This window comes from Enoplosus armatus, chromosome 16 (assembly GCF_043641665.1).
Source record: "Enoplosus armatus isolate fEnoArm2 chromosome 16, fEnoArm2.hap1, whole genome shotgun sequence".
Classification (NCBI taxonomy): domain Eukaryota; kingdom Metazoa; phylum Chordata; class Actinopteri; order Centrarchiformes; family Enoplosidae; genus Enoplosus; species Enoplosus armatus.
Genome location: NC_092195.1, coordinates 3640137 through 3712225, shown reverse-complemented (window position 1 = coordinate 3712225; position 72089 = coordinate 3640137). Strand labels below are relative to the sequence as shown.

The window sequence follows — 72089 nt, the reverse complement described above, 5'->3', positions numbered from 1 at the left end:
AAACCAGAAAAATCTGCATAATAACTGCAGCATCACTGGAGTTTAAATCTCCCCAGACAAGTGAGGAGAATTCAAATCTCAATTTGACATCAATAAAACTCACAATACAAATGGATTTGATTTGCATTTAATTGTGTAGTCTATCAGTCCCACTTGGGTTCATTCACTGCAGAGTTTGTGCAACATGTGTATGTCCTGATGGGATTCTTTATGCTCTTGACATTTAAACAAAAAAGCTCTCGGTGCATAACCGCAGTGGATCCCCAGACCCGTGGAAAATGAGAAACAAATGCTCTCAACAAAGCCCCCCCCCCCCCTACGAAAAGAAAGGCTCATGTAAAACACTCCACCGCAACAATGCAGCTTCCCTCTGAAGTCTTCATGGCCGTGTCTCCATTGATCTCTGGATTGACTACAACTGTAAACGGAGCAACAGCACGGCTCTGCCAGGCTTTATAGCCCCCCCACCACCACCACCACCACCACCACCCCTGCGGCTTCCCCTCCTCTGGGCCCCAGAGCAGAGAGTGTCCTGAAGCCTTGTTGTGGGTTCCGCTGTCCTCCAGCTGGCCACGAATCAGTCTCTCGATCCATGTGGCTTGTCAGAAGTTTTGTTTTGTTGTTGCTGGGGTTGTTTATGGGAGGATGAGGTTAGGGAGTTTTCAATTAGAGAGAATATATTTCCCAGTGTCCCATCCTGCCTCCTTCTCTCAAACTCTGAATGAGACCCTAAAGCCGAGGCTCACTCCCTGTGCTGAAACACAACACAGTATGAAGATGAATGGTTCGCTCTGACTCATTAAAGAGTCTCTGCTCTGGTCCTCTCAGAGAAAAGGAAAAAGGCCTGTGTTGCTGGTTGATTATAAATGGCCTTGACCCGTTTTAAAGAAAGGACAAGATACTCACAACTCCTGCACTACTTCATCATCTGCTTCATGCATCAATGAGTTGGGTTGGAAGTGAGCAGCGAGCCGAGCAAATACAATAGTCCAGGAAACAGGAGTCATTTGAAAGCACTAGGGATCAAATCCCCCTTCAGCAGACCCACAGTGGTTCACATACAATGACTTAATTTATTGCTGGCTATGTTCTCCTTTTTAGTCCAGTCCAGTCCTGTCTTTTTGTTTGAACCATGGATCAAATGTGAGTAATGAGTAATGTGAAAATTGTCGCTCGTAGTGATGAACCCACAGAGAACTGGCGACCAACTCTGCTGTTCCCCTCAGTTATACGGAGCATTTTATTGTCTTTCAGCTTATTGTTTTGGTTTTCTGGCCCACACATTTACCGTTTTGGTCCACTCATCAGCGCTCTCATCAGCCTTGTTTCTAGGCACACAGCACCAAACGGCAGCTTTTTAATGTAGTCGAGCAGCCAAACAGCCAGACATTTTTCTCAGGACTTACAAATGTCAGGTGGCCAGAAATACGATTACAAATAAATGCTAATGTTGCTCCGTGACCGCTGGATGTATAAACAGGCAATAATTTGCTATAAATGCTAACGAAAGTTTTTAGCTTGCTGTGGCGTTCCCAAGTGGGCAAAACATGAATAATGCAGCTTCGAAAAAATTCTGGTTTTGTATTTTTGGCCCTCATTCCTATCAGCAATAATAACATACTACACTTTACTCACCAAGTTAATTGAGTTCAGATTTGGAAATGGCGACGTCACTGAAAAGAAGTTGAAAGGGGAAAGAAACACAAGTAGTCAGTTGATCAGATTTTTAAATAAACCACCAGGCTCGCCAATGTTTTTTGGCTGAGGTGGTTTTGGGGGTTTCAACTTCCCGTTTCAACTTTGACCTACCATACTTACTACTTCCACCTTCAGTTTTACCTCCAAATAAAGTGGTTTAGATAGTCTGGCTAGCTTCAGAATCAGAATCAGAAATACTTTATTGATCCCCGGTGGGAAATTATACAGTACTGGTGCTCCCATTCAAGAGTAGAAAGTAGCATGAATTTAGAAATGAGTATGTACAAAAATAAGATATAAAAATAATAATAATAATAATAAAAAATATACACATTTACAATATTTAAGTGAAAAATAAAAGCAAAAAATATATACAATAACAATGTATATGAATGTATATATATATATATGTATTGCACTGACAAAAAATAAATTGTTGTTGGCTGTGTTGTAGACAATCTCAGCAAATACTTTAGTGAGAATTATGTTATCATAACCAGTAGAAATGATGGCCAAAACTACAACAATAAGGCCAACGTTGCAATAAACTGATGATGATCCTATAGCTGTAAACTGGAGTGGAAAGAGCGCTGCCTCTCTGATGACGGATCCCCGAGCTGCTCGTGGAATGTGTTGGGTGTGAACTCTCCATAGGTAGTTTGACCTCTCGCCTTCCTGGATGGAGGAGACTTAAGCTCATTATTATTACCTTCATTATTGCAAATGCTGGACCAGATGCCAGAGCGGGAGGGAGCCCAGCGCACCCAACAGGGACCCGAGGCACCTGATTGGTCTGACGGAGAAGAACGGTTCGGAGGCCAAAGGGTAGATTGTTCCGGAGAGGAGACACCATCTGCTGACTGTCTCTCTCTGATTTCACATCATCTCGCTACATTAAGGACTCTGAGGAGATGATGCTGCTCACTTGAAGATGAAGACACTCCCTCACAGGGTTATAAAAGTCCACAAGCACTCCTCCGTTACATCTTGCAAGATAAAAAATAAATCTCTCACTGTCGTGTCAGCCTCAGATATCAGATATCATGTGGGTCCCTCCCAACAAAATGATATGCCAGTCTAGGAAACCTGCAATGTTATTTCAGTCGTGTTTTGTTAATAAAGGGTAAATGGAAATGAATGCCGATGTTGCTCTGTGTGAGCTGGATGTGAAAACAGGCAACTGTTTGTTACCAAGTTCACAGAATCCACATAAAAGGTGAAAATGTCAATGTGTTGTTTCCACTGCCACTAAGTGGCACAAAAAAATCAGTTAATGCAGACCAAAGCCAACAAGAATTGATCCTACTGGCGAGCCAAAGCCTGATGTATCTTGCCTCTGTGCCGCAGAGCTCCATTGTTGCCCAAAAAACGATTGAAATCACAGCAATGAGCCGCACTGTGGCACTGGGTGACATGCTCCTTCATTACCATGAACAATGCAGGTCATTTTGAGCCAATCACACGTCCTGCTGCCATATATACTCACCGGCACCAAATGTGTGAGTAGCATTTTAATGTTTAAGTATCAATACAGTTGTGGCCAATTTTCAAATATGTACGTGCTGTAGGAAGGATTGGGCTTGGGGCTGAGTGCCACAGACAGGGTGGGGAACTCAGAAAGTGAGAGGCGAACCAACACTTTTGGTCTTTCCATGGGATTTGACAGTGTGTCTTATCTTATAAAAACATGAAAATGACCAAAAGTGTAGATGCATACACCTATGCAAGTTCCATTTACTCCAAAAAAGAGTGACTTTGGAGTATTTTATCACAGTATGTAGCTGTACAGTTTTTTAAATGATAGCAAAGTAAAGACCTGTAGGCTCGGTGTGGACGGGAAGCCAAAATGCCCTCTCCTTCAGCACGCCCCCCTTTTTTGTGGTCCTGCACATCCAGATACAGATCTATCACAGCTCGCAGGAAGCTCGTGAGCGGAGTGGGGCCTGACCCCCCGTAACCTTTACAGGAGAGAGGCTCCTCAAATGAGCGTGTCTTCCACTCGTGCACAGGTCGGGGGTCAGTGCCGATCGAACAGTGCATTTCATTTGTTATTCGTTATGAGACATCATGCGAGGCAGATTTTGAATTAAAATCAGAGCTCCACAAGGAGAAAAGAGTCACCTACTTTGACAAATAGATCTCATTTACCGTTTGATTTATGCCTCCTTCCATGTTTTGTGTAAGCTGTTTTTTAAAGCCAACCTCCCATAAGGCCTGTGTCATCAGGAATGTTTTTGCTGATTACAATGGGGGACTTCCACTTGCTTTGCCTTCTCGCTCGTATGAATGTTGATATGCGTAATGGAAAGAATTCGGAAAGGAGGAAACTGTTCCTGAAAAAAAATAGAAGAAAATTCCTCCGCGCCATTTCCTTTGACAGGAAATTGTGTCTTTGATCTAAAGCCACCACACTCATCTGGCCATCGCATGCGAGGTGTCACTCCTTCCTACGGTGGAGGGGAGGAAATTTGCTCTCGCCGCTCTGGCTCGTGCGTTGGCTCGAGCACCTAAAAAGAAGATGAAAAATAAGATTGTGCATTTTAATAAATCTGGGTTTAAGAAGTGCACCTGATGGGGAAGTAGGACAGGGTGACAGATTCATTTGTCGTCCACTTGTCGTGCACTTGCATCATGCTTCCTCTGGCAGCAGGGGAGGTGCCATTAATGAACACTATTGACCAAGCACAGCCTGGGATGAAGATTCACACCTGCCAGACTGCCAGGGAGTGTGTCCTTAATTGTGTGTGTGTGTGTGTGTGTGTGTGTGTGTGTCATCTCCACTGACAGTGGAAGGTGTCATTCTCATGTGGAGCGTCCCACATGGTCTCAGGACGGTCAAATACACACAGGAAGCTGAAGATATCACACTCACATCATGCATTCTGCTTCTCATCCGAGAAAAACAATTCAAATGTAGTTGGAATTTGTGATGTGGTGATTACAGCGTGTGATTCATATTCTGCAAACAGAAGGTGGGAGCTTGATCTTGACGTGCTGTTTGTCACGGTTAGGGTCGAGTGCATCATTACTGCGACGCGTCCACCTGGGTCCATTCAGTGTCAGGGGGTACAGGAGGAATCATTAATAATATTAACAAGGCCATTAAGACTAACGTGATCTTTGTCAAGGTCAGGCTTGATGCAGAGAGGAGAAAGCCCAGCGTGACAAAGCGGGCGAGAGCTGTAAACTGTTACTGTGTGCATGTGAAAAAAGCTCTTTTTCACCCTGCACTTTTGTGCAGATAAACGCAGGATTTGAGAACAGAGAATCGACAGTCACCCTGAAACCACAAGAGCAGGCACCTGTATACAATCAGTTCATTAAGCTGTGATTGGATGCAGGCTGCAATAAATGCTACCGCTCCACAGCACACACATGCAGAGCAAGTAGCTTCAGGGCAGTTGGGCTACTGGTCCTTTGGTGCACAGAAATGGCTTGTGGAGTTCATTTGGGGTAATGTTTTTTTTTTTTTTTCCTTCAACTATTCTAAGTATGTGTAGAGTTGCTGTTAGCTGTCCCATTTCTTTTGACCTTGATGTCTCGTTTCCTGCACAGGTTCTTGCTGATTTGCTTAGTTCAAGCAGAGCATGTACGTTGTTTATGGGCTACACAAGGTGAGCAGAGCACAGATGTCTTGCTGTCGTTCAGTGTTGTGATTTACCCGCTGTGGGTTTACACTGTTGTTTCTCTTGCAGCTCAAAGCTCCCAGAGACAAAACAGCGGCACATATGTTGGCTTCTCGCAACAGGATAGTGGACTAAGACTTGGTGGCAGCTATCCCCAGAATCAACTCAGACAGGCCTCCGTTTCTCTAGGCTCAGCCCAGAGCAGTAGTCTCAACACACAGACTGCAGTCAGCAGTGGTTATAGCCAGGGACTTTCCAGCAGTGGCTACTCTCAAACTCTTTCACAGCCGGCTCAAGGTGGCTACGCCTCAGTCAGGTTGGTGCAGAGCAGCTCATTGTCAAAGCCTAACTGGCGGACGATTAACTCAAATCAGGTACACGTGCCAAAAAGGCGGCCCTCTGGCCTCTCTACATCTATTGCTAGTGGAAGTTCTGTGACTAAATACAGTAAAGGTACGCCGCGTACTAGCAAGTATCTGTCCAGCAGTCTGGCATCTGTTCAGAGTCCTAGTGAAAGCTACTCCTTCAAATTAGCCTCCCACCAGTCTGCAGCACCAGCCTACTATGGGCAAAGAGGCTACCCTCCCTCTATGAAGTCTTCCAGTCTCTTTAGTGCAGGTGCTCCTGCGCCACAAAACTCTGTACGGATGCAAACATCAGCCACTGCCCGCGCTAGAAGAGTGTCTTCACGTCATGGCTCAAAAGCATCCAAACCTTCCCATTTCTCAGCTCCTCAAAATGGGAGAACTGGAAATGACCCCGGCCAGACCAAGGCTGTAAAACTATACCAAAGTAAACTGTTTGCTGTGAATGGAGGAAATGCCCAAGAAAGCTACAAGCCTACTTCCACAGCCTATAGCCAAGAAATGTATAGCCAGTCTCTTCCAGTGTCCAGCAAACGCAATGGTCCTGTTGGCTTCCAGCCACGCGGTCTCCAGGTGCCCAGCACTGCAAGCTCTCTCAAAGCATCCTGGAACAGCAGGAACTCGGCCCAGGGAGCTCATAACCTCCCTGCCTCCGGGAGTGGCAGAGCGGGAACCCCTGCTCAGCGCTTTGCCCCAACCAGAACCCACAGCATCCCTCAGCGCTTCGGTGGCTCCGCTATCAGACGGCTGAGAGAACCTGCTGATCAGAAGGAAGTGAGCATCAGGAAGCCACAGCAGACGTACACGGCTCCTTCACGGCAGATGGCGTCTCTCAAGCCACAGGCCCAAAGTGTTCATCAGGAGAGCAAATGGAAGAGGATAAGGCCACATCAGGGACACTAGCAGGTGTGTATTGGCTTATTTCTTGTTTTGCAGGCTTAAATCTGGTTTCTAATGCGTCTTGTTCCTCCAGCAGGTGTCCTCGGCTGAATCACTAGTGTTTTGAAATAAATTTATTAACTCAAATCTTGGCTTGTGTCTTGACTTCACCTCCTGGTATAGTGAGGTACTGGCAAGTGCCAAAGCATGTGGGGGATATTTGTGTAGGCTTGGTGCCATCTACTGTGTAAAAGATGTATTGCAAAAAGGTTCTAAAATAACTACTACAGTTTGCTGAATGTAAGCCAGTTGTGAACATTACTGTAACTGTAGGCAGAACATTAAACATGCAAAGTGGTTCTAATGCCAGTTTACATTCCTGGTGATCTTAAAACTAATAACTAACTGATTAATTTCAACATGTGGAACATGGTTAGATTGAATGCCCCCCCCCCCCAAGGAGACTATTGCAGGAAATATGTCTATAGTTCAAGGGTAGCTTAAATTTATGTAGTTCAACTCAAAGCTTAATCCTGTGTTAAGTCAGTTTCATCACTTAATGAGGCACTCAACTGATTTTTTTTTTTTTTTTTTTTTTTATCAGTTGAAGTAATGAGTAGTTCTCAACCTGAGAAAACGGCATTTTTCCTTAATGTGTTGTGTGGCTTCAGACTGAAGAGTCAGAGAAGAGAGAAATTGTGGTATATTAAAGGTTTGTGCACATTTATTTCATTAGATATATTTAACTTATAATTGAACATGTCAACAAACCCCAAATTTAAGGCTTCATTACTTTGTCATTTTAATAGTTTATCCAAAATTAGACTTGATTTTAGGATGATTCCTCTGGTAACTTTGTCCACAAAGTGAGAGGAATATGTGGATTTCTCAGGCCTCAATGAAAAAGTCTAGATTGAAACCATCAGCAGAACTTAATAAAGGGCTTACTTTCCATCTTGTCCTGTCTTCAGTGGTCTTTCTGATCTGCTCGGCCGTTAACGTTTCTTCATTGTCATGGAAACCCTGGACGTACTGTGGGAAAGCTGAGTCTCGGTCGTCTTCTCTCTCCAGTGGGCCTGCACACTTTGCTCCTCTGAGATCCCCTGCAGTTACACTGTAGGGCACTGGAGGGGGTTCTTGGAGGACATTTGGCCAGCAGCTGAGGAAACATAGAAACACAACAGAGTGAATTATGAATCAAAAGTGACTAAGACTTACAGGAGATGTGTGCTCATGTTGTCAACTGTTTCCATACGGTTATGTGCCACCGCCGCTGCTACTGGCTCCTCTGAGGAAAAACAAAGTACAACAGAATAAGTGACATGAATTGTCTCTCCATGATTTAATAAGATAAAATTCAGAGTTTTGTTAATGTTACTTATGAACATACCAGTTTCAGCCAGGTGCACCTGAGAAAAGAAATACAACAGTGAGTAAAGAACCGCTGAATTACTTTTAATTAATTACTGATGAGACTATAATGAGAATGTTATCAATGATTTCTTTAACTGAGACTTGTAAAGTCGCCTTCATCTCAGTAAATGAAAAGAAGAAACAAACTACAAAAGGGTGAGTAATCAAGATATTAAATGAATACACAGGTATATCACATGTATGCTAGCATACATTACCTCCTCCTTTCTATAAAAGACTTCTGTAGGCCACTTTGTTTCTGAGCATGTCCGCCATTGCTTCTTTTTATCCCTTTTTAGTCCGCTGAACGTCCGGCCAGTGCGACACATGTAGGAGCCAGCTGAGATGTCTTAGTCAAACACCTCAACTGGCTCCTATCAACAAAAAGGAGCAGCGGTACAGATGTAATCAGACCTGGGTCAGGAGGAGGGATCGGCCCTTAAAACCAGGCCTAAGCATGTCCCCTATATATTTATAATGATGTTATTGTCACAGCACACAAAGTCCCGGAGAGGTGATTTCTGGTTGCATCAGGGGGAAGTCATTGACACTTAGGCCAGTGCGCTGTACTGAGTCCCATCGACAGCTGACTCCTGAGAAGGATGAAGGGTGAGTTGGACTCGACCAGACCAACGAATAGGCCTGTGACCGTGACGTTATTATTATGTATATTAGATATAATATTAGATATACTATATTATATTATTATTAGATTAGATTAGATTTAGGGCATTTGATACCAAGACTATCTGGGGCTTCACTAGCTCTGCTAGACGCAAACACCAGCCGTCAAGGCTTCAAGGTGAGAATCCAGCCACCAGATACAGATATTCCCTTGTACAAGTCGCTACCTTGGGCATCGCAAGCCCTGTCAGACGCAAAGGCCGGCCCTCGAGGTTAAAGAAGCCCTGCCAGATGCAAAGGCCTGCCCTCCAGGATAAAGAAGCCCTGCTAGACACAAATGCCGCCCGCAAAGTTAAAGAAGCCCTGCTAGACACAAAGGCCTGCCCTCGAGGTTAACCCTTCAACACAGAGTGTGTCATCGGCGACACGTTTGCGCAAGCACAGTTTGGATTACCATAATCACGTCACGGAATTTTTCCAATAGCGCAAACCGTGACGTAATTATGGTAATCCAAAATGCGCTTGCGCAAACATGTTGCTGACGACACACTCGGTGTTAAAGGGTTAAAGAAGCCCTGCTAGATGCAAAGGCCAGCCCTCAAGGCTAAAGAAAGAAAAATCCAGTCCTGCTTCATACAGCGCTGACGGACCTAGTCTGAGTCGCTGTCATCACACCAACGTGGCTTCCTATTGAGCACTCCCCAGTAATTCTCCCAGCTCCTATTTGTGGAGGAGCTGAGGCCAGACGTCGACAGAGTCGCCTCTTCAGGGCTTTCCTCGCCATTCCTCTGCCTCTTAGCGGGCAGCTGCTCCTCTTCGCTCTGAGTTTGACTCAAACTCAAGGTCCCTTGCCGCAGGATCTTCCTGATGCTGTGTCGGTAGTTCCCGTTGCTGATCAGGTTCCTGCGGGGGTCTGACGTTCAATCCCTGTTCCCAAAAATAGTCCGGCCAAAGTTCTGGTGGTGGCACATCCTCCTCGTCTCTCTCAAGCTCATACTCACCACCTTGTTTTTGTATTTAGACAGATATTAGTGTTCATGCAAGACCACATCACTTAAGAAGAAGGTAATTTAGAAAACTTTCTGGATCCTGATTCAGATCCCAACACACACACACACACACACACACACCAATACATGACCAAAGTGGAGCATGCAGGTACCAGACATGCAGCATGCACTGTCACAACTTTGTAGGAACACGTTGATTTTCACAGATTCTTACCGTAACCTTACCTTATTAAAAAATATACATGTAACCGCGCTCAGCTACACTTCGCTGTAACTGGCCGGTTCTATCAACCCCTCGACTCTGTGTTGTGTAAATAATGATGATGAGGAGGCTGGTTTCTCTTTTTGGGCCGCCGTTTAATATAGTTACTTAGTTGGCTCGTTTCAGGCAGCTCACACACAGCACACGCGGGCATGTCTCTCACAACTGGCAAAGCCTCTTAATAATACATAATACACAAATATGTACCTGAACAGGAACAAAACATGTACCGGTCAGTTTCTTAGTTGGCTTGATTCAGGCAGCTCACACACAGCACACTTCAAAAGATCAACAAATTATTTTAACATTGATGCTAGCTAGCTAGCTAACTTAACAGATGTGTTATACCGATAATTGTAAATTTTTACCACTTAAAAAGTACAGTAACCCATTTGTAACTCTTCTAATTAATGTTGGCAAAAAGATGGCAACTTGTTCACATTTGCAATATTTTATACAACATATATAAAAGCACAGCAGATCAGCTTTAAACAAAACCTTCCCGCACACATAAAACAGGTGGGGAGGATTTCCAGCTCTGAAAGTGGCAAAAGTCAAACAGCGTCCTCTGTATCAGAGGATATCAAGAGGACTGTTTACAGCAACTGGAAGGGTATATCTGTCAATCACAGAGCACCGCGCCATCAGTGTGTACACTGTACAATGCAGACAGCGACACATGCGTGCAGTGCGCCACTGATTACACTCCTCAGGCACATGACATGAAAAAGGCAGTTCCCAAGCATTTGCGAACAATACAAACGTGGAGACCTCCCATGCTCTAAACTCTTCTCTAGGAATATATACCTTAATCTCACAGGTCACTGTGCACAAGACAGTTTTACATAGAAATACCACATGTTTTACCATTACCGATATAACATGAATAACTACAAAAGTATTAGTATTATTAACAATAGGTGCAGCTACTGAGGTGTTGGGGGTGTTGGCATGTAAATACTGATATACGATGACTGAAATGAATAGAATGAGATGTCTCTACACAGTTTCACATCAGAAAATAGATATTATTTCCAGGACTCGCCACAATCAAATTGAGCCAGTTAACTTGGGAAAAACAAAAACTTTTGACTACTGCGCAACCATCAACATGGCCTCTCCAGAGTAACCACACACAGGGTCTGAGCTTCTGTGAACACTACAGTCGCTTAGCATTCTCCCACTTCATGAGTTGCAAGTCACAGTGCGTGCAGTCACTAAACCACCACTCTTTCTTCACTCGGAACAATAAATACATTTCGGTGTTATGAAAATAACAACATGTCAAGCGAAAGGGTCCTAAATGGGTCTGATTACATGTTCTTAGTCCAACAACATTCAGACGGGGTTTAGCTTCTCCTCCACTCACATGTTTTCATCAATACCTGACTGTGAGTTCACAAATGTCGTGAGCTTTGACCTTGAAAAGCACCCGGTGCTCAGACAGCAGCTCTGGACACATTTGAAAACGACTGGACTGTCCACACAGTTTGTTTACACCTGCGCGCTCTGACGTGCTGACGTCTGCACCAAGCAGTTCTCCTGATAGCTCCATCGTCACCATGGTTACAAAAAAAATATATACATAAATACATTTCATGCATTTTCTGAAACCGGCCCAGTCGCCATCTTTTTCCCCCAAAACTTTCGACGCCAAATTTGACAAAATTGATGCCCTCAAACTAAAATAACAGTCTTTTCAAATCACTTCACCATCGTTAATATATTGCACACATTTCCCGCGACTTTTGATACATTCAAACCAACTCACGACAGTTTTACACCGAGAAAACGTCGAGTATAACCCAACCCCCGTGTGTTGGCAATACTTGTCCACCTTTAAATTCAACAACTTCCCTTCGTACCTTCCTTTAAGTTCGTACTTAAAAAAGCTTTCAAAGTTTCTATGGAGGCTAATTCGTCACTTAGGCGCAGGAATAAAACATGAATTTAGCTGCCCCACCTGCGTGACGAGGAGGGTCCTCACGCCGGCCTCCAGTCGGCAGGCGCTCCTCTTCTTTAAGTGCCATTTCCCCCACTAATTCACTCTTCTTCTCCCAGTTATTCTTCGCTATCCACTGGTTTGGTTCCGCACGGTCCGTAATCCAGCTGCTTTCCGGCTTCGGGTCGCCAGAGAGGTCCGCTTTCCAGCTTCAGTCTGCAGGTCAACTCGGGTCAAGCTCAGGCGCAAAGTGATACAATAGATGAAAGGGCCGCTGATCTTATATAGCCTCGGGCGCGCGTCGCCGTTCTGTTTCCATGGCTTTCGCGGGTGCACGCGCAGGTGCGCGAGAGATTTTAATGAGCAGCCAAACTGATGAGGTCAGTTGTCGTTTTTCTTGTTTCTGCAGTTGTTTGTTGTTTTTTGTCGGATATCTTCAGGATATATGTCATATATTTGGACGCTGGACAAAGGTGATTAGTTAACACTTAATAGATCATTAACTGATGAAGCCTCTGTGAAAGCAGAACTGTAGCTGTTCTCATAGAAGCATGAAGCCGTCATCAGATGCAAACATCCACATGTCGCTGCGCCCAACAACATGTTTAGTGTAGCAGGGAAGAGAATGGTGCACTAAAAGCAGATTTGAGAAAGACTATTTTTATATTAATACTATCATTTTGTTTGGCCTCATGTTTTATGGTATTTATGCAATAAAATAACACTTTTTTTTTTTTTTTTTAGAAAAGTTTTTTATTCCAGCCTGCCAATATGCAAATTATATTTGACACTAATTCTGATTATGCTCTCAATTGTTATTGACATTAACAAATAAAATGTTTCACTGAGCTATCAAATTGCATTGTGGGAAATGTAGGATCCAGTGTTTTTGAAGCTCGACCCATACTGGAGGATACTTCAGCCTCCGCTGCTGCAATTTGGACCATTCTTTATTTTTTAAGAAACTGTCTCCCAAACTTCATGGGAGTGCAATAATCATCACTGGAGTCATGCGTGATATATACACATATGAGGAGGTGGCAGCTTTTGCTCAACTCTTGCCACCTCTACGTGTGGCTCACTGGCTCTCAGTAAGGCTATTTACAGCTGCAACATGAAATTGAAAACAGGCCTGCAACCAAAATGAACACATGCTACTGTAGATACACGATCTGAAGTGGAACACTAACCCAACAGGAACAGATTCAGCGTACCTCATCCCACAGCACAGGGGCACACAGTGATGGACCCCCCCCCCACTGCTAAGTTACCTGAGTAAGCCATACAAGCTATCAATGGCTATGGCTCTATGCTGGGACACGCTGTGCTTTGCTGCTCTGACCATATGAGGGCGCCACCTCTTCAGAGTAGACAGAGGAGCCAGCTGAAGTGTAAGATGAAACGCACACTGTGCACTGTGCCGCACATGAAAGACTAAATGTAATAGCTGAACTAGGCTCACATGCTCAGTTGATACACACACAGAAACCTCTTAAAAACATCAAAACTTTGATCTAATAGTATTTTCTATATGGTGCACGTGGACCTCTCCTGCTATAAATACAGTGTCTCATTTTACAACCTACTGAGGCAAATGTTAGCAATCACTGACTGTGACTTGTGCTGGAATCAATATTTGAGCATATGGATATTGACAACGTTCCACTGAATGCTCTGTAATCAATACCGTACAGTATGTTCGAAGCAAGTCCACGGGAGGGGATGAAGGGATGGGATGGGATGGGGGGGGGGAGTGGGGGTTTGAAAAGATTTGTTAGGTGCTTTGTTGATGCAATTATAAGGGCTCAAGAATCTCTTCAGAGACGTGGAGAATCTTTGGCAGTGTGTGATTGTTTGCCATGGCTCTCCCAAATATCCACGATAGATGTCTGCAGGCCTCGGCGAGCTCCAGGTGCTGTAATGTAACGCACAGTCAATGAAAAGTGGATCTGAGGCGGCTTTGCACCTGTAGCTCAGACTCTCCACTTAGTATGGATCCGGAGTGCCGGACAGATGTGGCAGGCAGATGGGCGGGATGGTCTCTCACAGCGCGCTGACAACGCAGATTAAGAACGTTCATAAGCAGGTCCGCAGATTCGTCTTTGTTGGCTCTTGCGTGTGTTTCTCATGTTACCACTGAAACATTAGCAAGCTGCCCACGAGTCACACTGGCACTTTGTTTCAAACTTATATGCTTTCTACCTTTTTCTGTCCAATTAGTTGCAACGTTCCGACTACTCCTTCCCTCCTACATGCTGCCTGTGGGATAAACAAGATCCAGCTCAACATCACAGTAGACAGAGCTTCATGCCTTTCAGAGGCCAATTACAAATTGCTAAAAAAAAAAAAAAAAAAAATATGTCTATCGAATGCCTGTAGTGAGAATAGTTCTTCACCACTTTGGATCCAGTCTCAAATATCTGGATGGATTGCCATGAAATCTGCTGAAGCCATTCAGGGTGAATTGTAACGGCCCTGACTTGTGCCGCCACGAGGTCACGGTTTTCATTTGTCCAATGAAAAATGCAAAACTTATTATACTCCCATCAGCCTCAGCTGGGCTTTGCTGTGTGCTGATTAGCAAATGTTAACATGCTAACACCTCAGATGGTGAACGTAGTTACTTATTTAACATTGTGCCTGGCACAGTGAACATCAGCACGTTGTTAGCTGGTGTTAGCATGTAGCTCCAAGCACCGCTGTGACTGAGTGCAGCCTCTGGGAAACAGCTAGCATGGCTGTAGACTCTCTGTCTTGCTGGGCCGGACGTGTGAATGTATTTCTCTTGATGGAAGGATCTTTGAGCTGCATGTCTCACATGAAAGGCGCTACGTAAATGTATGTTTCTACCTTTAGTGTTACCAGAGTTCATGAACAGGCTCCGAGAGTCTCATCGGTGCACTCAGGCTTATTTCAGGAGATCCATGTGCCTCAATGCATTTAACCAAGTCAGTGTTGTGAAAAAGAAGCGAAGACTTTACTCTGGATTACTTTGTTTTCGTGTCTCTTTTGCAAAACAGATCTTGATCTCGACGAGACTTCCTGAATAAATAAAAGCCTAACCAAGTAAAACCACATCAAGAAGTGGCTGTAGTCTTTGAAAATGCCACATTTAGCCCATGCCAACGGGGTTTTGTTTTTATGGATGCTATTTTGTCTCACCATTGAGGACTAAAATGGAAATAAATATTTCAAAATATTTGCTGTCTACTGGGGTGAAATCAATATAGATGGGGGGGGGGTTGTTTCATGTAATTTTTTTGATTTGATTCTTGAAAGTGAACGCAGTTTCTGTCAAAATGTCACAAATGAAATTCAGAGACAATATACCTGAGGGGAAGAAGTTTCCACCCATAGTAAATGAGAACGGTTATCTGAATGTATTCAAGCAGACTGCTTGTTCACATTCCCCCACTAAATAAGTACATATATATGTAGCACATGTATATCAGCACATGTGATCCAGGGACCAGGACAGCCATGCAACATCGGGGTGAGATGTCAATCAATGCACGGATGGAAAACATGGCTGTGCATTTGATAAGCAGCACACTCCACAGAGCTGGCTGTGTGCCGTGTCTCTGCATCCGTGTATAAATATCAAAACCATCATCAGAACACACTGCGTGCCGCTTCAGACATACGGAAAAGTCAGGACTTTAAGTGCTGCCTCGAGCACGTACGAGGGGAACAATAAATAAATCCACAGCAAACGTCTTACGAAGATTTAATGTACATTTATTCTTAACACGTGGAACATATAGTATAAAGATTTCATACTGAATAAATGATATTCATTAAGCCAAAAAAAGGAAAAAAGAGGAATTTACATCAAGTTTTTAGCTACATCATCTGAAATACAAATATGCAGAATCCGCATCACTGGAAAAAAACAAAAATAAACAAAATAAACAAAATTAAAATGGTTTCTTCATCAAGGTCTAGTTTGTCATTTATGGAGGAGCTCAAATGGAACCGCAGACATGATTTTTGTTATATTTCTCTACACCCAGACCGGAGACAAACTGAAACTTGAAGTTGTGTTTGTTGGGGGTGGCGTTGGACAGCAGCTAAACACCCCCCTTCCCTCCCCCGGAGCGCGATACGAGCAGGGTGAGGCGCCTAAGTAACGGAGAGGGTGGGTGTCAAGTAATCACATGGCGTACTTGATGCGGGGAAACTTGTAATCGGTCAAAGATTAAAAATGGTGAAGAGCAACAGAAGTTGAGAAAGAGAGAGAAGTGTAATGTACAACATTATATATACACTGCAGCTTGGACTGCATCTAGAGTTGAGGACCAGTCCTAAAGAGGTGACTTTTTAATATAAGGGTCAAGTCATACAATCAAGGGACAAAGAGAAGAGGTCGGGGTGTTGTAGGTTCACCATACTTTGGGGGGAAAGCCGTTTTCTCTCTCGACATTAACTAAAACTGTTTTTAAAAACTACAGTTTGCTGCCAAGCCAGCGTATCTCAGTGTGAAACAGTATTATTACAGTATGTTTACAGTTTTTAAGGTGTACAGTACAGAAAAAAGTCCTACAATCTACTGCACAGGCCTCCCATGACAGATGTCTGTTCACAGCCAATAATGTGGTTCCTGTGGGGCTGAGTATATAGCATCCAAAGTTACAGCAATTATACCACACCACAGTCCGTGAGTCTATGTAGCCTCCAAACATGAACCATAATATTGTTTAGTCCGTGCCCTCTTCCCCCTGCCGACCCCCCCCCCCCACTCGAGGGAGAAAGCGAGCACATGTATCCCCCAAACTCACTGTAAACGAGACAGCAACTTTGGTTACAGTTTCTTCTTTTTTTCTGGAGATTTTTCTTTTCATTAAAAAACAAGTCCTTTTCCGCAGGGCAGCGCACTCTGTCCTATGCCTGGGTCCCAATCTGCTCTTCTTTGTCAGTATCTTTCCATTTCAGACGTTTAAAATCCACAGCTACTTCATGATATTCCTTCCTTTAGTGAGAAGCAGGGGTAGAAAGACAGTGGAATCCGAGGTGATTTTGCATAAATTAAAAAAAAAAAAAGGACAGTCAGTTTTGCTCTTTTCACTCACACGCAACAGACACACACACATACAAAAAAAAAAGGAAGGGAGGGGGGGGTGACTGGGAACAGAAAGAGGCAGAGCTGAAACCTCCCCACGGCTGTCATGACTGGCCAATCAGAAACAGTACGTCACAGATCACTTGGGACACCAGAGAGTTCATAAGTGGGGACACTGAGATGTCCAGTAGCCGCGACTCGTACAAAGTGAACTCCGAGTGGTTTTCCTCCACCTTAGCCAGGGCGTGCAGGGCTCGGGCTGCCCGCCGCATCATGTCCACACTGGTGGGCTCAAACTGAGGTGCGCCCTGCATTTGTAGCAGGGAGCTCTGGCTCTGCTGGTACTGTGTGGCAGCTAGGCTGTCCTCCAGGAAGCCCAGCAGGTTGCCCACGCTGGCCTTCTGCACAGCGATAGCCCGCGCCGCTAGACTGTCACCCTGGGCCAAGTTAGCCAACAGGACAACCGCCATTTCCCGGCAAACGGCCACCTTGCGTTCACCGACCAAGCGCACCAGCGAGCCGTACAGCTTCTCCAAGCGGCTGAACGGCGGTGTTGCCAGAATGAGGTCGACGTTGTTGTCCTGGATGCTGAGCTTGCTGAGGGTCTCGAGGACCAGTCTCTGGGGGGATAGTGAGCCGTGAGGCCCCAGCGTGGGGAAGGGGTCCAGGGCCTCTGCTGAGGGGCAGACAGCCCAGTGGAGCAGGCCATCCAGCAGTGGCAAGCATATACTCTCTGGGTAGATAGAAAGGTCCAGCTGGCCTGAGATGTTCGCCAGAGTGACCAGGCAGTTTTCCCTTAACACCTCGAGGCAGTCCCACCACCACTCATCTCTCTCACAGCTCACACCTTCATCTTCCTCTTCCTCCTTCTCATAGGTGACTGGTGCCTGTTTGCGTTCGGGGTGCCTGTGGTGGAGCAGCACCAGGCGGCCCAACAGCAGCAGGAGGCCTGGGTGTTTTGACATCTCCAGATCGTTCCCAGGAACGAAGGAGAGGCTGCGCACGATGTTGGAAATGCAGATGCAGCGCCGAGCTAGTGAGTCTTGCCAGTCCGACAGAGTGCTGAGCGGCGTTTCGTCTTTGCTGTGAGGCTCGTCCTCCAGGATCTTGACGTTGCGTCGGCTCTGGAGGTCCGGATTGATGCTGAACAAGTACTTGCCGTTCTCTTTCTGCTCTTCGGCACCTCCACGAACCACCTCCTCTGTGACCGACCCTGGGCGGGCAGATAGTACATCGTCGATGGTGGCAGTGACTGGTGCACCAATGGGAAGAGGAGGAGGGCCCTTCTCTGCTGGAGACTTCTGAGGTTCAGAAGACTGGGGCTGCTGCTGTTGCTGAGGCTTATCTTCCCCGTTGGACTTGGACTTCTCAGGGTTTTCCGTCACAGTCTCAGTCACCTGGACCTTCTTGCGACTCTCAGTGGATGTTGGTGTGCGTTTTCGCTGCTTGAGAAGGTCCATCCGGCTCTCAAAGTGGGTCTGGATGTGTTCGGTAGTGTCACCACCACCGATGCTCCAGTGTATCAGGCCGCTATCAAAGCACTGCCGCTGCCCAAGCTTGGACGAGTGGTTCAACAGGAAGGGATTCTTCTTCCGCACCAGCTTGATGGGGAGTTTATCAAACTTGCTAGCCTGCTTGGGCTTTTCCGAGTGGAGGTTGGGGTCCTGGGAGGACCCTGAGGTAGAGGTATTGGGTTCCTTGATAGAAGACTCCCTTTCCTTCTCCTCTTCCTCATCCTCTGAAGACTTGTGTTTGTGTGAGCTCTCCTCCTCCTGCTTCACCTGTACCAGTGAGGAGATGTCAGGATTAGCATTTGTTTCATCGACCTCCTCATCCTCTTCGTCCTCTTCATCCATGTCCATGTCTTCGCCCTCAGGCATGGGAATTTCATCATCAGAGTCCTCTGCGGCGCTCGGGTCTATGAGGGTGCGCTGGCCGGGGTCTCCCACTTCGTACTCCTTTAAGATGCCAAAGATCTCAATGAGGCAGCGTCTGAAGTACTCCACCACCAGCTCCAGGAATCCAGGCAGCTGAGAAACCAAAGAGCAAAGTCAACAATCTTAGAAATTCATACACTATTTGACGTGATAAGCCATTCTGTGATGTTTATTCAAATGTAACAGATGTGGGTTTGTGAAACTCACCTGGCATAAGTTAAAAGTAGTGATGCTATTGTCATCATAAAGTAAAATGTTAATGGTGTCCAGGGCCCAGGTGCTTTCGGCTAGTAAGCCTGACTTTAGCGACATCATCACTCTCCAAGCCTCAGGAGTGCCTGTAAAAAGTCAGAAACAGAATGAATAAGAGCCGACTTGATCATCAGGCAGGCAGGTAGTCACTGATCAGATATTTGGTGGTGATTAATACTGGAGCCATTCATCTAAAGAAATGGTCAAACACAGCCCTTTAGACCTTAGATCTGTCACAATGTTTTCTTCTAGTCCACATTATCATCAGCTAACATTTTACTTTAGTCATTGCTTATCCTTTATTCATATGCATATCTATTAAATATAGTGAGCCAGGCATTGAATAAAAGCTCTGTACCAATGTCTTTCATGGTGAGCCGCCTGCGGGGTTTAAGGTGGGGTTGGGAGGCCTCCACAGAGCCAGGAGGAAAGGCCACATCTCGCCTGATCATGGGTTGCTGCACAGGGGCCTGGCCAATGTGGGAGGCAGGTACTGGGGGTCCAGCTTTCTGCACCTTAATTCCCGGATGCATGTAGGGGGACTTGCTGGGTGACGTCCTGCTTTCCATGGGCCGGGGCATGGGTGCTGGGCTCGACACCTGAGGAATGTGATTCTGGGAAGTCTGGTAGGTGGATGGCAGGGGTCTGGTCATGGGAGGTCCAGAACCGCCGGGGCCAAACGGCGGCTGCCGCTGGTTGACATGGCTGGGCCACTGACTCTCGTGGTTCATGCGTTGGTCTGATGGCATCATCTCCTCTGAGCGGGTCATGCCATGGTAGCTGGGGCCCTGGCCTGGTACAGGAGGTCCCTGTCGGTTGGGATAGTTGGGATACCCCATCTCATTTCGGCCCTGCCACATTGGGCCCTGGGGACCATCTGGACCTGAAGGCATTGGGCTTGCCATCATCTGGGGAGGCATTGGAGATTGGGAGTTGGGGCCTGCAGATGACGGTCCTCGCTCCCGACCAAAGGGGAAGGGGAACTGGTTCTGTGGACCTGGCGGTCTGCGGTCCCCTCCAGGGTATGCATTATACTGGTTATACATATCCTGTTGGCCCTGGGGCCCAGAGGACTGGGGTCCTGGCTGCTGCTGACCAGTGTAGGGGACATTGTACATATCTCCCTCATGACGCTTGGCCGGAGGACCATACCCTCCCTCTACAGGACGCTTGTAGTTCTGTCAGAAGACAACATTGGGCATTATACTTAACAATAGTACAATAGTTTTAGGAAGAATTAATGCTTGCATCTGTAAGGTGCCAGCACAGATGGGAAAGTTTACCTTTAATACACAAAAAACATCTTTAATTAGGGAAATTGAAAAAAAAGGAATCGAGTTGCAATAAGAGCACTGCAAATGCTGAACAAAATGTTCTTACCGGTTGCTGCTGTGGATACATTCCTGGCTGCTGATTTGGGTATGGGCCACCAGGGGGAGCTCCTTGGCCAGGGAACTGATTGGTATAGGAGTCATGCCTGAAAACAATAACAAAAGTTCACACCATTACATTTCACATTTCTTCCTTACAGTAAATACACAGACAGTTGTAGCAGGAAACTCCAACGCTGATAATCCTGCAGTCTTTTAAAAAGATTACACTGGCAAAATGCCTTAAAACAACCATCTCTCTCCCGTAATAAAGACCAATCTCAGCACTGAATGGTACTAACCGTTGCTGTGGTGGAGGACGGCTGGGCGAGTACATCCCTGTGTCGGCTCCAGAAGGCATCATGTTGGGCTGAGGAGCTCCTGGTCCCATACTGCTGTCAGGACCCATGCCTGGCTCCTGTCTGTAAACCCAACAAACAGCACTCATCAGTTGATTTGACTTAACTGGAAATGCAAAAAGACACTGGAATACTACAGACCTGATCCCAATAATTATAAAACAATGCTGACCACTTGGAAAAAAATACACTATGTTTACCTTCGGTCATATCCATAAGGGTACTGTTGCCTCTGGCCCATCTGCATGTTGCCCATAGGGCCTGGTGGGCCTCTGTTATACTGTTCTCCCATCCCACTGTTGGGGCCTGGTTGCATGAACTGCTCTCCAGCTTAAAAAAACAGAAGAAACAGATTAGTTTCAGTTTCAGCTCGAACAGACCTCGTACAGCATCTGATTTGCTGGTTTGGCTGTCGCTCACCTTTCCTCATGCCACCAAAGGGGTCCTTGTTGGACTCGTAGGGACCCATTCGACCCATCATCTCTGGGCCACCCATCCCCGGCTGGTAGCCCTGTGAGTTGGGAGTCATGGCGTTCCTTCTGGAAAACGCTGGGTCTCCGCCATCAGCAAAGGGGTCCTGCAGATTAACGCTACTCCTACAGGAAGGCAGGAGGCTTGTTAGTGAAATAGAGCATTCTTTGGTATATTTATTATTTCCAATATATTCAGGACTCATACATGGTTTGTTTAAAAATTCTTAATTTCTTGTTTTGAAAGTTTTGCCCCTCCTAACTATTCAGCCAAAAAGATCAACAATTGTTTTTATACTGTCTTCACTACTATACACCTCTTTAGCATTCATTAACAAGCTGATTGGTTGTGTGTGTATCTCAACATGACCTACCATTAAAGAACTTAAAGCATATTCTTATTTGTTGTATTCCATTTCTATTTCCTGCTGCAATGATGCAATTTCTCCACCGGGATCAGTTTCATTTTATTGTGATGACTCCTGATATTGTTAATACCATAGAACCATGATATTGTGGTTTCGAACTCGTACCTGACGCCAGGCATTGGAGGCATTTGCGTGTGCGGGGTGGAGGCTGGGGTGGGGGGCTTCAAATCTCCCCCCTCTGCCATCGAACTACTGGTGGACTGAGGAGTCTGGGGACCTTGCAGGGATCCGGAACCAGCTGCAAAACAAGGATATACACACTGAGTACTGGGAAACGACAACAAAGTCCTCCGGTTTGTAAAATTTTAAGACTCTAGAGAATTCAAGGCACATCCCCTCCTCTCTTCACTCCAGGAATAAAAGCGAGAGCTGATAGTTGATAGTGAGGCGGGATCGTCTTGCGGATAGGCTGAGAACTGCTTGGGGCTTTCAGGAACACATGCTGGCTTTTGGCAATCCTAAATCCCATTAAGAAATTCCAGAGCGCTGCACACAGGAACACAGTTTGTGTCAAGCTGACTGGCTTTTAAGTGCACAGCCAGCGAAAAATGTCAAATCTTCCAGCTCATCACAGCATGCCAACCCCCACTTCCCATCACCCTCCTCCTAAACCACCACCGGGCTCTTGGAGTCAACCAGGAAACAATGATCTAAACCCTGACTCTGACAGATTACTGCCTGACCTGTAGAGACAGGAGAGAGCAAGTTGCATATGTGTGCATGAGTGATTGTTTGTGTTGTGTGTGAGTGTGTGTGTGTGTGTGTGTGTGTGTGTGTGTGTGTGTGTGTGACATAGTAGGGCTCATCCTTAACTTCAGCTCAGGACTTCTCACTTTTAGCACGCCAGTCTGATGACTCACAGGTTCCCATTCATTAAAATGGCACACACACAGAACACCGGGGTCACTGGCAGGTCACATTTATTCACATTTTCTCACATCATCCTCTCGCCTCTCTGGCTCTCACACATACACACACACACACATTAACTGGCTCCCCCTCCCCCCTCCTCCCTCCTCCCTCTGGGCAGGGATTTCCCTCTACTAAAGATGAAGGGAGGAAAGGGGAGGGGGGGGAGGATCTCATGAGGATGGGGAAAAAAATAGCATGGTAGAAACAGAGAGAGAATCGTGTGACTTTTATACACACACACACACACACACACACACACATACATTCAAGCGTCTTCCCCCCATTCATCATTCCTGGCTCAGTACTAATCTCCAGGGAGTGTTGCCTTGCGCCTCTGTAGCCCTGGGCCAGGCACCAGGCAGCGAGGACACGCCACTGACGGGGCATCACTATCACCAAATCACCTCCTGCCCCATGCCGCCAAACCCCCCCGCCCCCCCTTCATACTAACTAGAGGGCTGATGCCAGCTGACAAGCACCCTGATGTCTCCTGTAACAGCACCCCGGCGCTGACTCAGTGCCCCGTGTCTGACAGCCTGGGTCTCCGCCAGATTGAAGCAACACGTGGTCGCTCCTGGTGTGGTTGCTCCTGGCAGCTAAAACCAGAGTCCCTCCAAAACAAACAGCTTCCAGGCGACACATCGTCCCAAGACCCACCCCCCCACTGCCCCCCTTAACCTCTGACTGACTGCCAGTTTACACACTGACTTTTACCCAACATTCAGAGTTCATTGAAAGATTTGGCATGCTGGCGGCATCACTGTTCGCACAAAAACCAATGAGGGGGGGGGAGCGTCTGAAAGGACAAGTCTTTCGTCATGTCCTGTGCAAATGCCAAGGAGTATTCTCCCAGGATTTGTGTTCGTGGAACTGTCCAGAGGATGCGGTGCACTTCTGTGACTTACAGCTACACCGCCATCATTTACAGCTCCTTCAATATATGCCAAAATAGCAGTGATTTATGGAGGATGGCAGCTCCGTACAGGAGAAATGATGGTCTGAGATCGGCTTTTAACATGGCAATTAATAGGATACAATAAAATACACTAGTTTATAGGGCAGATGATGTGAGGCAAATAGAGCAAGGAGAATGTGATGAATTGCATGGAAACCACGCTGAACACAAGGGAAAAATGAAATCGGCTTCCATTCATTAGATTCAAGTGTGATTTAACTCAGACGGGGAAACAAGCGGTGATGAGGCATGGGAGGAGGCTCACCTGGGCTGGGAGGCTGGATCTTCGGCTGGTTCTTTTTGGTGTCCGTGTTGAAGAAGTCCGGGGGCGGGTCCTCGCCACGCTCAATCTTGCACTCGAATGCGTACAGACACTGGATGTACTGTTTCTTGAGCGAACTGGCCGCGCTGCTCGACGTGCCCACGTTCAGGTTGGTGGCCAGCTCCCTCCACTTCTTGTTCTTGTTCACCTGGTGGGCGACAGAGGAAGGAGGAGGCTCAGAAAGCTGCAACACAGTGCTGTCTGTTTTAATCTGTGGTATTCACATCAAATCCAGGCGGAATCCAGGCATACCTGGGTGAGGCCGCCGATCTCTTTGACGGACACGTAGAGTCTGAAGAGATCGAGAGGCTTGCGTCCCACTGCGGGCAGGTTGTTCATGCCCATGGCCTTCTCCTCGGCGAAGGCCAGGTATCGATCCACCCACATCTTCCTCTCCGGCTCCGGGCCAAGCTCGTACAGACGAGTGATCTTCTCGTTGGTGATTGTGGAAGAGCTCGACTTCTACAAGACAGATGATGGGAGGAAATCATGAGATGGAGGGAAAAAAAAGCTCTAATGTGCAACAAGAATTTCATTGTGTGGATTTCGAACTTGTACCTTTTTGGATTCAGGCTTAGGAGTCCCTTCCACTTTGTTGTTCACCTTCTGGGCAGGGTTAATTTTGTCCATGCCAAACTCCGAAGTGGGAGCCATTCCTGAGTAATAAGAGGAGGGTAAATATAAAAGATTACTAGTTTATAACAAAACCTCCAGGCCCACAGTAGCACTACAACCACTTGATCGGGGCTTCAGTGGAGCTTTTACTCACCAGGGGTGTTGTTGGCCATATTTGCTCCCATTGGATATGGCCCGGGCCCTCCCTGGTTCATCATACCGTGCATGCTATTCATGCCAGGGCCGTATGGAGGACCTGCTCCCATCATGCCCTGGGACATGTTAGGGTAGCCAGGTGGCCTAGAGAAGAGAAAGCTTGTTTAGAAGGAAGACTTGGGAAAACTGAGACACAACTAGCTGATAAAAGTGCATCATTATCACAGAGAAACACCTCAAAATAAATATCCAAGAGTCTGTCATCTTTTCCATGCCTTTCCGTTTGATTCTGTGACAAATCTATGCTTGTTCCTCGTCTTGTGTTTACTGGGTTCAGCTTATTCTGTAGGAAACATCAATTTACGTCATATGATTCTAGCAATTTCCAAGCCCACGAGTGCCTCTCTGTAGGCTGAGCTGGCATCCTTGCTGGGAAAGATGTGATTCACTGATGTCAGAGACCATCTCCTGCTCTCTCATTCTCTCCACTTTTTCCTTTTCTCTCATAGATAAGTGTCTGGTCTACTGCCATCTACTCTGCAGCACACTCAGGCACCAAAACACACAACAGACCGGCTTGCACGTGGGAAGGACCAATCATTTTTTCATGGTCACACAACCAGCACATATAAGCAAGGACACACACACATTCAGCCAAAAGAAAATAAAAAGCTCTTCAGGCTCGAGAGTCTTAATACAATGAGTCATACTGACCCTCGACAGTCAACTGCTCCCTTATGTCTCATTGAGACACTGATGTAGCCAGCAGCTGTAAGCACCCACCTGTTGTGTATGGAGTTTGTGGGTCCGTGGTGCATGGTGGGGCCGCCATCCTTCCTGTTCATGACTGGAGGGGGACACATCCCAGACGCCACCTGAGGAGGCATGCCACCCATGTTTGAGGCCATCCCTGGACCGTAGGGCCGAGCACCCATCTGACCCGGGCCTATTCTGCCAGGTGGGATAGTTCCGTATGGAGCCCCGCTGCCCTGACCGGGCATGGGGTTCATGGACCCGCCCATGCCGGGACCGCTGGGGTAGTTGGCATTGGGCATCCCTGTGTAGCCAGGCTGCCTGGGGTAACCTGGAAGGGTCACAGATGGACAGAAATGTTGAGAAGCGTTTCGTGCCATTCTGCTGTGTTTATAAACTGTGTTTCAGTCTGAAACAGAGAAATCTGTGGACGGACGTCTACTCATCTCCCCCCGACGAGATAAAGAGATTCAGCAGTCCGGCTCTAAATTTACCTCTGTGCTGCCTGTTCTGACAAGCAGCCTGATGAAGCGGGCTTTATCTGGCCCTCGCTATTCGCTGCTGTGACTCATAGCAGAACTTCTTCAAAGCCCACAGAAACCATCTGAGACTTCAAAGTGAAGTGATATAATTTCATAAATATATGAAGTGAGAAGAAACTTCAAAGCCTTTTCTAAAAATCTGGGTTATCTACGAAACTGTGATGGTCGCTGGACGACAACTGTAAACTCATTCATAATAATTTTAGGATTAAACCCCCCCCCGCATGATATGACAGAGCATAGCGTGCCACTAAACACTGTACTCTCCTCTACTATATTGTTAACCAGCGTAAAGGGCCTTTTAAAGCAACACCACCTACGATCCTGCCCTGAGGCCTCACCTTGTGGACCATACTGTCCCCCCTGAGGCCCGTAGTTCCCCATGGAGTTGTTCTGGGGATAGGGTCCCATCCCGCTATGCATCTGGCCTCCCGAAGACTGGCGGGGAGATAAGGCGGAGCCAGGTTGTCCAGGGGACCCGTAAGGAGGCATCTGAGGGTTACGCATGTACACTGGAGAGGATTGGGAGGGAACATCATTAAACAAACGATTCTTCATCTGTAATAAACAACTCACTTAAAATATCTCTGCATGTGCTGAAACGCACCTTTACATAACACATTATGGCCCTGTGCGAAGAACCTAGCTCTTCGCTTCCTCACAAACACACAGCAGTACAGTGCGTCTGTCTACGGTTACCCTCATTTGACCTGGCAAGTAGACTACGAGCACATTCTTATTTAAAGATACAGCCTGAGGGAGTGTTTACAGGAGGAAAGAATGCATGCAAACAATCACACCTGAAAGCTGCTGAGGACTTGGCTCACATTATTGCACTCTTGGTCACTGAGCTGAGGAGGGGTTATGTGCTTTTTTCTCAAAAACCAGCTTGAAGCATGTGTCAACACTCACCCCTGTCCTGGCCCATGGCTGACTGGTTCATGGAAGAGTGCATGATGCTGTCCGACTGGACGCTGGGCGGCCGGGGAGGCATCTGATTACCTGAAGGACAACACAAGGCCTCAGGAGCTTGAAAAGGAAATCGGATTGTACCTTCAGCCTTTTGCTTGCCCTTCAACTTTTAAATTGTCACCATCAAATGACCAAAGCAGTCGAATCCACACAAAAACATAGAAAACAAAGACAGACTATGACAGTGTCCCGTTGGCTGCCTATTAAACTGCGCTCCACAATGACTTGCTGTTGGTGGCATCGTAACTTCTGTTCCTCTGGCGTCTGGATGCTTTACTAGCATCATGTTAGGAGAAAATGTTCCCATCTGGCAAGTCACTTCATGAATTACAAATGTGAGCTGTTGTATTTGTGAGTGAGCAAGTGCTGAATTAAAACTCTAAATTTGTCTCCTGTTTGTTTCCTGGAGGTTTCACACAGCATCCAACTCCATATATGAAAAGTCTATTCTAATTATTTTTCCTGGTCAAGTATTTTTAGTTTTTGTCATTTTGCACACTCCAATAATGCTTTAATGTGTACAACATGAGCAAAAACTCGACCAATATTTCAAACTTGAGATATTTCAAAACACCGATAAATGTATTAGTATTCTGTCTTTACCTGGCACAGCAGCAGGGGACAGAGGGCCGGTGCGGGAGGGGGTGACACTGGCGGGGGAACCCACAGGTGATGGCGAGGGCCCACGTATGCCTGGCAGGTGGGGCGAAGTGTGCGGAGAGAAGGGCGACTGGGCGGGATTGCTCTGCTCCCCCTGACTGCTGGACACCCCTGAGGTGCTGACGCCCGGGCTCAGGGCCCCCTCTGTACCGGTGGGCAGGTCGTCGATGGAGCCCGACAGATCCTGGAACAAGGAGGAGCAACATGGGTTAATGGTTAGTCTCTCCTTCTCACACATTTTGGGTTTCTATTAGTGGATTAGAACTAATGATGCATCAACAAGGAAGTGACATTATTTGATAAGATTTTCTGTATTTTCAAAAACATCTTAAAGGTGAAACAAAGCTAAATAAATGTATTTTGACTGATAAACTGCATGATCAATAGCAAAAAACTGCATTTGTGAAACAAATTGTAGTATTTCTTATTTCTTTTTCTTCTTTGGGTGAAACCAAGACATATGAAGCCAAAGACTTTCCATTTTTTTATGACTTATGTTTTGTCAACATCTAATTAATTCACTTCAAATTAAGTCATAGCAACTAATTAACTATCTATTTTATGCACCGTTTCAACAGTTTGTAATGAGATGGGTTAGGTGGGACTGGTTTATAAGAAAAAATGTTTCTAAGACAAAAACCATTAGTCAAACAAATCAGTCCTCTGCTTGATTGTGATGGAAAAGAATGTAAATGATATTCAGGTCTTTTTCCTACACATACTTGAATGAGGAGTCATGTCAAGTCGAGTGAAGTCAAATCAAGTGAGTGGAAATCCAAAGGGCCACTGATGTTTCAGCAATCTTTGCCTTCACAGGGGTGTGTCTGTTCTATTCTCTCATAGTAGACGGCCAGCTCTATTATGCTGCAAACACACATTCAGGTACAATGACTTCTGTTCCCACCTTTTTAAAAATACTCAACATCACTCCTATAATGCTGATAATGATCCATCTTGGCAAGGAGAAGTGTGTGTGTGTGTGTGTGTGGGGGGGGGGGGGGGGGGGGGGGTGTGGGGGGCTGTATTTGAAGCAAGTCATCTCGGGAGACAGTTGAAATAATTGGTGCTGGGCACAGGCTCTGGTGCCATGTGGTGTTGTTATTGAGCCTCGCTGGCTGTGACACAAAGACAGCCAGGCAGGCAAGAAGGTAGGAAGGCAGCCGGCGATGATTATGTTTGTGGGAAGGTGAATGTTTACACACTGGCCACTCACGTGGAGCCCATGTGCTCGCTCAGAAATGCAAGCTCATCTGCCAGTCACATCGGAGGAGGAAAAAAAAAATGGGAGGGAGGAGGAGGAGGGAAAAAAAGCACTCATTGGAAGGTGGCCAACTATTCCCATAGAAATCTCACACTCGCAGGCTGGCTGCAGCCCCGAAGCCGGCGGTTTTGCACTTGAAACAGCGCCCGTTGCTATTTTTGGGACGTGACCTGATGGAGGAACCCCAGAGGGAGTGACAGGAGGAGAACGCTGATTCAGAATCCACCCTCCCCCTCTCCAATCCACCCCCACCCTGTTCCCTCTGCCCTCCCTCCCATCGCTTCCTCTCTTTTCCTCACTTCGGTGACTGCACAAACCCAGGCCTTTCTGACCCGCACAGGAGATGTGGCAGCTACAAGACCATGCGAAACGCAGCGGGAGGGCTTTATGTATGAGAACCCCTCTCTAAGAGGTTTCATTGGCTGATACCCAATTAATGTTCACAAACGGAGAAACAGGTCAGAACAAGGCAGAGCCACGCTGTGTGAGCGGCATGGAGCAGTGCGATCTTAATGCTCCGGAGTAGAGAGCGGAGATCAAACAGCGTGACATTCCTTGCTTACACAACCATGGCGGGACCCTTTTTTCCAGCAGCCAGCTTTCGTCAGCTGACCTACATGCCCCCCTCTTCGCGACCGGCACCACCCAACCTCCACCGAGACATCACAAGACCGGTCATCTGACAAGAGGGCTCGGTCTGAAGGCCCTGGGCCAGCCGCCAACATGACCACCTTGGCAACTGCCGCACAGAAACCGTCAGAGATCCGTCCCACCCACGAAAAAAAAAAAACCCTCCCACGCCAACTTCTCCCTAACCCAGACCACAGGGCAAAAAAGGTCAGGGGTCAGTTCCTGGAGTTACGCCCGGGAGTCACATCTCAGCAGGAGGTCACTGTGGACGGCTGCACAAGACACACAAGACAGAAAGAGGGACCAAGAAAGTACGACCAAGACAGAATCCTCCCTGTTAAAAAACAACAGCCTTTAAAAGTAGGATTTGGGGTACTCCAGTGAGGCTTGGGGGCGTTTAAGCAGAATGAGGATCAGCCGAGTAAAAATCTAGCAGAAATGAGAAAAATCAGAGGAGTGAAAGGCTCTTTCACCTAATATAGTGTATACTATATTACTATAGGTAATATAGTATATATAGTATATATATAGTATACACTATATTACCTAATATAGTGTATACTATGGCTGGGTACTGAACCTCTGTACGTTTTTGGCACTAAGGTCAACTGTTAAGTATCAAACACGTCTGAAAACTGGCATTGAATACTTCCTCACATTTGTAATCCTGTTTGCTTATTCTTTGACTAAACAGTTTCTGATTTAAATCATACTTTTGCAAATTGTAGACTATATAGATTTCTATTTTATATATCTGCCTCAGTTTAAATCAACACAACGTCTACAACAGTGGGGTAACTTCTTAAAGTCCCTATTTTAAATATTTATCCACTTGAGAAGGACGAGTGCCTTTGACCTGTGACAACAATTTAGCCTTCAAGTAACGTGAAGTGCATTGTGCATGCATTTGTTTTTATTCATTTGATATTTGTTGAATGGCAGCAGTCCAGATTGGTGTCAAAATGACAATTTTTGGGGATTTTCTTCTGGTGTGAACACTACAGACTGGGGCCAGAATCAATTGATAGTATAACAAAGTAACTGCTCATACAATTAACTAAAAACAAGTGGATTTACTGTGAAGTCTGGCTTGTGTTGTTAAATGGAAAAAGGAGGTTTTGTAGAAAAATCATGTCCACATTCCTCAAAGTATGGTATATGAAAAAGTAGGTTTCGGGTTTTAGACAGTTGTACGATTCAACATTAAAGCAACAAAGTCTCATCTAAAAAAAATAAAAATTACAAATCTACATAAACATTCACATATACACCTGCCATACCAGCATGTATGCAGCATAGAGCTCTTTAACATTCTGTAAATATCTGACAACTGACAGCTCTGGTCCCTCAGCCTGGATAGGCAGAAGCATTGTACACACACACGCACACGCACACGCACACACACACACACACACACACACACACACACACACACACAAGCTCCTACCTACTCCCACTCTGCAGTCATTGATTTTTCCCAGCTCAATACTGCACAGCACCAGCCTGTTCTGCTGACTGCACAAGCCGGACAGCGAGAGGAGAGGAAGAAGGAGGAGGAGGAGGAGGAGGATGAGGGGGGAGGGGAGGTTGGTGATACTGATGCTGCTGTGGCTCTGCTATTCAACACACTCATTATTAGAAAGGCAAATGATGAAGAGGACATGGATGAGGCATGAGGAGGAGTTGAGGGCGAGTGGGGTGGTGAAGTTTGAACGTGGGGTGGGGGGTTTGGGGGGGGGTTATGAGCTCCGAGGAAGGTTACAGCAGCCTCATATATGACAATTAAACATGAGAATATACAAGAACACGGTGCTTTTCAACATGCAGGAAGAGGGGACAGTATGTGAGCGGTGTTGTGGAGAGAAAGAGAGGGCTGCAGCTCTTTCTGGGGAGCTCCAAGCTCCTTTCTATGGCAGCCATTTTGTGTTTTTTCCCAGCACTGCCTAACATGGAACTTCAGAGCTGAGAACTGCAGAACAGTGTTCACAATGTTTGAGGGCTGAAGAGTGGCAAAAAGACAGATTTATACAAAGTGCAGTGTTGAAAATTCAATAAAATACTTTTTTTAAATTCCTACTAATGCAATTATTGTTCGTGAATGTGGAAAATGGCAGAAAGTCTTTTACTATTCCCATTATTCCCATATTCTCCACTGCTCTTCTGAGTGTGATGTGCTGTCTCTGAGTCATCTGCTCTGCTCTCCTCTCCGCCATCCTAATGTATTCCATTTGCAGATTACTTCACTGAATCAATCAAGCCCGACCAGAGCCATTAGTCTGCCAAGCCAGCCGATTTCTTTTTTTTCCCTTTCTTTTTTTCGTAGGCTGTGAGAAACAGAAAGTGGGAGAAGAGGGGCAGCGTAGCGGCCCTGAGATAATGAAACGTATCTGGATTGTGTCACCCTGGCCAGTAGTGTAACTAGATCTGGTGGTAAGGAGGGAGAGGAGGTGTGTGTGTGTCTGTGGGGGGGTGGGGGGGCAGAGTTCATCCCTCAGTCACACACTCTCTCTGACCCACTCTTCTCTGTCATTCTCAGACCTCAGGGTTTCACCAACCGCTTGGTTGGCAGGCTTCCTTGTTCTCAGGCCTCCAGATGCTGAACACAATATATGTGTTCACACACACTCATTCCAGACTTGCTTGCAACACAAGCTCACACATCCTCTGTGGTGAGGTGATAGCTGAGGAAGAGAGAGTAAAAAGTAAGAAAGGGAGGGAGGTTGGGGAGATAGAGGAAGGGGGGTGGAAATGGCTACATCTCAAGGGCTGCCATGGTTACTGTGATCCACGCGGTTGCCACATTAGGGCCGACACAGCCCCCCCCCCCTGTCTGTCTCTCTCTCGACGGCCTCCCTCATGCCTGGCAGGGTCACAGCGCAGTCAGCTACTACAAAAGAAGCAGCTCGTCATTGTTACAGGAAACGCAGACGCACCACCACCCCCACCCCGCTCCACCACCAATGCTGCTTTAATTACACACTCAGCCTCCGGACCTTTACCGCTGAGGAGGCCATGGAGACACACACACACACACACACACACGGAGTGGACAACCACAAAACAGCGAAACCTTGGTCTTCTTTGCCGTCTTTCCCTGATGTTTATGTTTATATGCCGACGACCTCGTCAGTCAGAACACTCCAGCGCTGCGCATTTTCCACTCATTCAGGGCAAAGTGGGCTTTTGATATCCGAGCGGGGTCATGGGAAAAATCATCTCTCCTCTTTTAAGCGTAAGATCAAGTGAAATTTTCTCCGCACATTTCCTAAAGGGGTTTCTGTTCTCTTTCTCCTGGCTCAGACTCTGAACGTGCTGACACGACTTAACTGAGCCCAGGAGCATATTATCTCCAGCTCACAATCACAGCACACAGATGACAAGATAGACTGCAGGCGCTCAGACACAACAAAATCTATGCTTCTAGCCTTGGAAACCACCTGTAATGACTCTGTGCTGCAGTACCATGGGATGACAGCAGGACATGTTCAGGTGTTGAACAAGGGGACGGACAGGTGGGTGTTGCAGACGCCTCAGCCCCCTGCCCAGAGGGTCCCACCTGCACCCAGGGGCCGCGCCGAGCCACGAGGAGCTTCTGGGAAGTCCACCGAATGGTTGGAGAGAGGCAGCTCCAGCCCCGGCTCGAGGTTTGCAGGGCTGAGCTCAACCATAAGGGGGCACTCCCATCCCACTATGAGGGAAGAACTGGAGAAAGGAGGAGAAGCAAGGCAGGCCCCTGCCTCAAACAGCAGCAGCAGCAGCCATTACAGGGTTGCACATACAGCACAGCACAGGCTGACGAGAAACTCTCTGCACACAGTTAGAGCACCCTATAGGTGCGCCATGCAACTCTTACCCAATCCACACGGTGACACAGACACGGGCCGTTCAGCAGATGGCTCAAAAACGACTCAGTGGACTAAATTAACATGTCTTGAGTTAGGTTATTTCATTTCTCCAAGATGTGGGCAAACAACAAGCATCGACAGTGAACACACCAGTAGGGTGACACTATCCTCAGAGCCTGGGAGCACCCTGCTGGGGTTAGATATCTTGTCTGGGGTATCAGTGCCACAGACACAATGTCTACGACCTCCACAGAAGAGCTACCTCCAGCTCCCCAGAGATCACCATTACACTGCTACTTTATCACCAGCAGCCACGTGGGAAGGATAATAACATGGACAAAAAAAAAAGTACAATGAATGAACCAGCATAATAATAATAGACATAATAGTCTTGTACTGCTAAGGCATTAAAAACACAATTCATTTGACTGATCAATACTGTTCTGCTTTCACATTCCTGTGTGATACGGGCTTGCAGTCAAAAAAGAAAGGAAAGGCCAACTATGAATCTTGATCAATACGTAGGGAGTTCTTTTTTAAACGCTTCACATTTGCCTAATTGAGCTTCTCTGTGGGGGTAACAAAAAAGGGGGTGTGCAAGGCACACAAAAACTGCAGCAGTCTGTGTGTAGCTAACACAGAGTAGATGAAGGGAGGTGGTGGTGGTGGTGGTGGAGGGGGGGGGGTCTGATTGCTGTGAATAATGGGGAGATGGTGTGTGCGTGGGGGGCCTTTTGTAGAGATCACAATAGTTGCAGGGAGTCCCAGGGCAGCGCACAGATGCCCATGTGAGGCAGGCAGCTGCCCAGCCCGAGGTGAGGGGTGCTGAGATACGGAGGGCGAGGGGGCTGGAGGGGCCTTGGGGTGAGGTGGTGGGGGGGTTTGGGTGGATGGGGAGGCTCCAGACCCCTACAGCCAGTCTGCCTACTCTCCAGAGCAGCAACGCCCCTCCCCTTCTACTGTCACACACACACACACACACACACACACACACACACACACACACACACACACACACACACACACACACACACAGTGTATCTAGAGGGCGCTACCAAAGCAACTGACACCACCAGTGAATTAACTGGGGAGAGGGGGGAAAAAATAATATAGAGGTTATTTCATAGAGTGAGAGTTAATTTCATTGTGAGGCTGGTTTCATCCATCCCGGCTCAGCAGCTTGTTCCAGCGAGAGCAGGAGAAAGCAGAGCACAGACAGTGCTGCAGTCAGCCACAGTCTTTGTGCTGCAAAACTAGCTCAGCCCAGCAGAAATGGAGGCAGAGGGGAGGGGCATGGGAGAGTGTGTGTGAGTGAGCGGAGAGAGCAAAAGGGAGAGTGCTCTGTGTGTGTGTGTGTGTGTGTGTGTGTGTGTGTGTGTGTGCAAGCTCACAAGAGCAAAACAGGGCTTGGGTTTTAGCAGGCTGGGAAACAATTCGCTGAAGCAAATGCAAAACAACACACTTTGTCAGCAGATTGAATTTTCTCAAGTACATTAATTAAAAATCACATAGAAGAAAGAAAGGGGTGAGGAGAAAGGGAGAGAAACAGACAAGCTGGGAGAGGGAGGGAGGGGGGGGTGAGAGCGAGTGAGAGGCACCCTGGAATCTGAATAAGACATGTCCACACAGGAAGCAAGGGCCCCAGAATAGCAACAGGAAACTGGCCCCGGACTCTGAATACTGTCAGCGTCAGAGCCTCGCAAAACAAGGCTGCGCTGCACAGCGTTATGAAAGCTGATTTACTGAGAGAAGAGAGAGAATGAGGAAGGCAAGAGGAGGAGGAGGAGGGTGCAGGCGAGGGAGAGAGAAAACGAGAATTTAGACAGAAAGAGGAACGGGAGAGAGGCAGAGAGAGTGAAATATATATATATTTATATAAAAACAGAAAGGAGAGAAATGCAGCAAAACACAGAGTGTAATATTGAGAAAGGCACGGAGGGGGTTGGGCTGGGTAGGAGAGGAAAAAAGTGGGCCGGCCTTGTCAGGCTGATTGCTCCAGAGCTATGTCGCAAAAACAAGCTTAGCTGCAGGAGGAAAGCAGAGCTGGGCTGGGCTGAGCAGGGAATGGGGATTGCAGGGGGGGGGGGACTCAGAGTTGATCAGCAACGAGACTGGAAGATCCCTCAGTTCCAGATCAGGAGGCTTGGCACATAACATTAAAGGTCATTAAGGGGGGGGGGGGATTGTTGTGATGTGGGTGGTCCCTGAGCTTTGCAAATGCACTGGATAAGACTGAAATTCATGCAAGGGTGGGGTCCTTATAGGCAGAATCCAGTAGTCAAAGCAAGACCACCATAAAGAAAACAAAGTCAACTGATAGAAAAGCAACAGACAACCTCTTATCTACCACATATTATACTTCAGTTGTGAGTTTCAAGTAGGACTAAATGCAGAGTTACACCACTGTTAATCGGCAAATATACATCCCTGACACAAATAAAGCACACTAACTCCATAAACCCTTGGCCCTTCCTTCAACATAAAACCACTCCACATGAAGCCTCTTATTTGGAAAGGCAAGAGAGAACAGGAGGATGGAGGACAGAAAAAAAACTCAAGCGCGAGTGTGTGACCAACATGTGACCTTCCTCTCAAGTCTGGAGCACATTCAGACGCATCAGAAAAGAGGAGCATCACAACCAGTGGGCGGCTCTGAGTGGGATTAGCCCCACAGTGGAGAAAGGGTGTACAAAAGACTTGGGAGAGGACAAGGAGGAGATTTTTTTTTCTTAAAAAAAAAAAAAGAAGGGAGGGATGTTGGTGGCGGTCTGGTAGTTATTCCTATTCCCATGGGTTGACATGGAGAGGAAGTGTCACTTCCTGGGAGTATGAAAGCAAAGACTCTGGCCTGCTTTACTTCTCCTGGAGCCACCACGGTGGAGGTGGGCTTTTGTACAAGGAGCTTTTATCCCATGAGGGATATTAAGAATAAGCATATTTCTTCAAAACATGACAGATAGTGGCCCAAAAAGCTGAGCAGAGTTGAATGTGAATAGCTACTTGACTCATTAAAAGGGTTACTCCAGCGATTTAGTATTGCACTTCCATAACGTATAGCAACTGTATAGCATGTTTTCTTAGCCCTTTCATGCCTCCTAAATGCCCACATCTTTTAAACTCCAACTCCAGTTTATAATGCAGGCTTTCTACTAAAGATTTAAAGTCTCAGGCCCAAACTGAGGTTACCCTGATGACATCACTATGACATCATCAGGGTTTTTTTTTTAGGTTTTTTTTTTTTAAACATTTCAAAAGCTACACCCAGAGTCACAGAAGATATTATACCTATTATACCTTATCATTCATGTGTAAAACTGGTGGAGTGCCCATTTAATCAGCAACTATGGTTATTCATTGCAGACTAAGTCAATAATGTGACACATTTAATAGAGAAAAGTACAAGAACATACTTCTTTCTCTCCCTCCTCTTAGCTCTAGAAATGACATTACTGTTATTACGTCACAGGAATATTAGTAGTAGAAAGACTGATAGCTGTATGGCTTATTGTGCTGTACTCACTGTAAGTTGTTTTAGATTCACATCAGCTACATGACTACACTGTAAAGAGATTTCCATGAAGACAACAGTTCGGGGGAACCGACAGTGTGCTAAATACTCAACAGTTAAACCGTGTGTCCTGGAGCCAGCAACCAGCTCAACCTGCTCAGCTAGTTCCACTATGGCTGCCTGTGTTTCCCCCCCCCCTCCCCCCTCCCTCCTCCTCCACCTCTTACCCACAGCCCTGTTCTCAAGCTGACTGTTGCTTTTCCTACCTGCGCCTTCCAGCAGGCGCTGAGCCTCCTGTACTCCTTTATTCCCACCTCAACGGCGGCCTAACAGACGCTGGGTTTTTAGCACCTGGCTCAAACAGACCCATCTGTGCTCTGGATGAGGTGATGTCTGGCTGGCTCTGTGCGAAAGCTACTAAAGTAGCTAAATGGCGCTTACCCCTCCGCCGCTGTTGGATCGGGACTCAAACACGTTCTGAGGCGGATTAAAACAAAAGCATCTTTGCAAATCACTGGAGTTTCACACAAAATAAACATTTTTTTTCCCCCATGAAATTAAACTTGTATATCTGTAATCTCTACCTCACATTCTGTCAGGTGTAGTTTAATTTGGAAAACACACTCATTTGCTTAACATGATGCAAGTTAGCTGATTTAGAGTAGATGTGCACAAATACATATGAGTACTGATCTCCTATTCGGAACCAATCACAGGAATAACTGCATCTATTGTGTGCATCAATCCACCGATGAATGAAAAATAAAGTAATATAGGACACATGATAACCTATCAGCTAGACAATTTGTTTGTGTGACGCGCTTGTCAGGGCTAATCAGGGCTGGCTATCATCTGAAATGTTTCAATACCACTGCCAATGTGACACTTTTTTTATACCTCACTTTGACTAAAACATAAATATTATAAAATCCTTTTTTGACATTTGAAAAAAATCTGTGATACCTCTCAAATACATTAGTGTTTAATTTTGTTGTAAAAACAAAATAAATAAATCGTACAAGAACTTTGCCTAGTAAAATAGTCTAAAATGATCAAAATTTTGATAGATTGATTTATACTTAAGAACAAGTAAACAAGACTTCCAAATCAGCCACATTTTTTTAAAGCATTTCGGGAGCGTTTCTGACATCCATCATGGAACACACCGGCATGACGTAAGGCACTACACCGCCTCGTCGAGTCTATTTCTAGGGACGGCTCAGTGAAGCTGCTGTCTACATGCTGTCTACATGAAGTTACTTATGAAGCTCAATTCAATTCTGAGACCTTTCCAGATTCCCTGTGTGCATATAAGGTTAATATCTGGTTGTGCTGGAAAAAGAACTGGTTCATACGACGTGTTCTCTGACTGCTACTGGAAGGCGAGTGAAAGGCCTGTCATGACAGTCCGCCATGGGCAGCTCCAGAGAGTTCCAGAAATTGTCAGACACAGCTTCCCTAATTCAGATGTTAAAAATGTGCAAGCTATCAAAAATAGCTTAATTTCCAGGTACAACAGATACCACCGGTGCATATCTACTCATAACACCTGTAGGAGTCCATTCAGCTGCTTTGACACAGGCTGTCGGGGTTATACTCTCAGCCAGCGTGGTCTAACCTGCACACAGTGCCATGTGCACGCCACAGGGGTGCGGAGGGAAGAAGAGGAAAAGGAGGGAAAAGGGGATCGGTTCATCTCTACCTTAGCCAGATTAATGGCTCTCACAGCCAATCACAGAGCACTGACAGGGAATCCCCAAGAAGTCAGAGGGAAATAAATAAAAATAGCCCTGGCCTGGCCTGCTCGGCCAATGGCTGAGCCCACAGAGAGATGTATAAATAAATAAATAAGAGAAATAAATAAAAGAGGAGGGAAACACATCCTGAGGGCATCCCCTACTGGCATAGACAGCGCTGCCTCTCATCCCTCCCTCCCTCTCAGTATCTCCCACTCCAACCAATCACTCACACTATTTGAAGTTATTTGCTTGCACTACCCCCCCCCCCCCCCCCCCCCCGCCGACTCCGCTCTCTCACTTTCATTCTCTCTCATTAATGATCTCATTTCTCACTATCCATCCCTGAGGCCCAGAATGAGGTTAGCTCCGCAGTCTGACCTATAAACACTGCCATGGAAACTGCAACGTGTTACAGCGAGACACCTCTTTAACAGGGAAGATGGGGGGTGGGGTGGGGAGGGAAGGGGGTTCTCTCACCTTTATCTTAGCCAGAGGGCTATCAGACGCCAGATTTGCTTCACTTTCAACAATCCTTTTCCTGGCAGAAATGTTTTTTTGCCCTCTCAGAATTTTTTTTCCTAACAAGTCAGTAGAAACCTGCACTGCTTTGCTCACTCTTGACATCAGCTTGTTGTCGTGTTTCTGTGTGTATGTTGAAGTTAGAGGCAGCAGAGAAGGGGTCTAAATTCAGATTTTTACTCGTTACCTCCGCCTCGGTCATGACTGTCTTTATCCGGATAGTGGGTCAAAAACATTGCTATATCCCAACTGAGGACAGTTATGTTAGAATTTTGGCCAGACTTCAGTATCTCCTAACATGTCAGTAATTTAGCAGGCATGTCAACAGAAGGCAGTACACAAACCTGGGAATCCCCCAGAGTCAGCAGTCCAAAGTACTGAATATTGACCGTACTCTGCTAAAGCATGCAATACCCACAGTAGTTATAGCTCTGAAAAAGCATAAAATGTCCACCACGTTGCTCTAAAAAGATCGGTGTTGGTGAATTCAAGTGTTTGGTAGACAATTGATTGCACAGTGGGCCCAAAAGTCCAATGTTTCTCCCAGATGTCTATGTATTTTCCTCACTCCGAGTGCTTTGGTCACACTAAAAACTTTTACTGGTACGGTTTCTTCATCGAGACCATTTCGCTTAAATGCCAGTTGTTTGTCAAATCACATTTCAGTGGAGTCAGATCCTAAAAATAGTGCCCACCTTTATATTCATTCAATTCAGAACTGATTTGAATCGACAATCGATTCTGAATCCAATCGTGACCCCAAGAATCGGAATCGAATCACGAGATTCTCAAAGATTCCCACCCTTATCAACTGTGTTTTTAGTGGTCCTTCACTGTAGTTGAATGTGGATTTGTATGGGAGTGAGTCACTAATGACTGCCACTGCATGGCTGCTTTCACACTGGCAGTTTAGTTCTAATCCATGAGAGGTTTGCCCACATACAGGGCAAAATTAACAGTTTTATTGAACCTGGGTGCAGATCAAGAAGACATCTGAATGAGATCTGGTCTACAATCTGTTCCAGTCAAATAGTAGGTCTATCGCATGCTGCTTGTCCAAATTTTGACAAATAAATGGGTCTAAAAATAAAAAATGTGTCCGCTTTAGTGGGATTTTGGCATTGGGTTATAAAACATATATCAACTAGGCACACAATGGAGGGGCTTGGTGCACGTGAAGGCCAGTGGATGAAACCCAGCAAGTCAGTAAGTTAAAGAGATGGACGGCTCACCGGCAGACTGGATGGCCGGGCCTGCATGCTGTCTTCTTGACTGCTCTTGTTGGAAGCCATGGGCTGGTTGGAAGGAGGAGCGCTGGACTGGGAGCTAAAGGAATCCTGGGACAGTTCCTGATTAGGGGGACAAGAAAGAGATAATACAATGGGTTTCACACGTGTAAAAAACAAGCTCTTTGCGATGTGCAGCAACTCAGCCGCTGACACATACACACAAATAACAACCACATCTCCACTGGGCTCCATAAATGTAGTGTGCCGCTTCATGAGCAACTGTGATTTGAATACTTAACTGCATGGGCATGACTGTGTCGCCTCAGCAGAGACAGGGCACGGGAAAAGTCACCGCTTATTTTACAGCCCTTTGCATGAGCAGCTCATTTTTAGCTTCACCTTCATTTAGACTTTGTGTTTTTCCACCAACATTGAATTGAATTGAACAGCAAAGCCTCGCTCCCATGTAATGTAGGAGCTGTTGTGTTGTGTGATTCTGAATCCTACGGTTCTAACTTTTCATTGGACAGACAGGAACCTCTTTAATTAAGCAATGAATTAAACTTTAATTAAGCAACAAGTTAGCCCTTGATGGCTTAAGTCAAAGGTCTAATCAAAACCTCCTGTAGCTGCTTCACAGTTAAAGCTTTCCAGATATTCACCCCATTTCTGGACCAGAAGGGCATGAAGCAAGGAGGGACTGGAAGGCGTTCACTGTGAAGCGGCTGCAGACAGTGCATTAACACTGTAAGAGTGCCTCTATACAGCACAAAGCATAAAGCTAACAGTCATACACACAAATGAGCCAGACACGGCACATCACATTATAGCGACGGTGTGCTATTAGAGTTGTGTGTTGTTACCTGTGGAGGAGGCGGGAACCTCTGATATGGTGACTGTTGCTGCTGCTGTTGCTGTTGTTGTTGTTGTTGTTGTTGTTGTTGTTGCTGCTGCTGCTGCTGTTGCAGGGGGGGTGTCTGGGAGTAAGGTGATGGTTGACCCTGCTGGCCGTGACTTGGAGGTTGCTGGGCTTGAGGAGATGGACCTCCTGGTTGTTGCTGTTGTTGTTGCTGCTGCTGCTGCTGCTGCTGCTGTTGTTGTTGTTGTTGTTGTTGTTGTTGTTGTTGTTGTTGTGGTGGTGGGGGCCCTTGCTGCTGCTGCGGGGTTTGCTGCTGCGGTGGCTGCCCTGGTCCGGGGGTTTGTGGGTAGCCGGGCTGGCCCTGAGGGCCCTGCTGACTTTGGGGACCTGGTCCCTGCTGTTGTGGAGGCGGCGGCTGCTGCTGCTGCTGCTGCTGGGGAGGGACGTAGGGTGGCTGTCCTGGCTGAGACTGTGGGGGCTGGCTGTAGGGAGGCTGACCAGGAGCAGGGACGTGGGGACCTTGAGATTGTTGGTAGGGGGGTCCTGGCTGACCGTGTTGGCCAGGAGGCTGCGAAGGATGGCCCTGCTGGGGGTAAGGAGTTCCAGAGGTGCCCTGGGGTTGGCCAGGATACGGAGGCTGCTGCTGGCCAGGGTGAGGGCCAGGGCCGTGCTGACCATAGTAGCCCTGGCTCTGCTGGCTGTAGCCGCCCGGCCCCTGTTGTCCATAGGCTGACATCTAGACATGAAAACAGAAAGACTGGTCAGGATCGACAATAGTTCACCTTAAAAAGAGATATGTGAGTAAATACAACCCAGCACGGTTGAATTGCCTGTGAACATATACAGCTTTCTTCAGCTAAACTAAGATTTTACTACAGGTTTACTATCCTGAGCCCCTCTGTGGAATATCAGTCACTACCTGAACACAGTGTGCGCACTGACAGGATCCTTTCTAAAGCTGGAAAAAATATATAAAAATAACCCAATATCCACAGTCACCTCTTTGATTTTTTTTTTTTTACCGTTCATTCTCAGCGGAGCAATCAGAGCATCTCTTCATCTTACTCACAGATTAAAAGGGAAAGACAACTGTTCTCCATCTGTCTGCCAGAGAGAGAGAGGAGTGTGTTCCTCGCTATAAACTGATCAGTCAAAGCGCATAAGAAAAACCATCTAAGTGTAGGAATTCAGCCGTGTATCGCTTAAAATTACAGCCGTGAAAATAAAAATTGAGTTTTGACTTCATCTCCTTGAACTTCAATATGAGGCTTTTCATATTCTACCCGATCCTACGCACGGAAAGCCTTTCAATACAGCGTTTTCGTTTCATTACCCTCAAGGAGCAAGGAAGGAGAAAACCCTGACCTTGTGAGGGAACACAGTAATAACAAAAAGAAGAGAGAGAGAGAGAGAGAGAGAGAAAAAAAAAGCCACGTGTTGTTTTGGGAGGGTTTTCAGCTACTCAAGAATTCAAAAGAAAATAAGAGATAGTAAAGAATTGCCACACATTTAAAACAACGTGAAGTGGCTGTATTGTATCTGTCTGACAAAGCGAGGGAAGCCGTTTTCTTCTCTGCAGGGCACTTATCGAGTCCATGGTCAGACACCAGGCAGGCCAGTATGAGATAATCACACCGCACAATGGGCACAAGACCACAGACAGCGGACGTGGAAGAAAAGGCTTCACTCTACGGGATTCCCTGCATGCATTTCTCTGTTAAGACGGAGCGCCTGGCTGAGAGAGTTCAAGAAGGGGCTTTTCTAGCTATGAGTAAGTAGCTGCGGCAAACTGGATGTTTGCTGTTTTCAATTGGACAACGCTGTCAGAGAGTGCTCCCCACTGTACACACAACTTGAATTTTCCCCAACTTATGCTTTTCGGGCATGAAAATAAACCTTACAGTGAAAACATAATGGATTGCTCTCTTTCGAGTTTGAGCTTTTTTTCTTCAGCCACTTTTGGACTAAATTTGAGTTTTGTTGGGCTCTCCAGTAACCTTTGGTTGATCGGATCACCTACGATCAATGGGGGTGGGAATCTTTTTTTTTTTTCCACCCGACTCTTGGCAAGAAAGGAATTAGTGCATTTCCCAAAATGTCAGCTACTGCCTTAGGTACAGCTTCATCCATCAGCTCCACCTCTAGCTAAAAAGGATAATGTGCCTCAGTTTCACCTCTTTAAAAAGTATCGACCCTACCTTTTCAGACTGGACTGATGACACCCAGACATATCTGCATCATGACTGGCAAGTAACTGGCTTTGAACTTCTGCAAACTTCCCCAGACCTGACGTCCACTACATAAAATCACTTTATCTACTGTATGCTACCATTTCCATCACTCCTGTAACAGTAAGTCACAGACCAGATAACTAACTAGCAGGAATGTAAAAAAATATTTTGACTTGTGATCCGGACTTCAAACCATCCTCTCTTAGGGCAGGAGGTCTTTTATTTTTAATAACTTATTGGTTTCACCTGGTTGATTTTTTACTAACAGAGATATGGGTTATGACCGGTGATGCAAGCCTCTGCCCATAATTTTCTCAGCTCACCCAGCAGGAACTTATTTTAAAAAGAGTGCTACTCTGTCAATATTGGACAATATTCCTCATTGAAGTGGGCAGGACAAATCCTGCTCACGTCCTCATCACATGAGACAGTGACTTAATATTTGGTGATTTCAACACTCGTGTGGATGATTGTTCAGAAAGGTTTGACTTTGACTTTTTGAACATGACACAATGTTTTAACCCTGGGCCAGCATGTCTCCAGTGCCAGGCTGGACTTTGAACTTGCTCTCATTTATCCAGGGGTTTCAAAGACTGGAGAAAGTTCAATTGAAATCACTGGGTTGAAGATCTGATTTGAGGTGTTCCACTGCATAGAAATATAACTTCAAAGAGAGGTGGTGCAAGTTTTTTTTTTTATTTTTTTATGAAGATGCAGGGGAAAGTCATCTAAATGAATAATTACTGACCTGCTGTCCATACTGCATGCTGCCCATAGCGCCAGGTGTTCGGCTCTGCATAGCCATAGGATACCTCTGAGGGCCCGGAGGTCCGTAGCCCTGCCCTGGGTAAGAACCTCCCTGCTGGGGTCCGGGCCCTGTGGGGGGAGGCCCTTGCTGCTGCTGGGAGTAGGGGTTGGGTCCTCCATATGGCTGGCCACGCATCTTCCCTACCTGGTCCATTGGGCTTGGAGGCTGGAGGACAGAGAGAGTTCGCAATGTTTCAGTGAACTGGAAGAGTGGATGGGCGGACTGGCAACCAAACTGTATGGAATTAGGATAATTGTCTGTCATTCACTTGGGGTTTTGGGATGGATGGCCACGGTGCGTGTACTGTACCTTGTTTGACTAACACACCCTAACAGGCTATAACAAGCTCCATAATGATGCAACTGATGGGATATTGTTCAGAAACCAATGACAGGAAAAGATGAGAAAATGTAGTCCAGTTCAAATATAGCCGGTTATTTTTGGGACCTTTTTAGTGGGTTCTCTTGAAAAAGCATTACTCAGCTATGAACACAAATGATAACTCTACCATTGCAATGTGTCGTGCAAGCATCATCTCATAAACCAGTCACAGTATAATCAAGCAAATATAGAACAAAAAGCAGAAGGGGGAGGGAAAAAAAACAGTAGTGGATTTACTTTCCTACTAGAAAGGGAAAAATTGGCCATGAATGAATGAATGAGCCCACTATATCCGCCAGGAGCGTTTCCCTGCCCAGGAGATCATTGTGCCAGTGGGTGGATACTGTTACGGCGGAGACGTTGGGGAGGGTTTCTATGAAAATAAGCTTAAGGAAGTGGAAGTGTCTGCGGTGGCTGGAGCCGGGCCCACCCCATCAGCTGGAGCCACGTCAGGATGGGAGGCCGAGGTGGTGTGGTGGGGGGGGGGCTGACCTTGGCCGGCTTGGACTCGGGGAGATCCACATGGCCCGGGCAGGCAAATGTTACTGGGCCAGACGGCCTTTCTGGCTGGAGAGCCGGGGAGGGGAAACGGAGAGCAGAGGAAGAAGGGGGGGGGGGGGGGGGGTTGTAATGAGGTAGCCTCGCCTGTCAACAGCTGGAGCCAAGGTCATAAAGTGTCTAATGCTGTGAGTGTGTACATAAGAGATGAGCTTGGTGGAATCCCCCAAAACACAACACTCCTCCAGTGTAACAAAAAATAAATACAATTAAAAAATGGAATCCCATTGAACTACAATGTACTGGCTGTGCCCTGAAAATCTAAAAACAGAAGAACAAACTACATGCACACCAGGGCTGTGTGGGTATCTGCCTGTTGGCGCAATCTGATGCCATCAACTCATCACACCGCTGGCAGCCCCCGTGTGTTCCCATCAAACCCACCGCAGCGGCGTCTGAAAGTACGAGCCACAATGGGGGCTTTGAAGTAGCAACACCTCCTGGCCTGCTGACCTCGGGCAGCAGACACAAAGCTTTCATTGCTTCCCACGGTTATTAATCTGTGTGTGTGTGTTTTTTTTCCTCCCCCAAAAACCTCCTTTCCTTGGTTAAAGGAGACAACCACCGGGGCTATTTATAGCCAGCGAGACGGAGAGGGCAGTCTGCCGAAAATGTAACAGGTCCCAGCTGCACTGCTGTTTGAACCTGGGCCAGGCCTTGCTCTTCCTGGGCTTTAATAAAGCAGCAGGCTTTGGCACTCTATGAATGACAGTGCTGCAATGAGAGAGAGGTCGTCGGGTAGGGGGTGGCTCAGCAGGAGACTGGTGTGTGTGTGAAAATATATATGTGTGTGTGTGTGTTGGGGGAGACTGTAGGTGTTGGAGGGGTGTGTGTGTGTGTGTTTGAGGGGGATCAACAGGCTGTCAGGGCGGTCAACCAGCATTATCCAAGATAACATATTCCGCTCCAGGTTTTCCTTGTAGCCTCCCCCAGGCCACACTCTCCTGAGCTCCCCCAGGTTCAGGAGAGTATGCATGTGTGTTATGTTGTGGGTGTGGAGGGAAAGAGAGAGAGAGAGGGGGGGGGGGGGGGGGGGGGTGTTACTACACTCCCCAGGGTCATTACCAACCGCACCGTGGGGGAAAGAGGTAACAGGCCTCAGTAGGCACTCTCCTATGACCTCTAGTGCACTTTTAACCCCAGTCTGCGAGGACGGACCACATACACCCCCCCCCCCCACCACCTGACATCATGCCAAGATTAGGAGTCTGCACAACACACTGCTCAGCCTAAAGATGACTGGCGAAGCAGACACCACCTTGTTGCTGGTTTTCAATCCATTTCAGACAGGTGTATTTGTCCAATTATGGCAAACAACAACAAAAAAGCAAGCTGGAGCCACTTCTTTCACTGTACAGAAATATGCTATAGCTCTTTCCTAATGAGCTGCTTATGCAGTTAGACAGAGCCTCCTGTGTCATCCCTACAGAGTGCCACTGAGGCCTGAATCACCCTCTAACATCCTCCAATCCACATGAAAAATGACTAGTATGCTAACAAACTACAGAGCAGCAACACTAAAGGTAAAATCTATTTCTCATTTAGATAAAATCTCCCAGCGATGACCGGGGCCATAAAACAATCAACCTTTTTTTCCTCACCAATTTTGGTCGATATTTTGCCGGCAGTGAGAATATTTCTACACCAGCTTGTGTACCCGCTTTTCCATTAAGGAGCCTGACAGCTCAGGCCCCCCCCCCCGCCCCCCCGGCTCAGCGGGGAGAGAGCCGCAAAAGTACAGCTGGACTACTATCAGGGTTTCCAGCTCCCTGAGCCACGTGGAGAATCAGTGCTGACGCTCCCAAAACAAACCACTCGTGTCTCTCTCTCTCTCTCTCATGTCTCATTTAACAACCACTCTAAAGACGGAGATAGTGGTCATTTGACCGGGTGATCAGATGGCAAAGATAAGTGTGCACTGTGCTCAAAAGTGTTAGAGCCAACCTCACGATGTACCTCACAGACATTGATGCTGATATTTTGCACCAATATTCACAGAATTTAGCAACTTTCATGCCAAAACGTTGGAACAAATTGTAATATATCAATGTTTCCTGTAGGAAAAAAAGATGCCAAACCCTGAAAAAAATGAATTTAGACACTACAATTCAAAATAATAATTATCTTAGGCAGGTTAACAGATCCTTAAAAAGGATGAAAGGTCATTTTTCAAACAAACAAGGCAAACATTCCTCTTCTCAGTTGTGAGGATCTGCTGCTTCTTTCTTTTATATCACATTAAATTGAATATCTTTGGGTTTTGGACTGTTCATGGGATAAACACAGCAATTTGAAGCTGTCACCGTGGGAAAAATGAGCACATTAATCAATCATGAAAATAATTGAGTTAGTTGAAGTCCTATACCAATCCTATCAGTATAAAAAAAGGGTACTCACCCAAGTCATTGGCAAATCGTGATAAAGAGGAATCATCCTTTAAGGCATGGTCACGCAAGCATCAGCACTGAAACTACTACAAATCCCCACAACATAACTGGAATAAACCCTGTATTCAACAAAATGCCAATGTGTGCGCAACAAATGGCTGGGACTCCAGCCTAAACCATGCTCAATATTATGTAATGACGTTCTTAACATGTCATAATGTTGTCAGAAGTATGTGGTCTGCAGCCCAGTATAAATCCGGGGGGAATCCAGGATGTTAAACCTACTCCAGAGGTCTTGTTTTTTTATTTTTTTTTCTCCTCTACCTCATTTGATCATGTTAACACATCTGTGCGCTGCACGCTGGGAGACAGCTGTGGCCGGTCTACTGCTCGGCCCTTCATTGATCTGTTTACCAGCATTTTCCTCACATTGCTTAAGTTGTTCACATCTGATGCGCCATGATACATCCTCCAAGATCCCAGAGAGCTTTGGCTGAGGCCTTTGTGAGCCTGTGTGTGTGCTTTAACCACACTAAAAAACCTCTACTGCATCTTGTGTATAGAGGTCAGGGACTGCCATAGAAGGCTCTGTTCCTCCTTCTCTTAGTTAGAGAATGAGTGGTCCTTCAGAAGGGCGAAACATCAAGGCTGGCGCTCTGCTGCTGTTGAGTAAAGACCATCTGAATTTATTTTCCCACGTTTTAGAGTCTGAGTTGAGAGTTTAATCATGACCAATAAAACTATGCTTTAAAGTACTATTACAGGTACAAGGCTGTGAAAAAAATGGCCAATAGAAGGAATGATGTGCTTGGTCTTTTTAAATGGAGAGAACGCATTTCAAGGTGAAATAACAAGCCAAGTGAATGTTTAACATGAAAAAGACTCAGTAAGTTCTCCACATATTGGTAAAACCGTCGATAAAATGGCCACACTTGTCACTTGTCGGCTTGGAAATCAGTATGGTTGTTCATTGTTCAGGGGTGTTTCTGATGTATCAAGGGAAAATGTCAGGGCAAGATAGACGCAGTGGAAAGACGATAAGGCATGCAACACCGCTGAGCAGAGTGTAAGTCTGAGTGTGCTTTGAAACACAAATGACTACAATCAATGTTCGTCATATTTAGATTTGGAATTTGATCTTACAAGTTAAGTTCACTTCAGTCATAAGAAAATAATATGACAACTACCTATAAAGATCATTTTAACCCTTTACTGGTAATTCATCCGGTCACCTTTTCTGATTTGAGCATCAACATCGCAATGTACACATGTATGTAGTCACAGTTCAAAGCGGGCAATGTATTACGCCAATGTATTAGGCCCACCGTGGTACGTTGTGTAAACTGCTTGATAGTTGACAAAAACTAGCAAAGTTTGATTTTCATGACTCATTTTGGATAAAGTCCAGTCCGTCTGATCCATTTAGAAGAAAAGAAAAATTATTTTACACATGAAAACTTGAGTTCATACACAATAAAATGTCCTTTTGCTCAAACCAATACTCTCAGGGGTTTTGCTGCTGCAGTATTACCTGGTCTGGTATGAGCAGTAGCTTATGGTGGCTAATGCTAGCTAAAAGAAATGAGCTAACAAGTACCAGAAAACAAAAACAGTGTTTATTTAGCAGTTTTATTTGGATTAAAACCAGCACTCTTATTTCTTCTTCCAAATAGACCTACGTAAATAGAAAATATTAGTAAGTTGGTGCACATTTTTTCCCTCCAAAATATAGCAAAAATGTCATAATATCAATCCTACTTCTTTGTATATCATTAGAAAATTCATGTGACTGAGGAAAAGTCTGTTGTTATGACATGCAGGGAGATACCCTGACACACAGATCAAAAGGCAGGTGAAAAAGCTTTGCAGCAGCCCACTCATGGGTTTCTGAAACCGCCTCAGCTGAGAGGCTGATTTTCACTTCAAAAAGGTCAATGGTATATTTTGATAGATGGAAGAGAGATAGATTGTTCAGGTTACAAAATGTTGATAACCAGTAATGTGCTGCGTTTTGTGCCAATGTGTGCCTCCTTATTTCGCCCACGCAAATTATAAATGAAAAATAGTGCAAAGTCTCAAACATGCACACTAGATGGCAACTCAACTCACAACACTGCACTGTCTCTTTTTTTTTCCTGCTCAGTCATCTAATCAATTTCTGGAGGAAACTCTTCCCCTCCCTTTTTTTTTTCCTCTCTTCCATAAAAAAAATAAATAAATAACCACAATTAGCACATGGCTAATCTGCATAGAGGAAAGCCAGAGCACTCTTGGCAGAAGAGGTTGCACCGAGTATATTGTGTCATGACTGGGCTGCTGGTGGATATTGCAACTATTCAAAACTGTGTGTGTGTGACATGGGGATAGGGATTTGTAAGGGGTTGGAGGGGGGGGGGGGGGTCTGGAGCAGTGCCTGAGAGCAGAGCTGGAGTCTACGGGGCCGAGCGGAGCAGATGGACGGAGGTGGGGTGGGGGGGGCAGACGATAAACAACTGCTGCTAATTTAATCCGCCACACGGCCACATGGCCTCGGCTCGGCACACACACCATTGTTCTGTGTTAAAGCCCTTCGACACGCAACACACCAGCGCTAACACACGCCGGCTAAGGCCGCCCTCATACGGTGGCGGCATCGCACACGTCATATGTCAAAGAGGGACAGGATATCCTACCCTTTACAACCCAAGTCGACTTTAGTCGGTGAGGTTTGTTTCCAACAGCGAGTTAAGTGAATCTGTGCACTTGTGCTTTTGATAGCTTACTTCACGTTAATACTGTTATCCACATTCACAGTGGGAGCTGCCCAGTATGACCAGTCTTTCACTGTTTAAGCACTGAACACTTCCACTGCAGAAGTGAAGGGTTAAGTAATTCGCTCCAGGACAAATGACAGCGATCCTCCTCCACTTTCTCCACTGACATTTGCCCAGCTGTATGAGTAGACTAACTTTAAACTGAATGTAGGAGTGGATGCTCCTCAGAGGCAACAAGAACTATGTCAACGTCTGGTGAAACTTGAAATATTCAGAGCAACTAAGGATTATTTCCATAATAAATTACCGGGCAGATTATTTACTTCATTAATTCATCAGCTGCTTTTTCTACAAACGTCGGACAAATGCAGACACATTTAAAAATGAAAAATGCCCATCACAGTTTCTTAGAGCCATAAGTGTCCATCCAACGGCACAAAACTCCACAAGGTTCAGTTCACGATACATTAAGACAATAAAAACCTCTGAGAAGCTGGAACCATCAAACACTTGACATTTCTGCTTCAACATAGCACATTTCTGTTGATCAGCAGCTCTGATACTCTTCATTACTTATTCTTTGATCAGATTTTGGACTGTATTTTATTTAGTTCTTGCACAGCTGTACACTAGTATTGTAATTTTCTAAACGATCACCAGCACTTCCAGGACCTGTGTGCAAAAAGCATTGACTGCTACCCCTGAAGGTTACGCTTCAGCACTGACCGGCCATCTTAACCAACTTCTACATAAATAATAACCAACACCAGACCACAATGTTACCCTGTAGCTACTGATAGTACCAAAGGGGAACATTCACATTTTGACACTGCGCAACTTCATTAAAAATCCCCATGGCTTTAACTATTCATTGCATAAGAGTTACACACTGTGTTAGTATTTCACCTTTTTCATAAATAATACCCACACCAAAACACACAGGTCACACACACAGCTGAGTGCCAGCAGCAACAGCAGCCAGGTACTCTTACTGCCGCCATAAAGCATTACAACAATCTACACTACTTGTTAAAAAGGGGCTTTTAAGGAAAGCTAAAGTATAGCCAACTGGTGTGAGCAAATAGCTGGGAAAAGATCCATACTTGAGAGCTAGAGTAAACAAGTTGCTAGCAAGAAACTAGAATTACCGCCCCGCAGTTGTATGCCTCGGTCAACCAGTTCACATCCATGTCTGTCCAGAATACTTGGATACTACTAGATGTATTGGCTAAACAGGTACACATGTCCTTGATTACTATGTGAAGATGGATTCTTATCGAGTATAGCTCCACAAAATGTGGCGCTTTCGTTTTCTCCTGGTGTTCTTAGATGCGAAGCCTCTCTATGAGCTGTAGGTGAAACTCACTCACAGGATCACGATTAGCTCGCAGCGCTCCAACATGTGGTTTGCAGTCACGTGATGAAGATGACGCTTGAAATTCAGAATGAGGAAAGCCCGTACTGTTATTGCTAGTTATTGTTTACCGTTTCTGAGTTATGGTGTTGAATAATGGCCCAAAATGTTTTTCTCCAGGGACATTATGATGTCACAGTGAAGTTGACCTTTGACCTTTTGAGTACAAAATTTTCATCACTTTATTGTTGTATCCCATTAAACATCTGCGTGAAGTTTTGTTGTAACTACCACATCAATTCTTGATATGTTGTTATAGCCAAAAACATGTTCTGTGAGGTCATAGTGACCTTTGACCCCCAAATTCTAATCAGTTCATCCTTGAGTCCAAGTTGACGTTTGTACCAAATTTGAAGAAATTCCCTCAAGGTGTTCCTTAGAGATCGTGTTCACGAGAATGGGACGGATGGAGGGACAGACAGAGGAGCAACTCAAACACATGAAAAAGAAGCAGAAAGGCCATGTTCTCGATCAGGCAATTAGTCTGCCTTCCCACTGCATCAACCTGAGAAAGTTCCAACTTCGAGCTGGCCGCTGCGTGACTCTGGATAAAAGCAAGGAGGACATGGGTTGGGCGGGGGAGGGGGGGCGGCAGCTTGCGCCTGCTGGTGCCATCACCCAGACAGAGGCAGCGGCACCCTACTCACCCAGATGTTCACCCAGCTGTTCCCAGGAACTCAAAAGATGTTTGGGGAGGAGAGGAAGACGGGAACTCGCACACTCGGATGACAAAATCTGCTTTCATATCTCTGAGAGATGAGGGGAAAGACAAAGCTTTTTCCAGAGCTCTTTGAGGTCGACGACAACAACAGAATCAACAACAACAAAAAGACGGGAGTTAAAAACACTGCACATGCATGATTTGAGGGTGGAAAACACTGCTGCTGAAATGGTCCCTGGCTGGACCTTATTCCCAAAGAAAAGGTGGATGTCACATATATGAGAGACATTCCTAGGTCTGTTCAAATTTAGTTTGATAGCAGAGGATTTTTTTTTTTTTACCACTCAATGTTTACTGATGAGTAACAGGTGCCAGGTTTTAACTGGTTTCCATCACTGTGCTGACAGGCCCAGTGTGCTCTGTGAGAAAACTCTCCCGTTAGGTAGATCAGAGCAGCTTGCTGAGACCGTCCAGTTATTGCCTGATATAAAAAAAAAAGAAAAAAAAAAGGGAGGGCTGCCTGCTGCTGCCTGGCCTGTCAGTGTGATGTCGGGGTTGCAAGTACAAGAGAGTGAACATTTGCCCCGACTGCCGGCTGTCAACCTGTCAGGCCAAACTTATATTTCCAGGTGACAGTGGCTGATTCCTGGGAGTGAGACGAGGCGAGGGGTGTTTGGGCAGGGAGGGCTGAGAGCAGGGCCAGTGGGCATTGGTGCACGTTGCGGTGAGAAGCGCTAGAAGGCGAAACAGATGTTCATCGTTTAGCAGTGGAATAATAGTAAACTCTAAGTGATGTAAATCGCACCTGCAGACGCAACAGAAACTGGAAGGTTTTCATCTTCTGCACTGAAGGCGTTGAATGAGCAAAAACTCATCACTTTTTATGGGTGGAAGATAAAAGATACACCGTGAAATTTTAGTGTAGTCAAGGTAATGACTAGGGCTGGGCATCGAACCTGCTTTTTGTTTTAGGAAAAAGGTATTGTTTTGGTATTGGTACCAAAACTCAGGTATAATATTGAACCATTTCAACAATACACAGTCCTACAAGAGGCTGGTGTCTCTGTTCGACTTCCTCTTCAGTGTCAGTCATTTACAAATCATGTATTCAACTATAACCTATTAAACATTTTAAAAAGGAATGAAGTATCTTAACAGTTACACAGTACTGCTTAACAGATCATTGTTAAATTGCATTACCTTTGCAAAGACTGTTTACAGTTACGGCCGACTGACATCCCATAACACATGGCAGTGTGGCTCAATTAAGGCCACAATGCGAGTACAGAGTACAAGAGAGGCAGTGCCGCTCAGGTTACATGAGTACTTCATCAGGACCGCTCAGGAAGAAAAAAGTGGTCTGTGCTCTCCACTCCAGCTCAGAGATAAGCCACTCGATGTGTTAGCGGGCGGCGACCGCCTCGCTCAGCATCCGAGGCAAGACAGCGATCGGTTACATCACGTTGCCGAGGCTCGGCCCGCGCTGCCGAGAAGGATGCTTATTCAGGCTGACCATTGGCACCCTGGACGACCCATTACGATAAGTGTGTCACTCACTACTATGCCAAAAATACCCTGGCTACTGAATGAGGCGAAGCCACTTAAGGACCTGGCTGGGTCACTGCCTGCCTCATGGTTAGAGTCACAACTCTGACACTGACGTCAAACACACTGCTCTGCACACACGCTGGGCCAGGAAAACATGCTTGGTCATAATCTGAATCACAGACGAGTAATTCCAATGGAATACTGAGTGTGGGCATTGGGGCAGATCTGCCCACGTTAAAGTCCAACTACAGCACGGAGGGAAATAGCTTTTAGGTTGCAGTGACGGATTGTTTTCAGCATGTTTCAGGCCAAGTGGACCGCAGAGACCGTGGGGATTTTCAATTTGCACTCGCTTGTTGTCAAAACAGACGCACATGGGCACGGCCATGCAAATCTTCAGGTGGAGCGAGGAACACACCAACAACAGCAAGCCACACACCAACAACAGCAAGCCACACTTTGAAGTGAATCACAACAACAGGAGTCCAAACTTAGCATCAGCCAGACATAAACCTCTGTCACCTGCCACACGAGCCACAAACAATAACACTAAATCGCCTTTTTGCCGTTGCTTTTGTCTGTGTAACTTCGTCCATGCTGAACACCGGCTGCTCTTTTATTTATTTATTTTTTAACCATGAGCCGATCAAATCAAAAACAAAACAATGGCTCTGTATCAAACGGGCTGCTCGCTGGCCGCCTGGTACAGAGAGAGAGGCGGCTTTTAAACTTGTGTAAACATTGGCCCATTTCTATGAAAAATGTACATTAATTATTTAGGCCAGTTAAAAATAAGAACAGGCGCTAACACTTTTTTAAAAGAGCTGAAAAGTTCACTTTGGACTGTACTTACAGTCAGACTCCGGCTATAAAAATGCGTTGCATCTTAAAGTTTGTGTTGTAGAGCACGATGTAATGCTTGGGCTGCAACTCATCATGGTGTTCATGGTGAATTATACTTGAAACCTGATTATGTTTTAGTCTAAAGGTGTCCAGAAATAGTGAAAGTTGTCCCTGACAAGTCAACAGAGGCCAAGGAGACATTCAAGTTTCATCTGACCAACAATCCAGAACCAAAAAGAACACGATGATTATTTATTTTTCTATCCTTTGATCCTTTTAGAAAATAGTGAAAAATGTCTTGTTCTGTTCAAAACCCCCCAAGAGATTCAATATACTATCACAGAACCAGCAAATATCAATGTGGAACCAGGGAATGTTTGGCTTTCTTGCATTAGAAAATTCCGCGATTAATTATCAAAATAATAACAGATCAAATGACTTTTGATCGAACAAACCTAGAGGGGCAACTTAATATTTTCTAAATGTTATCCACGCAATTACTTTCTCGATGAATAGATCGGTTCACAAAATCTCATAAAATAATAATTTTTAAAAAGCCTAGAAGAAGAAAAAATTAACATATTCAAATAACTTGTTTTGGTCAACTAACAGTCCAAAACACAATGATATTTAATTTAATATCATTGAAGACTAAATGATTTAAAGAAGTGAGCAATAACCAAAATCAAATTATCGTTTCAGCTCCAATTCAGTTAGCAATGATGTAAAAACACTTTTATCAACACTGATGGATTTTCCATCAATCAACCAATCGACTAATTGACTAATCATTTCAGAACTTTCCTATTCTGGTGGTTTACAGATCTAGAAAACAAGGCTTCGGTTTGATGGAGATGAGCACATCAGTCTGCATAGGCCTTTTTTTACCAGCTCCTGCCTGCTCTGGGTGCACTCCACAGCTTTGGTTTTATTAGCCTCAAAAAAAGGCTGAAACCGTGCACACCACATTACACAAAACAGACAGCAAGGCTATGACTAGAGGGCACGATCCACAAAAAACAGACGTCATGATTGAGTTCCACAGCAGAGATGAAGAGAGAGAACCCAACTGTTCCTCGTGTGCTTCCCCTTTTCCGCTTCATGGATGAGCCATTGGCTTTTCTTTTTTCTTTTCTTCCTTCTGCGGAGAGCAAAGGTGAGTGCTGTATGAGAGCTGGGGGGGAAGCATCATTCTCTAGCTTCTAGCGTCAACAACTGCACCAATTTAAAAGGTTAACCACTTTATTCCATAAAAAACGCACGCGCGCCATACGTCATGTAAATGAAGTCTGTAGTCTCACACGGGATGGGAGAAGGATATTGCTATGCTAATCTGGAGCATTTTAGAAGGTAAATGTCAAAAGAAATAAATTACCTTTACATTCCAGCGTGCCATGATGCCACAGCCCAAGTTTGACATTTGTCCATGGGGGAACTTTTTTTTTCTCCCTTCAGTGCATTTTCAATGTGCAATACAATTATTCAGATTAATCATTTTCACCATCAGGGACAGAGGACTTCAACAGTATCACCAAATATTAGCTGGGTAACTTTCTATAGCTTGTGGAAGTCAAAAAACTGTAAAAATCGTAAAAACATCTTGAAGCATTAGCATGGTAGCCAGCTTCATACCCTGTTCTGTCGGCTTCTCCTGATATGCTGTGTATCAAAACTTCATAGGGATAATTAAAGGATGTTATGGGTGATGCTACTGAGGAAAAAACAACAAATGCAACAGTGTCTGTGTCTGGCAGCGGGATGAAAAAGGCTGATGTTACTAAAGAACTACGGATGGCTAGTGACACGTGGAGTAGGAGCCGGTCAGAGAGGCTCCTGAGGCAGTGGCAAACACACACACACACACACACACACACTCGCAACGACCACCAAGTAACTGCTGCACTTTATACACAAATACACACAGCTGTCAGGGGCAGACGAAGATCATTCACAAAACACCCACACCCCTTCCCCCCCCTCCCCCGGGTATCACTGACACCGTTTCTCCCTTATACGCACACACACCATCCAGTCACACACACAGTTGCCGGGAGGCAGCATGCTGTCCATGTGGCCTGTGGAGAATCATTACTCAGCAGTGCAGACTAAAAAGCCGAGAGTGAACTTCCTTTTTGAACGCTCAGGCTTCCTCTTCTCCACGGCACCAACCCCCACAGAACGGCGCCTGAACAGTAGCTGGAAGTTGTTCTGTATGTGTTCTTAGAAACATGCGTTGTGTTTACTGAATAGGAACAATTCAGAGAGTCTAGGGCCGTCTGTCAAAGAACAGTATCACTTTCTAGGGATTGCCCACAGGTTGACACTCTGTGTTTTACTTCGATGATGACGCCTTCAAATTGCTCGATTCGCCCTAAAACCGCTGGTATAGTGGTATTCTGCAGATCGACTAATCGCTGCAGCTCTAAACTTAACGAACAATGTCAACTTAAAGTAGGGCTGCAAATAAATGAGACGCAAAGCATCAAAGCTGCATATTTCAAAAGCTAAAGCCAGCAGATGTTTGAGTCATTTTTCAAGCAAAAATATCAAACAATTAATTGATTATCAAAACAGCTGCCGGTTAATCAACTACTTGAATAGATTGAGCGCTAGCTCTAGTCTAACAACATTTCAAATCTGCTATTGTCTCAATTAATAGATGGATCGTTTGGTCAAAAAAAATGTCAGCAATAAATGAATAAAGATATTCAGTTTACTCTCATAGAAAGAATATTTACCTTTGAGAAGCTGGCACTAGCTAATTATTTGGCATATTGGCTTAAACAATTACTTAAATGATAAATCGATTAACAAAACAGTTGGCAATAGAGCTGAAACAATTAGTCAATTGCTTGATCAGTTGACTGACAGAAAATGTAATCAATCGACCAATTATTTGTGCGTTATTTTTCAAGCGAGAATTGCCCAAAATTCTCTAGTTCCAGTTTCTGAAATGTGATGATTTCTTTATGTGGCAGTAAACTAAATGTCTTTGTTTGGACAAAACAAGCCTTCACGTGTGGCTTTAGGAAACTTTTACACCAAATGATTAATCCGTTCATTGTGAAAATAATCATTAGTTGCAGCCTTAGTAAACTTTAGTGTGACGGACGGCCCTTCTGCCACATGGCTTCTGGTATCATTTCAAATTTCCAGTATGATCTCAAATAAGACTTCCAGTACATCCTCAAAGAAATGACACACTTAGCACAGCTCTGGTGTGCTAAATACTGGTATGTTTAATGCTTTTATTAGTATTACTTTTGATTAACAAGGCAGAGCCAAGACGTTTGCTCAGTTAAACATTAAATATATTCCATCTTCACTTCTTGTGAGAGTTTTTGACACAGTAAAGCTGCCATGAAACTGTTTATTTGTACGCTACTTTCCAATTTGCAGTGGGGCCTCCCTTGTACATAAGCGGCAGAGCTGCGCGTCTATTAGCAGCAGTCAATTTAACACCCTTGGTTTGGTGTGTTTCATTATGTTTCTCAGCTGTGGGACTTTCTCAAAGAAATATTTACAAAGTGTCTTCGATTATGGTTTAATTCAAACTCAATTTGGGAAGTCAGTCTTGCAGAGCTGAGGGGGCATCCCCGATGGCTCGCTCCCATGAGTTAAGCAGAGGGAAACACCTGCCGTTATACCATCAAAAAACAACCACACCACAATCCACTTCAGACTATTTGTTTGTGTGCAAGGCATAATGGAAACCCATAATATTAGCCCTCACCCACCACTCAGTTAATTCATCTTCAGCAGGTGGCCCAATGCAGGTGAGTGGCCCCGTAAAAAATAAAATCATCCATCGACTCATCACAGGCGATATATCCGCTAATTAAAAAGCCAATCTTGCCGCTGTTAATGAATGGAGAGTATTTCATAAACTCTGCTAAAACACGACCACAGCACTTACAGTGGACAGCTCTTCGGCAAAATAAAAAAATTCTCCGCCTGAACGTGTAGTGTACGGGCTGCCATCAATCTCTGCAGTCAAACATCAAGCGCATAAGTTCTCTGACAGAACAGAACACGCTCGCAGTGGTGGCCTCATGTGACATCTTCATGCCATGATTTGACAGAGACTACTCACTTCATCTTTCTGTCCATTTGCCCCTGTGAGAGGTCCCATCCTCCTGGCACTATGTCTGGGATTATATCCATTAAAAAAAAAAGGTTATGTGTTCTCTATGCCTCCACCAGCGACACAAAGACAAAAATAAAGTGACTCTAATTCTTCCCAATTCAGTGACACTAATGAGAGCTGCCTTCTGCAAAAAAAAATACAGTTGCAGTTACCTTTAAGTATGCTTAACCACCAAAAAGGTTCAATTACCTTCCCAGACACTCTTCTTCCACTTGCACAATAAGAGTGAGCCTGGGCTTCTTTAGCAAAGAGCTGCTCTGAAAGCACAGTAGCCCGTGTGAAAAACCTGCACGGATGGCAATAGACGTCAGTCTTTTTGCTCAAGCAATTGAGAGGATATGGTTTTAAGGATATGAACACAAACAAGGCTTACTAGAAAACTATTATAATCACAACAGCGTTTTCACCTTAATTTGTGTATGTGTGCTTTAATTATAATACAGTGCTGTCACCAACATAATCTAACTGTCACCTACAACAAGCCTTTTACCCAGAAAAGAAAAGTGGCAGCAGATCTCTTTGCACGCTGCTCTGAGACACTGAGACACTGCAGCAAAGACAAGACACAAGTTCAGAACTAAAAATAAAATTCTGTCTTTGTTTTGTCCACAACACAGAGCTGATGCACTTATTCAATGCTTTGTGTGTGTTACTGAGGCTAGCCCACAACCAGAACTGACGGTTAACAAATTAAGAGAGACTCATTATATGTGCAATTCAGAAACACTAATTCTTAGGACCAACAGAAAATGCTTCAACCTTTTCTCAAGTAAAATCTGTTAATAAAAAGTATAACCAAAATAAAATATATGATCAAAATAAGTCATTATGTATGCTATTAAATAAAACTAAATGTGCAATGTCAACAAATAAGACCATAACCCATGTGGTCATCTCAGTAGTCTCACTAAAAACATGGCTGAACACATCACCTCAAAGAAGAGCATGATGCTTAATATTGTCTTAATTGATGTAATAAAAAAAAAGCACACTCCAGAGTGTTTAGAGTGTGACTAAACATTTGACTGTAAAAATGTGCCTGTCTTGATGGCCGAAGAGGAGCACCCGATCCACACAAACTAAGTTGCTGTCAATTCACCCTGTTTGCCAAATTGTAAAGCTTGGCTTTGGGTATGGACACTTCTCTGCACACAGGAAGTGACAAACTGAAACAAAAAAAAAAGGGAAATTCAAACAGTGAGCAGCGCTACAGAAAGACACAGAGTGATCAGCACAACATCTCTTATTCCTTTTGGTACATTTTTGTAAAGAATCACAGATCATCCCGCTCAGTGCATATGATAGCCGCTGACGCCAAGTCGCAGAATGCCTGGACGTATGGGTTCAAACGTTTTGAACCCAACCCTTTTGCTGACATTTAGACGGAGCTATGAACGTGCGGCGTTGCGCTGTGCAGCTGCTCAGTGTCTAAAATGTACCTTGTTGTGATGCAGCAACGTGGCAATCAAAGTGTGTGAAAAGCTTGCACCTTAAAGTTTCGAGCAACAAGTGGCAGTATCACTTCTCTAGATGAGCAGTCTGTCCTTAATGACCACGCTTTGCTGGAAATTAAGTGGTAGAACACAGTACGTCTTCCATCTTGTAGGAATAAACCAACATACAGCACAACCTTTGTCATAACAGTTCTATCATCTTTGATTAGCAGATGCCTCGTGCAAAATCTCCTGATAAAAGCGAAAACACGCAATGCATTTGAATATTTGGAGAGAATGCACACAAAATATTGTCATTAAGAGAGGTCAATAAAGGCTCCTCTTTAGGCCAGAAAAAAAAGAGAAAAAGAAAAGCACATTTCTTGACACAATTGAGACATCCCTCACATGTATTCAAATGATAAAAATAGTCCGTACTTGACTGTCAAGGTAGAGCTACACACTCCACATTACCTATAACTGTGGAGTAACAACACTACACATGTGGCTGTTATCACTGGAGAGAGAGATGTGGTTAAGCACTGTTGACATGGTTACACTCTCTACATGTAAATTAGGCTATTGTGAACCTGATGAGAAAAAAAAAACCGCTGTGACACTCGGCTGACACCATGGTTGCTTGTAAACACAACTGCAGCCGGTCCGGCTCTCTCACGTGGCCACGAGGCGTTCTGGCACACAAGTCTCCTCAACTCCTGATCTGGAAACAGTGGAAAACACAGTTGTACAACGGGTCTACATGACCACACCTACTCCATCTGCTGTACCAGAGTCAGCCCAACTTGAACAAGCAGTGCACACAGTGTACCCAACAGAAAAAACAACAACAACAAAAAAACAAACTTCAGGTGCATGTCTGAGGTCAACAGCTAAAAAAAAATGACAGTAGAGATGTGACTCAGCACAAGTGAGCTTAAGGTTTAATCAAACAAATAAAAGCAATGGTAGATCCACATGAGTACAGTCATCATGCAAATTACTGCAGCGGGAGGAACTGAACAAAATGTGTTCTCAAAATGCTCTCAATAAATACAACCAATGAGTAAGTTATTATTCTGGGATTAACAGTGTGGTGTCTAGTGTATATCTTTGTTGATATGGGAGAATATTCAGACGTATCCATGTATACAAAAATATAAAGATAATTTAAGACTACACAAATGCACACGAAAACGCTCTAAATGTCTAAAAATACAGAAAAGACACTGGGACTATGTTGTCTTGACACGGTGGAGGAACACATAACCGGGGCAGAGGGGGCTGTTTTTCTGCAGCCTTCCATTAGATGCAATTATAAATGGCCGAGAGCAGAGGGATGGGGAGCCAATCAGATCTCGGCTCGCATGTCAACCTAAGACCAACTGTCTCCTGGCTCTGACAGCAGGATTTTACCTCCATAATTCAAATCCCAAAGCAAAAGGCAATCTGCACTTTGCCAACTCCAACCAGCGGGGCCGTGTTTACAAGGCGGCACATGGAGGGGGGAAACGCAGAGAGACGCGAACGGAGTCGGACCGAGCCACAATGAATGAAACCCTCCGTCAGGATGAATCAATCGCAGTCACAATCACACTTTGATCCGAGTAAACACTTAGCGGACGTAATTGTTGCCATTCACTGGACTGTGAGACACATCTCCGCTTCACCGTGCGGCGGCTTTTTAACCGACAGAGGGGTCTTTTCTTAATGATTATGCAAATGTTATTTAACGGCTATCGCTGTCATTTGCATCTTGTTTACTGCCTTTGACAGCCATCGACACAACTTTGATAGCGCGGGTGGGAGCACAGCAGCAAAAAGAAGCTATTTGGCCGATTCTCGCAGAAACAACAGCGGTCGCAGCACTTAAATCTACAATGAGGCTGAAGAAGCACAGCGAAGAAATATCACCTTATTTCCCTCTGCACACACACACACACACACACACACACACGCACTTACACACACTTTCTCCTGACAAACTCTTGCTCTACTTAGTCAAACTCTTGCCCTGTACCCAGCAGGGACACACACGAATACCCACAACTCAGAAAGTTGTTTCCAACAGAATATGCGGCTTCTTTCTCTGTCTAAACACTATTGCAGGGGGTGGTATTGGGAGAAAGAGAGAGGCAGCCATTTTAGAGCTCTTGCTACATAGACAATGGCTGGTCCAATGCAATATGCAACTCTACAGTGCCTTTTCAGAGATCCTGGGTGACTTTAACTCAGTCAAACTGTCTCAGTGCAGTAAGTGAAGTTTACCTGATTTCTGTTTGGAGGCTGTCCAGTGTTTCCCGGGCTCATGGGAGGCGGATGGTGGGTCCTTTGTTGCCAACCCGGATGGACCCCACCATACTGACTGCTGCCCATATCTCCTGGTCCCTTATTGGCCCCTTCCTGATTGTTATAGTCTCCTTGGGGGTAATTCGGGTAGCTCCTGGCTGAGCTGGGGGATGTCAAAAGCTGATTTAAAGTTGGCGTAGACGTAGGTTGTTGGTTTCCCATGTTATACCTCTGATTATTGTAAGAGGCAGCCATAGCTGTGGTTCCTCCTGCTGGCTGTTGCTTGCCTGGCTGCCCCCCAGCCGCCGGAGGCTGGTTGTTACGCGGGGAATTCATGGCCCCGTATCCTTGGCCCTGATAAGAAGTCCTGTTCTGGAACGGGCTGTAGTTGTTATAATGGTTGGGGTAGCCGTGTTCGTGTGAATTAGGGGGGTAAGGGTCCATCATGCCCGGCCCCGATGCAGCTGCCATGCCAGGGCTTTGTTGTCCGCCATGTTGATGAAAAGGGGCCCGGCTGTAGTGCTGGTTGTAACCGTAAGGAGGTGGAGGAAAGGGGCCCTGGTGGTGGTGTCCCATCCCGGGATGGTTATTCCCTTCGGGCCCGCCTGTATCATTCTGATTACTGCTATTATTATTTACCCTGGGCAAATTCCCGTTGCCGTTCTTCATGTCAGGATCCCCTCCTCCCCCAGCATTTCCAGCATCGGTCCCGTCCTGCAGCTCCTTCTGGCCAGGAGATCCGCCGTCAGGTCCCGGTTCCTTATTTTCATGCTGTTTCTCTCCCGGTACCGACTCCTCCTGTGGGTCCCGATCCGGCTTTTTGAGTTCGGATGGCGGGCTAGTGTTGAGAGTGGCGACGCTGGCGACCTGAGCGGCCATGATATCCCTCTCTCTCTCTCCCCCACTCTTTCGCTACCTCTCTCTCTCAGCACGGCGACTCACTCACAATCAAACTCCGAATAACCATTGAATATAAATACAATTATATTTATAACAACGTACCCGTTGTCCCGGTTCATTCCCCCCTTTGCCCTCCGCCCGGACCGGTATCCGGTAATCCACCGCGACTCCGTTTAAAGTTAAAACAGAGAGGGGAAAGTTTGTGAAAGAAAAAATATATAAATACAGAGCCAGGGAAATAAATTTCACCGACACAAGTGTGTGTGTGTGTGTGTTGGAGGGGGGGCTTCTGTTACAGAACGAGAGCGCGAGCTAGAAATCAACCAAACCAGCACGAGGCTCCGCGAGACACAGCCATCTTACCGACCTGTCGCGAGAAAATAAAAACCCGGAGTGGAACCCACGGTGAAAACTGGATCCGGACTGCGTTAGCTGTCTAATAACAACATTGTTTATACCCAAGAAGAGCCATTATTGTAGGTCTAATGCGCTTTAAACTGAGCTCATGCATAAAAATGTCGACGTATTCGAAAAGCCCTGTTTGTTAGCATGAAGTACTGGTCATTCTGAGACTAATTAAGTGTTGCATATAGGTGGAAAAGCTTATGCTAATGAAGACGCACAGCAATGGGCCACCTGACAAAGTGAGCGAGATTTAGATTCGAATATATATATATATGTATATTAGATACAAAATGTGCTTTACTTTATTTCATTTTATTTGGGGGGCCCATACAGTTATACAGGGCTAGTGTCTGTGATTCATGCTTGTATGCTGCTACTACATCATGTTGATGCTGTGTCCCATAGCTAAACAGCTATATCTGTCCTAAGAAGTAAACAGCATTTCAAAGATCAAAGGCAGTCTGACACATTTAACTTCAGTTCAAATATGTTTTAAATGGCCACGGGCACATACAATGCTTCTATCCAACACTGCAGAATGCCACAGACTTTGTGTCTACAGTTTTATAGTATTAAGCAATTAAAACGGCCCTTCCTTTGCCGTACCAGTCTGCCTTGAAGTCAAGCATAACTATTCATCCATTTCTGATTACAAAAATTGCTTCATGCATGAGCTGTGCGTTCCTCTTTGTCACATTCATCTGTGCACTTTCTCTTAGTGGCTCGTTAAAGGAGTGGAACAAAATAAGCTTCTTCTGTTGGAGTGGGTTCATGGGTGGAAGTGACTGCTTCCATACTGCTTCCATGTGTCGACAACAGCAAATTAGAGGAGCGAGTACAGCGGAGGAAAGTAGAGGAAAGCATGAAATCACAACCTGTGCGTGTGTGTGTGTGTGTGTGTGAGTGAGAGAGAGAGAGAGAGAGAGAGAGAGAGGCTAGAAAAAGAAGAAGGATGGGGGATGGACTGAGCCAGTCACAGAGCAGGAAGTGGAGATACAAAAAGAGAAACAGTGGTGGTGGAAAAGTGACAGTGTAATAGGCCTCTGAAATTCAACACATCACATGTTATCTGTTAAAAGTCAAATCTCACGCCAACACACACGAGGACGAGAAGAGATTTGGAGAAAGCATAAAATCGCCCCTATACAATTAATAGGAACAGACATCCTATGCCTCTCCACCACTCTCTCTCTCTCTCTCTCTCTCTCTCTCTCGCGCGCTCTCTCTCTCTCTCCCCACCCCCTTTCTTCGTGCTCTCTGCCTGCCTGCCTCGCGCTCTCCTAGCAGCAGCAGCCTTCCTGCAGCCTTCAAGTGCTGTCGGAATTTCTGGAATCACGCCCTGAGTCAGAGACAGTGAGACACATAGCCCACAGTGCAGAATTAAAAGACTTGATGTTTCTTAGAGATAGATTTGAGAGTTGTTGCAGTGTGCGAAAGCCCTGTGATGTATACACTGAAACACTTAGAAGACGTCTGACACAGTGTTTAGGGTAAAGGGTCACATTTAATGGTTCCACTAGGTTTACAAGGACATTATCAGTATCTACTCCAGCAGCAAACAATGATATAATAGTGAAGATTATAAACAATATAGATTACAATATATACCTATGGATTGCTGTAGAATTCAGTAAAAGAGTGCCATGGTAACTACTGACATGTTCAACACAAGATCATGTGAAAATATTTGAATATTAAATATTGTCTTCAACAGCATATTCACCCAGTTCTTGACAAGTGAGAGGAAATGGAAATATATATAACATATAGTTTATATCTGCTCATATGGAAAGATAGTGTGCTATTAAGCTGCATGACATGCAAAAATATGCTTTATATGCTTTTCTATTCATAACAGAATACATTAGATGTATTTTCTCTATTTAAAGTAGCTCTGGGATACACAAACAATTAAGCAGCAAGCTGAGAAAACAAATTTCCACTTATGTAATAGTATAAAGTGTATTATTTCCAACCCGAATGCTGCGACATTGTGCGTTCACGAGCCTCGGGTGGAGCCCGTGAAGGCAGCATCACCGCTTGCAAAAGCAGCAGAACTTTGCTATGTGAATGTGGGGGATGGGAAGCAGCAGCTCTCTGCTCTGCTCAGCCCTTTCTCTCTACAATGCGGGGCTCTCTGCTCACATTGCTCACTCTGTCCGTGGAAAAGATATCCTCTTTTACTTGAAGTTTCACTTAGAAAAACCAACAAAAATATTCACATGTATTTTAAAGCTGCAAAGGCAGCTTTTGTATGTGTAATAAAGGAGAGTATGCAGGGTGGAGGGGGTCAGCTCAGCTGCTGTCTGCTTATATAGGCTAAGGGAGGAGTGTGTGCGTTTGTGTGTGTGCATGCGTGTGTGTTGGCAGAAAGCGCAGAGACTAGGCTGTAAGGGAGGAGGGGGTAGGGAGCTTCTTTTTCTTTTTAGCATAAACTTGCTGTTTATTATCAAGGGGTGCAGTCTCTTCTCTCTTTCGTATTTTTAAAAAGAGCAGTACCATCTGCTTTCTATGCTCTGTTTTCCTGGTCTTATTTTAGAAGAGGCTTCAAAATGTGCAGTATTTTCAGCACTCACCTTGAAAAATATTTATCTGTTGTTCAGCCGTCTGTGTGGCTCTGTGTGGCTGCAAAGTGACTTAAAAGCACTAAGATCATAAGGTATGTTAAATCTCTGTGGGAGAGCAACAACATGGTGCTAAAGACCTCCTGTGCAGCTAAGAGTGTCATGCATTTATTTATGCGATTCTTGTTTTACAAGGATATGGTGTTCACTAAAATGCCATGCCGCCTGTCCAGACAAGCTCAACAGCAAAGCATAAGGATCTCCTTAACACAGAATTAATAGCGACACTATGGTTGTTGAAACTGATATGACTCGGAAAAGCAGAGGCTTTTACTCTGAAATGCTGAAGCTGAATCAGGAAAAAGGCCACCTGGAGTAGTTTACATTCCATATTACAATTGTTGTTCATATGCAGTCCCTGTACTATAACTGTTACCACCCACAGACCAAGAGTGACTTGACGAAAAATGTGTTACCACGAAAGCCTCTCACTGAAATTCTCTGTCATAATCCTGTCTGGCTCATATAGAACAAGACTCACACTTCTCATGACCTCATAGTATTGTGTCCCACATCTGAGAGTCAAACAAAAGAAGAAAATCTGAATTTATTTTCAGATTCGTTGCAAAAAAAAAAAAAAAAAAAGGCAGTCTGGACTCACACTGTCACATTTGTCTCTTTGCTCTGACTGTTGAGGGAGAGGCAGAGGGGATGGCGGGAGGGCCATGTGACCCCCCCCCCCCCCCCCCCCCCCCATCTGTCCCAGGATGATGATTTAAGAGTGTTTACTTGTGCCCCACCACCGCCTCCCTGCGAGGATGACCATGATGCATCACCTTCGGCCCGATGCTGTGGCTTCCCCTGGCCGTCACCAAGGCAGCAGCTTGGACTTCATCCAGCAGCCCCTTTTTTCTTCTTGTAATCATTATTAAATTGATATCAGGGGTTGATTAGAGGGAAGGAAGAGAAAGTAACAATAAACACCGCGTTGGAAAGCTGCGTTTAAAGATGCAAAGAGTTAGGGGGAGTTCATTATTCATGTCATCAAATCTAGTTATAAATGCAAAACACAAATTTCAGTGGACAGGCTAGGGCCATAAATATTTTACCAACTTAACTAAGCCAAAATATTCTATTTCTGTTCATTTATGTAAGCCTTTGATATTCTTAAATATGCATTTTTAATGTGGTAACTTTCTTCAATTAATCTCAGCTTTGAACAGTGAAAGTGTCGCTCTTGTTGAGCGAGTTAACTGATGACTGATCATTCAGGAGTTTTTCTTTTATTTTAATCCCTTGGGATCCAGTCTGGGAATGGAGCCATACAATCACCAAGACAACCCAATAATGTGGCGTGGAATTTCCTAACAAGAGTGGAGATGAATTCACACACACACACACACAAACGGGTGCACGGTACACACCCACGTGTGCAGCAGCCAAACACAGCTCATACCTGACGATAATGTACACGCTGAGGATTTATGGCCGTCAAGCGTCTGTCATTAACGCATACCTGTGCCAAGCATTAGTGGCAATCCCACAGTGACGTTGTCCCGGCCACACACACACACACACACACACACACACACACAATCACAACAGTTGGGTCCTGTCCAGATGGTTGCCAGGCAGCGGTTCAACGCATAGTCTGGAGTGTGTAGAGGAAGGAAGTGCCACTTTGCGAAGTGCAATGGGCATCCGGCTCGTTCCCAGACACCGTGTGTGCGAGTGTGTGGAACCTGCCGCTTAAACTTACACCTGACAAACACGCACCCACCACTTTGTAAACAGTGCAGGAGCGAGGAATGTGCAATAAAAAGCCCTGCATGGTCTCCTCCAGGGTTCCTTAATAAATGTGGACAATCAGTTCCATATTGGCTTTCAAAAAAAACATAGTCTGTCTTCACAGTCAGGCCCTCGGTATACATTTAATCCAAACATACAGCTTTGATAGATGAGAGGATATTAAAAAGCACTTGTGGAATTATTCCCCTGCCTTATGAGGTCATATTTCAGATTAATCTTTCAGCCATTGTTCTTACCTGATTTGATCAAATAGGATCAAACTTTTCAGGAGCCATAGCTCACCCTGAACTGCTTAGCATGTATTCAATCAGTTGCTCCTCTCTCCTTGTATTGTTCCCTCCCAAGCAGTGAAATCCTCTCTGCTCCTTAGGTGGAAATAGACTGGGGGGGGGACCTCAATGCCCCACGACAGGCTTTAAAATCAAAGCTGATAGGACATATTCAGGTTACGCTGGAGCACTTTTATCTACCTTTTGTGTGTGTGTGGGGTGATAACTTGCTAGGGGGCATTTTTTTTGAAAATCTGCGAATTCATGAAGTCCACACAGTCACATGGGCACGGGCGCTGAATTCTAAACACTCCATTTTCTCGCAGTGTGTTCAAGAGAAGTGAAGGAAGGACCCCCGATCTCAACAAAGCCAGGCAAGGTTAAGAGCACTCAAAATTACGGTGTCCCCCGCAAGGACGGAGAAGTGCTCGCTCTCTTTTCAGTGGGGATGAAAAGAAACCGTGCAGGGAATCATCTCTGTAGTAAGGGAACTCATCACTGCGAGTATACTGGGAACTGCTCCATTGTGGGTCACAGAGCCCAGCATGTGAGCGTCTCCTTGACTGACAAACAGTCCCCATCCCTGTAAATGACACAGAGCATCTCGACAGCGCTCCGGCTGCGAGGTAGGGCCAAAGCAGATAGGAGGAAAAGGCTGTACAGTGGTCTTACAGGGAAAGCACAACCAGGCTCCTCAAAAATTAAATGTACTCTTCAGCTTTACACATGGACTGTATAAAAGAAGTGGACATAGCCACCATGACGCCACCCATTGGTTTGTGGGCTACCGTTTTGAAGCCTCGGGTTTGGCCTTTTGGCCGTCGCCGTCTTGTTTTTTTGGACCCAGACGTGACCATATTTGGACGAGAGGGTGGAGCTGGGGATATGAGAACCTGAGGACACTACATACACCTCACTTATACCGGCAACCTGACTGCACCTGGCTGTGCTAACAAAGTTAGCTTGTATATGTACTTACCATGACAGGTAATTTTATCCTGCCCTTTTTCAAGTTATTATTTCACGACTACTTTATCAATATTTTTATTTTGCACTTTAACATCTTTGTCTGTCAATCAAGAGAAATGGGGCAGCCAATCACATAACTGGCCCTGCCCTCTTTGTCTTGATTGACAGTCAAAGACCTTTGTAGATAATAAAATACAATGAAACGTCAAGAGAAACTGAAATAAAAGCATTCGGAAGAGTACATTGGAATAGTAATTGATGGAATGGACATAAAAATGTCAATACTGGTGCCATTTCAGTAATAATGAAGTTTTAGGATCATTTCAAAATTGGGTGGTTATAGTATATTCTGTATGTATTGCTTTGGGTGATTCTTTATTTTATGTGTATAATTTTGAACATTCTACATCTCCATGAAGTTTGTCTAGTGATCACTAAACGCTAAAACTTCAAAATAAAATAACAGTTCATCATCACTAGTCATTAGAGAATAGAGAATACACTCATTATAAGGTGAAAATAAAAGAAAATGTTCTATTTTGATGTTCATGGTGCTGCCCTCCTTTTTATGTGTGGAGGATAGATTGGGCCTTTTCACTCTGCTCATGCAGTACATTCAAGATAGAAAGATAGACTGGAACTATGAATATTTAAAACTATAATTGAGCCAAAGATGCGCGTTTGAATTAGTGATTCAGAAGCCATAGGTTTGCAATCAATGGTGGCAGTCAGGGGACATGCGTTTGTTTTGAGGTGAAATAGCTAACTGTAATGTGGCCATGATGAACAGCAGAGTGGGCTGGCAGATAGATGGGCGAAAATTGACATGTTGAAGACGGAGTGATTAAGTTACCTGTTACAGAACAGCCCCTGAGCATATATCAATATGAACTGTGGCAGGCTGAGAAGATGAATTGGACGCGAATGAATGGATGTGAAAAAAGAAAAGAAGAAAAAAAGAATTGCAAGCAGCTGTACTTATCCAGCACGGAAAATAGACTCCATGTAGAAACCAAAGTAGCATTTTATGGAGAAAGCATTTTCTGTGTGTAATATCAGTATGTTGATACAAGGCATTACATTGAAAAACGGCTGATGTAATTCACTCCCTGGGCCCCTGAGATGCTCAAGAGACCAATCTTCTCATATATTGAAATTGGATGTGTTTCAGCTGAATCATTTTCTTGTCCCACTCTTTTAGCCCATTGTTTACAGATGCGCCTTTTGTTGTGCCTGAACTCTTCCCTCTTATGGGGGCTGATGTTTGTGCTGTTTCAAGCACGAGTGCCTTAACTTACAAAGGGCAACGATGAAGCGGAATTGAAAAAAAAAAAAGAAAGAAAAGGGAATGCATTAGCATGGCAGTTTGATATGAGATCGGCGGTGGAGTCGATGCTGAGGTGGCAAGCGGGTTCTGTTTGAAAGGGGGTGAACTCAAACAGACTGTCAGGGAAAATGGGGAGCAAACTTTAGGCATATGAAACATAATGTTTGCAGGGCGACAACATCAGGATAGAATAGGCTTGATGGGAAGGCACCTATATGGCCACGGTGACGATCCAAGGGCCCCTCTGTTGAGATGGGAATTGTCTCCATGTGGGGCGGCACACTTCAGGAATGACCTTTTGAATCCATGCTAGGACAATGGGGGTGGGGGAGTGGGGCTGGGGGGGTGAATGGGGTTCAGCACCACCCACCAGTCAACTGTGAAAACAAAACTTTATCTTGACTCTGCGGGGAGGCTGCAAGATAGGGGACTGCAAGGCTTTTGAGGGCAGAAACTATTCTTCGGGGGGTGATTATTGGCCTGAGGGCTGCAGGGCAAAGTTGAAGATAGGAGTGGTACAGGCTGGGGGGGGGGGGGGGGGGGGGGGTCAGATCTCAAATCTTAGCATTGATATGCTGATGAAAGAGAGGACATTCAGCTGTAATTGCTCTTTTGCTGTAATTCTGGGGTGACACACCTCCAAGCTGAATACCACGAAAGCAAACCATGAACGCTGATGTGCTGCAGCTGCCACCTTTTTTCTGGAGAGGGAGGAGGACGCCGAGATTAACGAACAAAATCTACTATAATGTGCGACAATAAAGAAAAACGAGGCCGTGCATATGACTTTCCAGTTTTTCTCCATCTGTTGCCAGTCGAGTTGATAAAACATAATCCACGGTTTCCTCTGAATATGATATGAGAGCTTACAATTTGGAACGCATCATTTGGATCATTTAGGATTTGGATAGGGTTCACATTTGAAGAGGGTATTTGAACCAGAACCTTAAGAGACACTGCTGGGCACAGCTCTTGCCAAATAGGGCATTTATAAAAGGTTGGCACGGGCCCTACAGAGTGAAGGCTGGCAAAGGCATGATGCCCACATCATAGTGCCAACCAAGGGTTTTGTTTGGCATGTGTCTCTGTAGTATGGCTTGTCTCCTCCAGACAACTGGCCTGAACACAACTTAGCATTAGGTTACAGAAGCATTACAAACTGAAAGTGATTCATTAAAAAGCTCTCAGCCTCTGCGTGTAATGAGAGGTGCAAGAAGGAGGATCA

The 72089-nt window shown here is 45.4% G+C and overlaps 1 protein-coding gene across 1 annotated transcript; it reads right to left on the bottom strand.

Moving 5' to 3' along the window:
* Positions 1–16896: 16896 nt before the first annotated feature.
* Positions 16897–63502, bottom strand: arid1ab (AT-rich interactive domain 1Ab). The gene is made up of 20 exons (XM_070921217.1): positions 62601–63502; positions 44151–44375; positions 41176–41907; positions 40316–40432; positions 27525–27765; positions 26862–26951; positions 26291–26461; positions 25438–25738; positions 24653–24798; positions 24442–24539; positions 24136–24345; positions 23827–24031; positions 21800–21932; positions 21217–21392; positions 20997–21126; positions 20740–20859; positions 20448–20544; positions 19426–20245; positions 19023–19153; positions 16897–18908 (listed from the first exon to the last, which is right to left on the bottom strand). The coding sequence occupies exons 1-20, from the start codon at positions 63498–63500 to the stop codon at positions 16983–16985; spliced, it is 6969 nt and encodes a 2322-aa protein (XP_070777318.1). The 5' UTR covers positions 63501–63502; the 3' UTR covers positions 16897–16982.
* Between the last annotated feature and the right edge of the window lie 8587 nt (positions 63503–72089).

Coding starts and splice junctions, on each gene's coding strand:
- arid1ab (XM_070921217.1), bottom strand. CDS start 63,500: ATGGCCGCTCAGGTCGCCAGCGTCGCCACTCTCAACACTAGCCCGCCA. Junction 24,799..25,437: donor ACAAACTCCATACACAACAG/GTGGGTGCTTAC, acceptor TCTCTTCTCTAG/GCCACCTGGCTACCCTAACA. Junction 21,933..23,826: donor GATCCAGCCTCCCAGCCCAG/GTGAGCCTCCTC, acceptor CTTGTTTTGCAG/CTGGTTCCGGATCCCTGCAA.